This window comes from Agelaius phoeniceus, chromosome 32, assembly GCF_051311805.1.
Source record: "Agelaius phoeniceus isolate bAgePho1 chromosome 32, bAgePho1.hap1, whole genome shotgun sequence".
Taxonomy (NCBI): domain Eukaryota; kingdom Metazoa; phylum Chordata; class Aves; order Passeriformes; family Icteridae; genus Agelaius; species Agelaius phoeniceus.
In genome coordinates this window covers 1,097,388-1,165,479 of record NC_135296.1, presented here as the reverse complement: position 1 = coordinate 1,165,479, position 68,092 = coordinate 1,097,388, and the positions used below count along the sequence as shown (strand labels likewise).

The window sequence follows — 68,092 nt, the reverse complement described above, 5'->3', positions numbered from 1 at the left end:
TTTCCCATTTTCCCCCCAAAATCCCCAAATTTCCAACGCCCAAAATGGGGGGGAAAGCTCCAAAATTGGGGATTTGGGGGGAAAAACCAGCGAAATTCAGGAATAATTAATCGATCATTAATTATTATTAATTAATTGATGATTAATTATTATTAATTAACTTATACTTAATTATTGGAGGGAATCAAAAAAGGGTCCTGGGGTTTCCTGATTCCTCCAAACTTCAAGAATTTGGGTAAAAAATTAATCAGGAAAATGAGAAAAAATGGAATTAATTAGCAATTAATTAACCATTAATTGATAATTAATTAATAATTAATTTGGGGGAGGAATCAAAAAAGCTCCCGGGGGTTCCTGATTCTTCCAAAATTGGGGAATTTGGGTAAAAATTAATCAGGAACATGAGGAAAAAATGGAATTAATTAGCAATTAATTAATAATTAATCAATAATTAACTGGGGGGAAATCAGAAAAGCTCCTGGGGGTTCCTGATTCCTCCAAAATTCGGGTAAAAAATAATTGGGAAAATGAGAAAAAATTGAATTAATTAGCAATTAATTAATAATTAATTAACAATTAATTGATAATTAGTTATTAATTAATTATTGGGGGAATCAGAAAAGCTCCTGGGGGTTCCTGATTCCTCCAAATTTCGGGAATTTGGGTAAAATTAATCGGGAAAATGAGAAAAAATTGAATTAATTAATGAGGAATTGTCAATTAATTGATAATTAATCAATAATTAATTGGGAGGGAAAATTTAAAAAGCTGCTGGGGGTTCCTGATTCCTCCAAAATTGGGGAATTTGGGTAAAAAATAATTCGGAAAATGAGAAAAAATGGAATTAATTAACGGTTAATTAATAATTAATTAACGATTAATCACTAATTAATTGGGGGAGGAATTTAAAAAGCTCCTGGGGGTTCCTGATTCCTCCAAAATTCGTGAATTTGGGTAAAAAATAATCGGGAAAATGAGAAAAAATGGAACTAATTAACGATTAATTAACCATTAATTGATAATTAATTAATTATTAATTAATAAATTGGGGGAAAATCAAAAAAGCTCCTGGGTGTTCCTGATTCCTCCAAAATTCGGGTAAGAAATAATCAGGAAAATGGGAAAAAATGGAATTAATTAACGATTAATTAATAATTAATCGATAATTAATTGGGGGGAGGAATTGAAAAAGCTCCTGGGGGTTCCTGATTCCTCCAAAATTCGGGTAAGAAATAATCAGGAAAATGAGAAAAAATGGAATTAATTAGCGATTAATTAATAATTAATTAACAATTAATTGATAATTAATTATTAGTTAATTATTGGGGGGGTCAAAAAGGGTCCTGGGGGTTCCTGATTCCTCCAAAATTCGGGAAATTTGGTAAAAATTAATCAGGAAAATGCCCCTAAATCCCACTAGGATGAATTAGTAATTAATGGATAATTGGTAATTAATTAATCCCGGCCGATTTTTAATTAATTAATGAATATTTTTGCTATTTCCCCAGCGCTGAAGGGCTCGGAGCAGCTGCAGAGGCTCCTGCAGAGGCTGCTCCAGGATGGGACCCTCAGGAACTGCCTGGAACCAGCCCCAGGGTGAGGAGTGGGGGCAAAAAACCCAAAATTGGGGAAATTCAGCGTGGAAAAGGGAAAAGAACCAAAAATGGGAATTTTGGGGGTGGAAAAGGGGAAAAAATTGGGAATTTTGGGGTTGGGAAAGGGAAAAATTGGGAATTTTGGGGGTTGGAAAGGGGAAAAAAATTGGGAATTTTGGGGTTGGGAAGGGGAAAAATTGGGAATTTTGGGGTTGGAAAGGGAAAAAGAACAAAAAATTGGGAATTTTGGGGTTTGGAAAGGGGAAAAAATCCAGAAAAATTAAAAAAAAAAAATTGGGAATTTTTAGGATAGGATGGGAAAAAAGAACAAAAAATTGGGGAATTTTGGGGTTGGAAAGGGGAAAAAGAACAAAAAATTTTTTAAAAAATTGGGAATTTTGAGGTTTGGAATAGGGAAAAAATTGGGAATTTTGGGGTTTGAATAGGGGTAAAAAGAACCAAAAATTGGGAATTTGGGGGTTTGGAAAGGGTAAAATCCATGGAAAACCCCAAAAAATGCCCCAAAATTGGGAATTTTTGGGTTTGGAAAGGGGAAAAAATTGGGAATTTTGGGGTTTGGAAAGGGGAAAAAATCCAGAAAAATTAAAAAAAAAATTGGGAATTTTTAGGATAGGATGGGAAAAAAGAACAAAAAATGGGGAATTTTGGGGTTGGAAAGGGGGAAAAGAACAAAAAAAATTTTAAAAAATTGGGAATTTTGGGGTTTGGAATAGGGAAAAAATTGGGAATTTTGGGGTTTGGAATAGGGGTAAAAAGAACCAAAAATTGGGAATTTGGGGTTTAGAAAGGGGAAAAAAGAACAAAAAAATTTAAAAAAAAATTGGGAATTTTGGGGTTTGGAAAGGGGAAAAAGAACAAAAAAATTTAAAAAAAAATTGGGAATTTTGGGGTTTGGAATGGGGAAAAAATCCAGAAAATTAAAAAAAAAATTGGGAATTTTTAGGATAGGATGGGAAAAAAGAACAAAAAATGGGGAATTTTGGGGTTGGAAAGGGGGAAAAGAACAAAAAAATTTTTAAAAAATTGGGAATTTTGGGGTTTGGAATAGGGAAAAAATTGGGAATTTTGGGGTTTGAATAGGGGAAAAAAGAACCAAAAATTGGGAATTTGGGGGTTTGGAAAGGGGAAAATCCATGGAAAACCCCAAAAAATGCCCCAAAAATGGGAATTTTTGGGTTTGGAAAGGGGAGAAAGAACAAAAAATTGGGAATTTTTAGTGAATTTTCTCTGGATTTGCCCCAAAATTTGGGAATTTTTAGGGATGTTCTGTAGGTTTGCCCTGAAATTGGGGAATTTTCTCTGGATTTGCCCCAGAATTGGGGAATTTTTGGGAATTTTGGGTCCTTTCCCGCAGGGATTGCCTGGATCCGGCCCTGGAGGGACCCGTGGGGCAGGTGAAGCTGCTCATGGCCAGGTGGGACATTGGGGACACCTTGGGGACATTGGGGACACCTGGGACAAACCTGGGGACACCTTGGGGACACCTTGGGGACATTGGGGACACCTTGGGGACATTGGGGACACCTGGGGACATTGGGGACATCTTGGGGACACCTGGGGACATTGGGGACACCCCTAAGGACACATTGGGGACATTGGGGACACCTGGGACAAACCTGGGACAAACTTGGGGACACCTGGGGACATCCTGGGGACACCTTGGGGACACCTTGGGGACACCTGGGACAAACTTGGGGACATTGGGGACATCTTGGGGACACCTGGGGACAGCTGGGACACCCCTAAGGACACATTGGGGACACCTGGGGGACACCTGGGGACATCAAGGACACACCTGGGACAAACCTGGGGACATTGGGGACACCTGGGGGACAGCTGGGACAAACCTGAGGATATCAAGGACACACCTGGGGACATTTGGGACACACCTGGGACCCTTGGGGACACCTGGGGGACACCTGGGACAAACTTGGGAACATTTGGGACACACCTGGGGGACACCTTGGGGACACGTTGGAGACACCTGGGGGACATTGGGGACACCTGGGACAGACCTGGGGACACCTTGGGGACAGCTGGGACACCCCTAAGGACAGGTGGGGGACACCCCTAAGGACACGTTGGGGACACCTGGGGGACACCTGGGGACATTTGGGACACACCTGGGGACACCTTGGGGGACATTGGGGACACCTGGGACACACCTGGGGACATTGGGGACACCGTGGGGAAAGCTGGGACACCCCTAAGGACACGTTGGGGACAGCTGGGGGACATCTGGGACTCACCTGGGGACATTGGGGACACCTGGGACACACCTGGGGACATTGGGGACACCTTGGGGACACCTGGGGACAGCTGGGACACCCCTAAGGACACATTGGGGACACCTGGGGGACAGCTGGGGACATCAAGGACACACCTGGGGACATCAAGGACACACCTGGGACCCTTGAGGACACCTGGGGGACACCTTGGGGACACCTGGGACAAACTTGGGAACATTTGGGACACACCTGGGGGACACCTTGGGGACACGTTGGAGACACCTGGGGGACATTGGGGACACCTGGGACAGACCTGGGGACACCTTGGGGACAGCTGGGACAAACTTGGGGACATTGGGGACACACCTGGGACACCCCTAAGGACACATTGGGGACACCTGGGGACATTTGGGACACACCTGGGGACACCTTGGGGGACATTGGGGACACCTGGGACACACCTGGGGACACCTGGGACATCTGGGGCACACCTGGGACACCCCTAAGGACACCTGGGGGACACATTGCGGACACCTGGGACAAATTTGGGGACACCTGGGACAAACCTGGGGACATTGGGGATACCTTGGGACAACCCTGGGGACACCTGGGACACCGCTAAGGACATCAAGGACACACTTGGGGAATGCACCTGGGGACACCTGGAGTGGGGAGGGGACACCTGGGGGACATTTGGGACACACCTGGGACATTTGGGGACATCTGGTGGGACTTGGGGACACACCTGAGACACCTGGGGACACACCTGGAGTGGGGAGGGGACCCTGGGACACACCTGGGACACCTGGTGGGACCTTGGGGACATTGGGGACACACCTGGGACACCTTGGGGACAGCTGGGACACACCTGAGGACATCAAGGACACATTTGGGGACACCTGGGGGACACCTGGGACACATCTGGGATACACCTGGGACACACCTGTCCCTGTCCCTGTCCCTCTGTCCCTGTGTCCGTCTGTCCCTGTCCCTCTGTCCCTGTCCCTCTGTCCCCCTGTCCCCTGTCCCTGTCCCTCTGTCCCCCTGTCCCCCTGTCCCTGTCCCTCTGTCCTCTGTCCCTGTCCCCATCCCTGTCCCTCTGTCCCTGTCCCCCTGTCCCTGTGTCCCCCTGTCCCTGTCCGTCTGTCCCTGTCCCTGTCCCTGTCCCTGTCCCTCTGTCCCCTGTGTCTGTCTGTCCCTGTCCCTCTGTCCCTGTGTCCCCCTGTCCCTGTGTCCGTCTGTCCCCTGTGTCCCTCTGTCCCTGTGTCCCCCTGTCCCTCTGTCCCTGTTCCTCTGTCCCTGTGTCCCTCTGTCCCTGTGTCCGTCTGTCCCTCTGTCCCCTCCTGTCCCTCTGTCCCTGTCCCTGTCCCTCTGTCCCTGTCCCCCTGTCCCTGTCCCTCTGTCCCTGTGTCTGTCTGTCCCTGTCCGTCTGTCCCTGTCCCTCTGTCCCTGTGTCCGTCTGTCCCTGTGTCCCTCTGTCCCTGTGTCCATCTGTCCCCTCTGTCCCTGTGTCCCTCTGTCCCTGTCCCTGTGTCCCTCTGTCCCTGTGTCCATCTGTCCCCTCTGTCCCTGTGTCCCTCTGTCCCTGTCCCTGTGTCCCTCTGTCCCTCTGTCCCCGTGTCCGTCTGTCCCTGTCCCTGTGTCCCTCTGTCCCTGTCCCCTGTGTCTGTCTGTCTGTCCCTGTCCCTCTGTCCCTCTGTCCCTGTGTCCCTCTGTCCCTCTGTCCCTGTGTCCGTCTGTCCCCCGTGTCCGTCTGTCCCCTGTGTCCGTCTGTCCCTGTCCCTGTGTCCCCCTGTCCCTCTGTCCCTGTCCCCATCCCTGTCCCTGTCCCTCTGTCCCTGTCCCTGTCCGTCTGTCCCCTCCTGTCCCCTGTGTCTGTCTGTCTGTCCCTCTGTCCCTGTCCGTCTGTCCCCTCCTGTCCCCGCAGTCTCTCAGGGGAGCTCCAGGCCTGGGATCGGCTCCTGCAGCAGCACCGGGAGCGCAGCCAGGAGACCTCGGGGTGAGGGGGCACAGGGAGCCCCAAAAATCCCACATGGAACCCCAAAATTCCCACATTGAACCCCAAAAATCCCACATTGAACCCCAAAAATCCCACATTGAACCCCAAAATTCACACATTGAACCCCAAAAATCCCACATTGAACCCCAAAATTCACACATTGAACCCCAAAATTCACACATTGAACCCCAAAAATCCCACATTGAACCCCAAAATTCACACATTGAACCCCAAATTCCCCTTTTAACCCCAAAATTCACACATTGGTCCCCAAAATTCCCCTTTTGAACCCCAAAATTCACACATTGAACCCCAAAATTCCCCCTTTAACCCCAAAATTCACACATTGGTCCCCAAAATTCCCCTTTTTAACCCCAAAATTCACACATTGAACCCCAAAATTCCCCCTTTAACCCCAAAATTCACACATTGAACCCCAAAATTCCCCTTTTGAACCCCAAAATTCCCCTTTTGAACCCCACATTCCCCCCTTAACCCCAAAATTCCCCTTTGAACCCCAAATTCCCCTTTTGAGCCCCAAAATTCACACATTGAACCCCAAAATTCCCCTTTGAACCCCAAAATTCCCCTTTTGAGCCCCAAAATTCACACATTGAACCCCAAAATTCCCCTTTGAACCCCAAAATTCCCCTTTTGAGCCCCAAAATTCACACATTGAACCCCAAAATTCCCCTTTTGAACCCCAAAATTCCCCTCTTTAACCCCAAAATCCCCTCTTTAATCCCCAAAATTCCCCTTTTGAACCCCACAATTCCCCTTTTTAACCCCAAAATCCCACATTGGTCCCCAAAATCCCACGGGGAGCCCCAAATCCACACATTTGTCCCCAAATTTTTCCCCAAATTCCTCCCTTTTATCCCAAAATTCCCCATTTTATCCGAAAGTCTCCCCTTTTATTCCCAAAATTCCCACAGTGGTCCCCAACATTCCCAAAATTCCCACATTGATCCCCAAAATCCCCAAATTTATCCCAAAATCCCCACATTGATCCCCAAAATTCCTACATTGATCCCCAAAATTCCCACACTGATCCCCAAAATTCACAAATTTCTCCCAAAATCCCCACATTTATCCCAATTCCTCCCTTTTATTCCCAAAATTCCCACCTCAAATCCCAAAATTCCCCCTTTTATCCCCAAAATTCACACATTGATCCCCAAAATTCCCCTTTTTAACCCCAAAATTCACACATTGGTCCCCAAATTCACACATTTGTCCCCAAAATCCCACAGGGAGCCCCAAATTCCCCTTTTGAACCCCAAAATTCCCCTCTTGAACCCCAAAATTCCCACATTTCCCACCTCAAATCCCCAAATTTCCCCTTTGAGCCCCCAAAATTCCCACATTCATCCCCAAAATCCCCAAATTTAACCCCAAAATTCCCCCCTTTTATTCCCAAAATTCCCACCTCAAATCCCAAAATTGCCACATTTATCCCCCAAATCACCAAATTTATCCCCAAAATTCCCACATTTATCCCCAAATCCCCATTTTCCCCCAAAATCCCCATTTTCCCCCATTTCCCAATTTCCCCCAGTTTTCCCCATTTCCCCCAAATCCCCATTTTCCCCATTTTGCCCAAAATCCCCATTTTTTCCAAAATCCCCATTTCCCCCCATTTTTCCCATTTTTTCCAAAATCCCCATTTTCCCCCATTTTCCCCATTTGCCCAAAATCCCAATTTTCCCCCATTTTTCCCCATTTTCCCAAAATCCCCATTTTTCCCCCAAAATCCCCATTTTCCCCCAAATCCCCATTTTCCCCATTTTTCCAAAATCCCCATTTTCCCCCATTTTTCCCCAAAATCCCCATTTTCCCAAAATCCCCATTTTTCCCCCATTTTGCCAAAATCCCCATTTTTCCCTATTTTTCCCCATTTTGCCAAAATCCCCATTTCCCCCCATTTTCCCCATTTCCCCCATTTTTCCCCATTTTCCCCAAAATCCCCATTTTTCCCCCATTTTCCCCCCAGGTTTCTGCAGCAGCTCCGCTCTGGCCCCGCCCCCTTTGCCCCTCCCCCCGCTCTCCCCTCCCCCCTCCCGGGCCCCAGACCCGACTACGGCTCCGTCCTGGCCCAGCAGCGCCCGGCCCTGCACCAGCTCCGCCTCCTGGTCAGAATTCTGGGGCAAAAAACCCCAATTTCGGCAAAATCCCCCAATTTCCCCCCGATTTTTGGCGATTTTTTGGGGAATTTTTGGGTTTTTCCCAGGTGGATGAGGCACAACAAGCCGGGAAAATGGTGCTGGAATTCCACCAGCAGAGCAGGAGCTTCCTCAGCGGCCTCTCGGAGCAGCTGGGTGAGAAAAAACCCACAAAAATTCGCCCAAAATTGGCCAAAATCCTGGAAATTCTGGGCGGGAAATTTTTGGGGGTTTTTTTGCAGCTTCCAGAGCGTTCCGGAGGCTGCAGGGATCCCCAGCGCGGAAGTTGCTGCAGAAGAGGCCCCAGAAGGCGCTGCCCGAGGAGAGGGAATGAAAATAAAAAAGGAAAATCCCAAAATTTCTCGGTTTTGCCTCAAAATGTTCCCGGGTTTTGGGCTTTACATCGGCGCTTCCGGGTTTGGGGTCGCGCGGTGGTGATTGGTTGCTGGGGATGTCAATCAGAGGGATCAGCCAATCACAGAGCGGAGGGGGTAAGACCCTGAGGTCTTAATTCGTGCCTAATTAACCCCTCTAGGGACTCCTTTGTGCCAGCGCGGACATATTTATTGCAATTAACCCATTCGGGCCGTTTTTAACCCGATTCGCTCCGTTTGGTTGTGCCTGACCGCGAGGCCATTAAAACCCAGCGACTGCGCCGCGTGCTGTGCTGCGGGGCTCGGGGGAACAGCGAGGGAGGTTTGTGTGGGGTTGAAGCGGGAGAAGGGCAGCGAGGGAACCGCGCTCCTCCGGGCAGCGCCGCCACGCGAGGCCGAGGCTTCACTAGGCCGCGCTAGGCCGCGCGTTGCTAAGCAACGCGTCGCGCTCTGACGCAACTCCCTGCGCTGGTCGCTCAGCAACGCGTCGCGCTGCTGACGTCACTTCCTCTTCTTCCTCCTCCCTCCCCGGCGCCGCCATCATGGCGGCCGTGTCGGTCTTCCCGTCCCAAAGCGAGCTCGGCGCGGCCCTGGCGCGGTTGGTGGCGGAGGCGGCGGCCGAGGCGGTGGCGAGCAGCGGCCGCTTCACGCTGGGGCTGTCCGGGGGCTCGATGGTGCCGCTGCTGGCGCGGGAGCTGCCGCCCGCCCTCAGGGCCGTGCCCGGTTCCGATCCGAGCCGCTGGCTCGTGGCGTTCTGCGATGAGCGCCTGGTGCCGCCCGAGCACCCCGAGAGCACCGGCGGCGCCTACCGGGTGAGCGCGGCTCCGCCAGGGGCTCCGGGGCTCCGCCAGTCCCTCCCAGTCTGGCCCAGTTCCCCTCAATCCCCTCCCGCTCTCTCCTGACTCCCCTCAGCTCCTCCCAGTCTGGCCCAGTTACTCCCAGTTTGGCCCAGTCTGGCCCAGTTCCCCTCAATCCCCTCCCGGTTCCTCCTGACTCCCCTCGGCTCCTCCCAATCCCTCCCAGTTTGGCCCAATCCCTCCCAGTCCCTCCCAGTTTGGCCCAATCCCTCCCAGTCCCTCCCAGTTTGGCCCAGTTCCCCCCTCAGCGTCCCCATGTCCCTCCTGACTCCCCTCAGCTCCTCCCAGTCTGGCCCAGTTACTCCCAGTATGGCCCAGTCTGGCCCAGTTCCCCTCAGTCCCCTCCCGCTCTCTCCTGACTCCCCTCAGCTTTTCCCAGTGCTCCCAGTTTGGCCCAATCCCTCCCAGTCCCTCCCAGTTTGGCCCAATCCCTCCCAGTCTGGCCCAGTTCCCCCCTCAGTCCCCCCATGTCCCTCTCAGTGTCTCCTCAGCTCCTCCCAGTCCCTCCCAGTGCTCCCAGTGCCTCCCAGTTTGGCCCAGTCTGGCCCAGTTCCCCTCAATCCCTTCTCAGTCGCTCCTGACTCCCCTCAGCTCCTCCCAGTTTGGCCCAGTTCAGCCAGTCTGGCCCAGTTCCCCCCTCAGTTCCCCCCATTTCCCTCCTGGTCCCTCCTCACTCCCCTCAATGCCTCCCATCCTCTCCCAGTCCCTCCCAGTTCCTCCCAGTCCCTCCCAGTCTGGCCCAGTTCCTCCCATTTCCCTCCCAGTCTCTCTCAGTGCCTCCCAGTGCTCCCAGTTCCTCCCAGTTTGGCCCAGTTCCCCCCTCAGTTCCCCCAGTCCCTTCCCAGTCCCTTCCCAGTCCCTCTTGATTCCCCTCAGCTCCTCCCAGTCTGGCCCAGTCCCTCCCAGTTTGGCCCAGTCCCTCCCAGTCTGGCCCAGTCTGGCCCAGTCCCTCCCAGTCTGGCCCAGTTCCCCCCATTTCCATCCCAGTCTCCCCTGACTCCCCTCAGCTGCTCCCAGTTTGGCCCAGTTTGGCCCAGTTTGGCTCCTGACTCCCTTCAGCTTTTCCCAGTTCCTCCCAGTTTGGCCCAGTTCCCCCCAGTCCTTCCCAATAACGTTTTTAACCCATTCCCAGTTTGACCCCCTTGGCCCCCAGCTGCTGTCCCAGTGCTCCCAGTTTGCCCAGTTTAACCCTTCCCAGTTTACCCAGTTTAACCCCTTCAGGCTCAGCTCCTGTCCCAGTTTAACCAGTTTAACCCATTCCAGTTTGCCCAGTTTAACCAGTTTAACCCCTTCAGTCCCAGCTGCTGTCCCAGTTTGCCCAGTTTAACCAGTTTAACCCCTTCAGGCCCAGCTGCTGTCCCAGTTTGCCCAGTTTGCCCAGTTCAACCCTTCCCAGTTTACCCAGTTTAACCCCTTCAGGCTCAGCTCCTGTCCCAGTTTAACCAGTTTAACCCATTCCAGTGCTCCCAGTTTAACCAGTTTAACCCCTTCAGGCCCAGCTGCTGTCCCAGTTTAACCAGTTTAACCCATTCCAGTGCTCCCAGTTTAACCAGTTTAACCCCTTCAGGCCCAGCTGCTGTCCCAGTTTAACCCATTCCAGTGCTCCCAGTTTAACCAGTTTAACCCTTCCCAGTTTAACCAGTTTAACCTCTTCAGGCCCAGCTCCTGTCCCAGTTTAACCAGTTTAACCCATTCCAGTGCTCCCAGTTTACCCAGTTTAACCCCTTCAGGCCCAGCTCCTGTCCCAGTTTAACCAGTTTGCCCAGTTTAACCCATTCCAGTGCTCCCAGTTTAACCAGTTTAACCCCTTCAGGCCCAGCTCCTGTCCCAGTTTAACCAGTTTAACCCATTCCAGTGCTCCCAGTTTAACCAGTTTAACCCCTTCAGGCCCAGCTCCTGTCCCAGTTTAACCAGTTTGCCCAGTTTAACCCATTCCAGTGCTCCCAGTTTAACCAGTTTAACCCCTTCAGGCCCAGCTGCTGTCCCAGTTTAACCAGTTTAACCCATTCCAGTGCTCCCAGTTTAACCAGTTTAACCCTTCCCAGTTTAACCAGTTTAACCCCTTCAGTCCCAGCTGCTGTCCCAGTTTGCCCAGTTTAACCAGTTTAACCCCTTCAGGCCCAGCTGCTGTCCCAGTTTAACCAGTTTAACCAGTTTAACCCCTTCAGGCCCAGCTGCTGTCCCAGTTTGCCCAGTTTAACCAGTTTAACCCCTTCAGGCCCAGCTCCTGTCCCAGTTTAACCAGTTTAACCCCTTCAGGCCCAGCTGCTGTCCCAGTTTAACCAGTTTAACCCCTTCAGGCCCAGCTGCTGTCCCAGTTTGCCCAGTTTAACCAGTTTAACCCCTTCAGGCCCAGCTGCTGTCCCAGTTTAACCAGTTTAACCAGTTTAACCCCTTCAGGCCCAGCTGCTGTCCCAGTTTGCCCAGTTTAACCAGTTTAACCCCTTCAGGCCCAGCTGCTGTCCCAGTTTGATGCCCCCCCCCAGGTGCTCTGGGTCCGTTCCGAGCTGGGCCCGGCCGAGGCCGCCCGGGACTACGAGGAGCAGCTCAGGAAGGTACTGGGGATACTGGGAGCACTGGGAGGGACTGGGAGCACTGGGAGTGGGACTGGGGATACTGGGAGGGACTGGGAGGGACTGGGAATGGGACTGGGAGCACTGGGAATGGGACTGGGGATACTGGGAGTGGGACTGGGAATGGACTGGGGGCACTGGGAATGGGACTGGGAGCACTGGGAGTGGGACTGGGAGCACTGGGAGGGGCTGGGAATGGAGACTGGGGGCACTGGGAGGGACTGGGAATGGACTGGGAGCACTGGGAGTGGGACTGGGGATACTGGGCAAACTGGGAGGGACTGGGAATGGGACTGGGGCCACTGGGAGGGACTGGGGGCACTGGGAATGGGCACTGGAGAGACTTGGATGGACTGGGAGGGACTGGGAGCACTGGGAATGGGACTGGGAGCATTGGGGTGGACTTGGAATGGGGACTGGGGGGACTGGGAGCACTGGGAGGGACTGGGAATGGAGACTGGGCAAACTGGGAGGGACTGGGAATGGACTGGGAGCACTGGGAATGGGGACTGGGAGCACTGGGATGGACTGGGAATGGGGGCTGGGGGGACTGGGAGCACTGGGAGTGGAACTGGGATGGACTGGGAATGGAGACTGGGGATACTGGGGGGGACTGGGAGGGACTGGGAATGGACTGGGAACACTGGGAGGGACTGGGAATGGACTGGGAGCATTGGGAGTGGGACTGGGAGCACTGGGAGTGGGACTGGGGATACTGGGAACACTGGGAGGGACTGGGAATGGAGACTGGGGGGACTGGGAGGGGGACTGGGAGCACTGGGGGTGGGACTGGGAGGGACTGGGAGCACTGGGAGGGACTGGGAGCACTGGGAGTGGGACTGGGGATACTGGGAGGGACTGGAGGCACTGGGAGGGACTGGGAGCACTGGGAGGGACTGGGAATGGAGACTGGGGGGACTGGGAGGGACTGGGAACACTGGGAGAGACTGGGATGGACTGGGAGCACCAGGAATGGGCACTGGGATGGACTGGGAGGGACTGGGAATGCTGGGGGGGATTGGGAGATACTGGGATCAGTCCCTGCTCCATACTGGTCCATACTGGTCTATACTGGTTTATATCAATCCATACTGGTCCACATTGACCCATACTGGTCCGTACTGCTCCATACTGGTCTGTACTGGTCAATATTGATCTAAACTGGTCCATACTGGTCTGTACTGGTCTCTACTGGTTTATATCGATCCATACTGATCCATATTGACCCGTACTGGTCCATACTGATCCGAGCTACTCCGTACTGGTCTGAACTGGTCCGTACTGGTCCATACTGGTCTGTACTGGTCTGAACAGGTCCATACTGGTCTGAACTGGTTCGTACTGGTCCGTACTGGTCCACATTGACCCATACTGGTCCATACTGGTCTGAACTGGTCTGTACTGGTCTATATTGGTTTATATCGATCCATAGTGGTCCATACTGGTCCAAACTGGTCCGTACTGCTCCATACTGGTCCATACTGGTCCGAAATGGTTCATACTGGTCCATACTGGTTTATGCTGATCTGAACTGGTCCATACTGGTTTATACTGGTCCCTACTGCTCCATATTGACCTGTACTGCTCCATACTGGTTTATATTGATCTGAACTGGTCCCTACTGGTTTATACTGGTCTGTACTGGTCCCTACTGCTCCGTATTGACCCGTACTGGTCCATACTGGTTTATACTGATTTGTACTGCTCCATACTGGTTTATACTGGTCCATACTGATATGAACTGGTCCGTACTGGTCCCTACTGCTCCGTATTGACCCGTACTGGTCCATACTGGTTTATCCTGGTCCCTACTGGTTTATCCTGGTTTATACTGCTCCATACTGGTTTATGCTGGTCCGAACTGGTCCGTACTGGTCCCTACTGGTCCCTACTGGTCCATACTGGTTTTTACTGGTTTCTGCTGTCCCCGCAGGCGTTCCCAGGCCAGGCCCCGCCCCGTTTTGACGCGCTGCTGCTGGGGGTGGGGCCTGACGGTCACACGGCCTCGCTGTTCCCAGGCCACGCCCTGCTCCAGGTCAGCCCCGCCCACCGGGAATGCTGGGAATTCCTGAAAAACCGGGAATTCTGGGAATGCTGGGAACGCCGGGAATGCTGGGAACGCCGGGAATGCTGGGAATGCCTGAAAAACCGGGAATTCTGGGAGTTCCTGAAAAACCAGGAATGGTGGGAATTCTGGGAATGCCGGGAATGCTGGGAGTTCCTGAAATGCTGGGAATTCCGGAAATGCTGGGAGTTCCGGAAATTCCGGGAATTCCTGAAATGCCAGGAGTGCTGGGAATGCTGGGAATTCTGGGAATGCCGGGAATGCCTGAAATTCTGGGAGTTCCTGAAATTCCGGGAATTCCTGAAATTCGGGGAATTCCTGAAATTCTGGGAGTTCCTGAAATGCTGGGAATCCCTGAAATTGCGTGAATCCCTGAAATGCTGGAAATTCCAGAAATTCCTGAAACCTGGGAATTCCTGACATTCTGGGAATTCCTGAAATTACAGAAATGCTGGTAATTCCCGAAATTCTGGGAGTTCCTGAAATTCCGGGAATTCCGGAAATGCTGGGAATTCCTGAAATGCCAGAAATTCCTGAAATGCTGGGAATGCCGGGAATGCCGGGAATTCTGGGAGTTCCTGAAATTCTGGAACTTCTGGGAATTCTGGGTGTTCCTGAAATGCTGGGAATTCCTGAAATTCTGGGAATGCTGGCAATTCCTGAAATTCCAGGAATTCCTGAAATCTGGGAGTTCTTGAAATTCTGGGAATTCCGGGAAGAGTTCCTGAAATGCCGGGAATTCTGGGAATGCTGGGAATTCCTCAAATTCTGGGAGTTCCTGAAAAACCGTGAATGCTGGGAATTCTGGGAGTTCCTGAAAAGCTGGGAATTCCTGAAATTCTGGGAATGCTGGGGATTCCTGAAATTCCGGGAGTTCCTGAAATGCTGGGAATTCTGGCAATTCTTGAAATTCCTGAAATTCCGGCAATTTTTGAAATTCTGGGAATTCTGGGAATGCCAGGAATTCCTGAAATTACAGGAGTTCCTCAAATTCCAGGAGTTCCTGAAATGCTGGGAATTCTCCACCAGTCCCCTCCCTTTCTCCCGCTTTTCCTGGTATTTTCCCTTTTTCCCCATTATTTTTCCCATTTTTCTCATTATTTTCCCATTATTTCCCCCATTATTTCCCCGTTATTTTCCCTATTTTTCCCCAATTTTTTCCCATTTTCCCATTATTTTCATATAATTCCTCCCATTATTTTCCCCATTTTCCCCATTATTTTCTCCTGTATTTTCCCCGTTTTTTCCCATTATTTTCCCCATTTTTTGTGCTATTTTCCCCATTATTTTCCCCATTATTTCCCCATTATTTTAATATATTTTCTCCCATTATTTTCTTCTGTATTTCCCCTATTTTTCCCATTATTTTACCCACTTTTTGTCCTATTTCCCCCATTATTTTTCCCATTATTTTCCCATTATTTTCATATCATTTTTCCCATTATTTTCCCCATTTCCCCCATTATTTTCTCCTGTATTTTCCCCATTTTTTCCCATTATTTTCCCCATTTTTTGTGCTATTTTCCCCATGATTTTTTCTATTATTTTCCCCATTATTTTCCCATTATTTCCCCATTATTTTCCCCATTTTCCCCATTATTTTCCCCTGTATTTCCCCCATTTCCCCCATTATTTCCCCCATTTTTCGTGCTCTTTTCCCCTGGTTTTTCCCCCATGCTTTCCCCAGGATTTTTCCCAATTTCCCCGTTTTTTGCCCCGTTTCCAGGAGCAGGATTCCCTCATTTCCTTCCTGGAGGACTCTCCCAAGCCCCTCCCCAGGGGTTCCTCCTGTCCCATTATTTTCCCATTATTTTTCCCATTATTTTCCCCATTTTTTGTGCTATTTTCCCATTATTTTCCCATTATTTTCATATAATTTTCCCCATTACTTTCTCTATTATTTTCCCCATTTTTTGTTCTATTTTCCCCATTATTTTTTCTATTATTTTCCCATTATTTTCATATAATTTCTCCCATTATTTTCCCCATTTTTTGTGCTATTTTCCCCATTATTTTTCCCATTATTTTCCCCATTATTTTCATATCATTTTTCCCATTATTTTCCCTATTTCCCCCATTATTTTCTCCTGTATTTTCCCCATTATTTTCTCCTGATTTTCCCCATTATTTTCCCCATTTTTTGTGCTATTTTTCCCATTATTTTCACCCAGATTTTCCCCATTATTTTCCCATTATTTTCATATAATTTTCCCCATTATTTTCCCCATTATTTTCCCATTATTTTCATATAATTTTTCCCATTATTTTCCCCATTATTTTCCCCATTATTTTCCCCTGTATTTTCCCTGGTTTTTCCCATTATTTTCCCCATTTTTTGTGCTATTTTCCCCATTATTTCCCCATTATTTTCCCATTATTTTCTCCTGGATATTCCCCATTTATGTGCTATTTTCCCCATTATTTTTCTCATTATTTTTCCCATTATTTTCCTCATTATTTTTCTCATTATTTTTCCATTATTTCCCCATTATTTTCATATAATTTTTCCCATTATTTTCCCCATTTCCCCCATTATTTTCTCCTGGATTTTCCCCATTATATCTCCCATTATTTCCCCCCATTTTTTGTGCTATTTTCCCCATTATTTTCCCCATTATTTTCCCCATTATTTTCCCATTATTTTCATATCATTTCTCCCATTATTTTCCCCATTTTCCCCATTATTTTCCCCTGTATTTTCCCCATTTTTTCCCATTATTTTTCCCATTATTTTTCCCATTTTTTGTGCTATTTTTCCCATTATTTTCACCCAGATTTTCCCCATTTTTCCCCATTATTTTCTCCTGATTTTCCCCATTATTTTCCCATTATTTTCATATAATTTTTCCCATTATTTTCCCCATTTTCCCCATTATTTTCCCCTGTATTTTCCCTGTTTTTTCCCATTATTTCCCCCATTTTTTGTGCTATTTTCCCCATTATTTCCCCCATGCTTTCCCCCGGGATTTTTCCCAATTTCCCCGTTTTTTGCCCCATTTCCAGGAGCAGGATTCCCTCATTTCCTTCCTGGAGGACTCTCCCAAGCCCCTCCCCAGGGGTTCCTCCTTTCCCATTATTTTTCCCATTTTTTGTGCTATTTTTCCCATTATTTTCACCCAGATTTTCCCCATTTTTCCCCATTATTTTCTCCTGATTTTCCCCATTATTTTCCCCATTATTTTCCCATTATTTTCATATAATTTCTCCCATTATTTTCCCCATTTCCCCCCTTATTTTCTCCTGTATTTTCCCCATTTTTCCCATTATTTCCCCCATTTTTTGTGCTATTTCCCCCATTATTTTTCCCCATTTTTTGTGCTATTTTCCCCATTATTTTTCTCATTATTTTCCCCTGGATTTTCCCCATTTTTATGCTATTTTCCCCATTAGTTTACCCATTATTTTCATATAATTTTTCCCATTATTTTCCCCATTTTCCCCATTATTTTCCCCTGTATTTTCCCCGTTTTTTCCCATTATTTCCCCATTTTTTGTGCTATTTTCCCCATTATTTCCCCCATTTTTTGTGCTATTTTCCCCATTATTTTCCCCTTTTTTTCTGCTATTTTCCCCATTATTTCCCCCATTATTTTCCCCATTTTTTGTGCTATTTTCCCCGTTATTTCTCCCATTATTTTCCCCATTATTTCCCCCATGCTTTCCCCCGGGATTTTTCCCAATTTCCCCGTTTTTTGCCCCGTTTCCAGGAGCAGGATTCCCTCATTTCCTTCCTGGAGGACTCTCCCAAGCCGCCTCCCCAGCGGGTGACGATGACGCTGCCGCTGCTCAACGCTGCCCAATCCCTGCTGGTCGTGGCCACCGGCGCCTCCAAGGCCCCCGTGATCAAGGTTTGGGCTCAAATCCCGAAATTTTGGGTTTTTTGGATGTTAAATCCCTATTTTTGGGGTAAAATGCTGGACTTTTGGGCTTAATTTCCCCATTTTTGGGGTTCAACTCCCACTTTGAACTCTCAATTTTTGGGAGGCTGAACTCTCTATGGCTGGGGCTCATTTTCCCCATTTTTGAGGCTAAAATCGCCATGTTTGGGGCTAAAAACACCAGTTTTGGGGCTAAACCCGCCGTGTGTGTGGCTAAAATCGCCATTTTTGAGGATAAAATTGCCGGTTTTGGGCCTAAAACCGCCATTTTTGGAGCTAAAATCGCCGTGTTTGGGGGCTAAAATCACCAGTTTTGGAGCTAAAATCGCCGGTTTTGGGGTAAAATCGCCATTTTGGGGGCTGAAACCGCCGTTTTTGGGCCTAAAATCGCCAGGTTTGGGGCCTGAAATCGCCATTTTTGGGGGCTAAAACAGCCATTTTTGAGGCTAAAATCGCCATTTTTGGGGCAAAAATCGCCACTTTTGAGGGCTAAAATCGCCATTTTTGAGGCAAAAATCGCTATTTTTGCGGCTAAAATCGCCATTTTGGAGGCCACACCCACCGTTTTTGGGGCTAAAATTGCCATTTTGGGGGCTAAAATTGCCATTTTGGGGGCTATAATCGCCATTTTGGGGTGCTAAAATCGCTATTTTTGGGGCTAAAATCACCGTGTTGGGGGCTAAAATCGCCATTGTTGTGGCTAAACCCGCTGTTCTTTGGGGCTAAAATCGCCATTTTGGGGGCTAAAATCGCCATTTTGGGGTTCTCAAATCGCTGTTTTTGGGTCTCAAACCGCCATTTTGGGGGCTAAAATCGCTATTTTGGGGTGCGAAAATCGCTATAACCCGCCATTTTTGGGTCTCAAATCGCCATTTTTTGGGGCTAAAATCGCCATTTTTGGACCCTAAATCACTATTTTGGGGGCTAAAATTGCCATTTTTGAGGGAAAATCGCCGTTTTTGAGGCTAAACCCGCTGGTTTTTGGGGCTAAAATCGCCGCTTTTGGGGTTAAAATCGCCATTTTTGGGGCTTAAACCGCCGTGTTTGGGGCTAAAGCCGCCATTTTTGAAGATAAAACTGCCAGTTTTGAGGCTAAAACCGCCATTTTTTTAAGGCTAAAACCGCCATTTTTGAGGCTAAAATCGCTGTTTCTGGGGCTAGAATCACCATTTTGGGGTTCTCAAATCGCCGTTTTTGAGGCAAAAATTGCCATTTTTTGGGGCTAAACCCGCCGGTTTTGAGGCTAAAATTGCCATTTTGGGGGCTAAAATCGCCGTTTTTGGGGCTAAACCCGCCATTTTTGGGCCTAAAATCGCTGGTTTTGGGCCTAAAACTGCCATTTTTGGGGCTAAAATCGCTGTGTCTGGGGGCTAAACCCGCCATTTTTGAGGCTAAAATCGCCATTTTTGGGGCTAAAACCTCTGCTTTTGGGGCTGAAATCGCCGGTTTTGGGGGCTGAAACCGCCATTTTGGGGGTAAAATCGCCGTTTCTGGGGCTCAAATCGCCATTTTGGAGGCCACACCCACCGTTTTTGGGGCTAAAATTGCCATTTTGGGGGCTAAAATCGCCATTTTTGGGGCTAGAATCGCCATTTTGGGGTGCTAAAATCGCTATTTTTGGGGCTAAAATCACCGTGTTGGGGGCTAAAATCGCCATTGTTGTGGCTAAACCCGCTGTTCTTTGGGGCTAAAATCGCCGCTTTTGGGGTTAAAATCGCCATTTTTGGGGCTAAAATTGCTATTTTGGGGTGCTAAAATCGCTATTTTTGGGGCTAAAATCGCCATTTTGGGGTCTCAAATCGCGATTTTTGGGTCTGAAACCGCCGTTTTTGGGGTTCAGCTCCCGTTTTTGGGGTTAAAAGCGGCGTTTTCCGCTCTGTTTCAGCGCATCCTGGAGCAGCAGGAGCAGCCCCCGGTCCCGGCCGCGCGGCTCCGCCCCCGCTCGGGGCGGCTCCGGTGGCTCCTGGACCGCGAGGCGGCGGCGGAGCTGAGCGGGGACCCCGGAAAGGGGCCCTGAAATGGGGGAAATCCCGGGAATTTCGGGCAAAAACGGCTGTGAAATGGTGGAATTCTGTGGGGAAAACGGGTTTAAAATGGCGGAATTCCTGGGAAAAAATGGGTTTAAAATGGGGGAATTCCTGGGAAAATGTCCTTAAAATGGAGAAATTCCAGGGAAAAATGGCTTTAAAATGGAGAAATTCTGTGGAAAAATGTCCTTAAAATGGCTTTAAAATTGATAATTCTGTGGAAAAATGTCCTTAAAATGGAGAAATTCCATGGAGAAATTCCAGGTAAAAATGTCCTTAAAATGGAGAAATTCATGGAAAAATTCATGGAAAAATGGAGAAATTCCAGGCAAAAATGTCCTTAAAATTGAGTAATTCTGTGGAAAAATGTTCTTGAAATGGAGAAATTAATGGAAAAATGTCCTTAAAATTGATGAATTCTGTGGAAAAATGTCCCTAAAATGGAGAAATGCATGGAAAAATGTTCTTAATATGGAGAAATTCCAGGGAAAAATGGCTTTAAAATGGTGGAATTCTGTGGAAAAATGTCCTCAAAATGGAGAAATTCCAGGTAAAAATGTCCTTAAAATGGAGAAATTCTATGGAAAAATGTCCCTAAAATTGAGAAATTCTGTGGAAAAATGTCCTTAAAATTGAGAAATTCCAGGTAAAAATGTCCTTAAAATTGATGAATTCTGTGGAAAAATGTTCTTGAAATGGAGAAATTCTTGGAAAAATTCTTGGAAAAATGTCCTTAAAATTGAGGAATTCCAGGCAAAAATGTCCTTAAAATTGAGAAATTAATGGAAAAATGTCCCTAAAATGGAGAAATTCATGGAAAAATTCTTGGAAAAATGTCCTTAAAAGGGTGGAATTCCGTGGAAAAATGTCCTTAAAATGGAGAAATTCATGGGAAAATGTTCTTAAATGGGTGGAATTCCAGGGAAAAATGGCTTTAAAATTGATTAATTCTGTGGAAAAATGTTCTTGAAATAGAGAAATTAATGGAAAATTTTCCCTAAAATGAAGGAATTCCATGGAAAAATGTCCCTAAAATGGTGGAATTCCAGGGAAAAATGGCTTTAAAATTGATAAATTCTGTGGAAAAATGTCCTTAAAATGGAGAAATTCCATGGAGAAATTCCAGGGAAAAATGTCCTTAAAATTGAGGAATTCCATGGAAAAATGTCCTTAAAATGGAGAAATTCCAGGTAAAATGTCCTTAAAATTGAGGAATTCTGTGGAAAAATGTTCTTGAAATGGAGAAATTCCATGGAAAAATGTCCTCAAAATAGTGAAATTAATGGAAAAATGTCCTTAAAATGGTGGAGTGGAATTCCAGGGGAAAATGGCTTTAAAATTGATGAATTCTGTGGAAAAATGTTCTTGAAATGGAGAAATTCATGGAAAAATGTCCTTAAAATGGAGAAATTCTGTGGAAAAATGTCCTTAAAATGGAGAAATTCCAGGTAAAAATGTCCTTAAAATTGAGAATTTCCATGGAAAAAGCACTCCAGGAATTGGGAATTCCAGTGGGAAATGATTTGGGATTTTAGGGCTGGAATTCCTGGGAAAAATGTCCCAAAAATTGAGAAATTCCATGGAAAAATGTCCCAAAAATTGAGAAATTCCAGGAAAAATGTCCCAAAATTGAGGAATTCCAGGAAAAACGGTTCTGGAAGTGAAAATTCCCATGGAAATTTAATTAATGGTTTTAATTAATTATTTATGGGGAAAAAATGTGCCAGGAATTGAGGATTTTCCATGGGAAAATATCCCAGGAATTGAGAATTCCAATGGCATTTTTGGAGTCTTTTATTTGGGATTTTTGAGTGAATTTTGGGGGATTTTGGACCAAAATTTTGGGGATTTTTGGACTCTTTATTTAAATTATTTTTTGGGTTTTTTTGGGTGATTTTTGGACTCTTTTTAAATTATTTTTGGACTTTTTTTGGGAATTTTTGGACATTTTTGGGGAGATTTTTTTGATTTTTGACTCGATTTTTGGGGGGAATTTTTTGGACTTTTTTGGGATTTTTTTACTTTTTTTGGGGAGGATTTTTGGACTTTTTTTGAGATTTTTGACTGAATTTTTTGGGATTTTTGGACTCATTTTTGGGGGGATTTTTGACTTTTTATTTTAGAATCTTTGGACTCTTTTGAGGGATTTTTTGGGGGAGAATTTTTTAAATTTTTGGACTTTTTGGGGGGGTTTTGGACTAAGTTTTTGGGATTTTTTGGACTATTTTTTGGGGGCATTTTTTTGATTTTTGGACTGGATTTTTTGGGTTTTTTTGGGCTGAATTTTTGGGGATTTTTGGATTCTTTTTCTGGGATTTTTGGACTGGATTTTTGGGGGGTTTTTGGACTCTTTTCTGGGTATTTTTTGACTTTTTTTCTTGGATTTTTTTCAGTTTTTTTGGGAATTTCTGGACTCTTGTGGGATTTTTTTAATTTCTGGACTCTTTATTTTTGACTTTTTATTTTGGAATTTTTAGACTCTTTTTGGGGTTTTTTTGGACTCTTTTTGGGGATTTTTGACTGAATTTTTTGGGATTTTTGGACTCTCTTTTTGGGGGATTTTTGGACTCTTTTTTTGGGATTTTTTGACTGAATATTTTGGAATTTTTGAACTCTTTTAATTTTATTTTTTGGACTCTTTTTTTTTGGTGATTTTTCCCTGAATCTTTTGGGAGCAGGGGTCGCTTTTGGCTGAGCTGAAAATTCCCAGAAAATCCTCAAAATTCCAGGAAAAAACCCCAAAAAAACCCAAAAAAAACCCCCAAAAAATCAAAGAAATCCAAAAATTCTGAAATCGGGAGCGGGGCTGGGAATCCCAGCAGGAACTGGGATCAACTGGGAGAGGAAAAATGGGACCAAAATGGGCCAAAAAATTGGGATTTTGGTGCTTTAGGAGCTTTTATTTTGATTTATTTGTGGAATAAACGGCTGAGCTGGAATTGGGCTGAGAATTCCTTGGATAAACTGGGAGGGACTGGGAGGGATAAAAAGGAGGAAAAATGGGCTGAAAAAAGCAAATTTTGGGTCAATTTGGAGCCAAAAAAAGGAAAAATTTCCTTCTTTTTCCATGGGAAAATTGGGAATTTGAACTGGGATAAACTGGGAGAGACTGGGAGAGACTGGGAGGGATAAAAAGGAGGAAAATTGGGCTGAAAAAAGCAAATTTTGGGTCAATTTGGAGCCAAGAATGGGAATATTTTCCCTTTTTATCCATGGGAAAATTGGGAATTTGAACTGGGATGAACTGGGAGGGATAAAAAGGAGAAAAATGGGCTGAAAAAAGCAAATTTTGGGTCAATTTGGAGCCAAAAAAAAGAGCTGAAAAAAGCAAATTTTGGGTCTGTTTGGGAGCAGAAATGGGGAATTTTTCCTTCTTTATCCATGGAAAAATTGGGAATTTGAACTGGGATAAACTGGGAGGGACTGGGAGGGACTGGGAGGGATAAAAAGAAGAAAAATGGGCTGAAAAAAGCAAATTTTGGGTCAATTTGGAGCCAAAAAAGGGAAATTTTTCCATCTTTATCCATGGGAAAATTGGGAATTTGGACTGGGATGAAAAAAAAGGAGGAAAAAGAGCTGAAAAAAAGCAAATTTTGGGTTTGTTTGGGAGCAGAAATGGGAAATTTTTCCTTCTTTATCCATGGAAAAATTGGGAATTTGAACTGGGATAAACTGGGAGGGGTAAAAAGGAGGAAAAATGGGTTGAAAAAAGCAAATTTTGGGTCAATTTGGAGCCAAAAAAGGGAAATTTTTCCATCTTTATCCATGGGAAAATTGGGAATTTGAACTGGGATGAACTGGGAGGGATAAAAAGGAGGAAAAATGGGCTGAAAAAAGCAAATTTTGGGTCAATTTGGAGCCAAAAAAAGGAAAATTTTCCTTCTTTTTCCATGGGAAAATTGGGAATTTGAACTGGGATGAACTGGGAGGGACTGGGAGGGATAAAAAGGAGAAAAATGGGCTAAAAAAAGCAAATTTTGGGTCAATTTGGAGCCAAAAAAAGAGCTGAAAAAACCAAATTTTGGGTCTGTTTGGGAGCAGAAATGGGGAATTTTTCCATCTTTATCCATGGAAAAATTGGGAATTTGAACTGGGATAAACTGGGAGGGGTAAAAAGGAGGAAAAATGGGCTGAAAAAAGCAAATTTTGGGTCAATTTGGAACCAAAAAAGGGAAATTTTTCCATCTTTATCCATGGGAAAATTGGGAATTTGGACTGGGATAAACTGGGAGGGGTAAAAAGAAGAAAAATGGGCTAAAAAAAGCAAATTTTGGGTCAATTTGGAGCCAAAAAAAGGAAAATTTTCCTTCTTTTTCCATGGGAAAATTGGGAATTTGGACTGGGATGGATAAAAGGGAGGAAAAATGGGCTGAAAAAAAGCAAATTTTGGGTCAATTTGGGAGCAGAAATGGGGAATTTTTCCATCTTTATCCATTGAAAAACTGGGAATTTGAAATGGGAGGGACAGGGAGGGATAAAAAGGGCTAAAAAAAGCAAATTTTGGGTAAATTTGGATCCAAAAAAAGGAAAATTTTCCTTCTTTATCCATGGGAAAATTGGGAATTTGGACTGGGGTGGATAAAAGGGAGGAAAAATGGGCTGAAAAAAGCAAATTTTGGGTCAATTTGGAGCCAAGAATGGGAATATTTTCCCTTTTTATCCATGGGAAAATTGGGAATTTGAACTGGGAGGGACTGGGAGGGATAAAAAAGGAGGAAAATGGGCTAAAAAAGCAAATTTTGGGTCAATTTGGAGCCAAAAAAAGAGCTGAAAAAAACAAATTTTGGGTCTGTTTGGGAGCAGAAATGGGAATTTTTTCCTTCTTTATTCATGGGAAAATTGGGAATTTGAACTGGGATGAACTGGGAGGAACTGGGAGGAACTGGGAGGGATAAACAGGAGAAAAAAGGGCTGAAAAAAGCAAATTTTGGTTCAATTTGGAGCCAAAAAAAGGAAAATTTTCCTTTTTTATCCATGGGAAAATTGGGAATTTGAACTGGGATAAACTGGGAGGGACTGGGAGGGCTAAAAAGGAGAAAAAAGAGCTGAAAAATTCGGATTTTTCTGCAGGAAATTGCAGCAGCAGCCGCCTTCCCTCAGGAATGTTTCCCTCTGAAAGGAACCTTTCATTACAGACTTTTCCAGCCCCAAAAAATCCAAAAAAAATCCCCAAAAAATCCCCAAAAATCCCCAAAAAATCCCAAAAAAATCCCAGCGGCCTCAGCCCATCCCCCTCCTCCTGAATATTCCTGGCTTTGCACTTTTACTCCCTTTTTTTGGCCTTTTTTTGGCCTTTTTTCCCCCTTTTTTTCCCTTTTAATTCCCATTTTTTTCCTCTTTTTTCCCCTCCTTTTTTTTCCTTTTCTCCCCTTGATTCCCCTTTTATCCCATTTTCCTCCTTCATTCCCATTTCTTTCCTTTCTTTTCCCTTTTTTCTCCCCTTTTTCCCCTTTTTATTCCCATTTTTCTTCTTTTTTCTTCTTTTTTTCCCATTTTTCCTCCTTCATTCCCATTTCTTTTCCTTATTTTCCCTTTTTATTCCCATTTTTCCCTTTTAATTCCCTTTTTTCCCCTCTTTTTTCCTCCTTTATCCCCATTTCTTTTCCTTATTTTCCCTTTTTATTCCCATTTTTTTCCCTTTTAATTCCCTTTTTTCCCCTCTTTTTTCCTCCTTCATTCCCATTTCTTTTCCCTATTTTCCCTTTTTTCTCCCCTTTTTTCCCTTTTTATTCCCAACTTTTTTCCCTCATTTTTTCCTCATTTTTCCCTTTTCTCTCCTTGATTCCCATTTATTTCCATTTTCCCTCATTTTTCCCCCTTAATTCCCGTTTCTTTCCTTTATTTTCCCTTTTTTTCTCCCCTTTTTCCCCCATTTTTCCCTTCTCCCCCCTTGATTCCCATTTATTTCCATTTTCCCAATTTTTTCTCCTTAATTCCCATTTCTTTCCCTTCTTTCCCCTTTTTCTTCCTTTCCCCCCTTTATTCCCATTTCCCTCCCTTTTTCCCCCTTTTTTCCCCTTTTTTTCCCCCTTTTTCCCTCTTTTTTCACCATTTTCCCCCCTTTTCCCCCTCATTTTCCCCCCTCATTTTTCCCCTTACTCCCCCTTGCAATTTTGCTGCTAAAACCCTTTTCAAAAATGGGAAAATTCGGCGTTAAAAATCCTCGGAAAATAAAATTTTCCACAGGGAATCTCTGAGGGGAGCAGGGGGCGTGGCCAACCACCCATTCCCATATATGGTCACAATGTGGGCGTGGTCTCCCATCATCCACAGACCCATATATGGCTTTATAGGCGTGGCTAAACGCCATACCCATATATAGCTACAAACTGGGCGTGGTCTCATAGTGGGCGTGGCCAAGCTAAGCCTACATACGCGGCGCGGCTTCACGGCCACCCCCATATATGGCATCATAGGCGTGGTCACGGCGCGGATTAACCAATCAGCGCGCGTGTGGGCGTGTCCATCGTGAGGCGCCTGAGGGGGAAGGGCGTGGCCTGCCGTGAGGGCGGCCCAAGATGGCGGCGCGGCCGTGGCCGCTGCTGCCGCTGCTGCTGCTGCTGGCGGGGCCGGAGCGGGACCCGGGCGGCTCCTCCGGGCGGCTCCGCCTGGGGCTGGGGCTGGGGCCCGGCCCGGCCCTCGGGTATTTCCCCGAGGAGCGCTGGAACCCGGAGTCGCCGCTGCGGCCGCCGCGCGTGGCCGTGGCGCTGCTGGCGCGGAACGCGGCCCACGCGCTGCCGCTGGTGCTGGGAGGGCTCGAGAGGCTGCGGCACCCCAAGGACAGGATGGCGCTGTGGTGGGTCTGGGGACAGTGGGGACGCTGGGGACAATGGGGGGGTGTGGGGACATTGGGGACACTGGAGGGCGTGGGGACATTGGGGGGCGTGGGGACAGTGGGGACATTGGGGGACATTGGGGACACTGGGGACACTGGGGGGACACGGCACCCCAAGGACAGGATGGCGCTGTGATGGGTCTGGGGACAATGGGGACACTGGGGACAATGGGGGGGTGTGGGGACATTGGGGACACTGGGGGGCGTGGGGACACTGGGGACAGTGGGGACATTGGGGGGCGTGGGGACACTGGGGACACTGGGGGGACACAGCACCCCAAGGACAGGATGGCGCTGTGGTGGGTCTGGAGACAGTGGGGACAATGGGGGGCGTGGGGACAGTGGGGACATTGGGGACACTGGGGGGTCTGGGGACACTGGGGACATTGTGGGGTTTGGGGACCTTGGGAGACACTGGGGGGTCTGGGGACAATGGGGAGCGTGGGGACACTGGGGACAGTGGGGACAGTGGGGGGACACTGAGGACGTTGTGGGGTCAGTGGGGACATTGGGGACACTGGGGGGTCTGGGGACAATGAGGGGGTGTGGGGACACTGAGGATGTTGTGGGGTCTGGGGACACTGGGGGGGTGTGGGGACAGTGGGGACACTGGGGATGCTGGTGGGTCTGGGGACATTGGGGGACACTGAGGGGACATTGAGGGGACATTGGGGGACACTGAGGGGACATTGAGGGGACATTGAGGGGACATTGGGGGACACTGAGGGGACACTGAGGGGACATTGGGGGACACTGAGGGGACATTGAGGGGACATTGAGGGGACATTGAGGGGACATTGGGGGACACTGAGGGGACATTGAGGGGACATTGGGGGACACTGAGGGGACATTGGGGGACACTGAGGGGACATTGAGGGGACATTGAGGGGACATTGGGGGGACATTGGGGGACATTGAGGGGACCTGTGTGAGTGAGGGGAGTGTGGGGAACACTCTGGGATGGGCTCCGTGTGTGACACTGACCCTGTGCATGTCACCCCCTGTGTGACACTGACCCTGTGTGACCCCTGTTTGACCCCGTGTGACCCCGTGTGACCCCGTGTGACACTGAGATGTCCCCTCAGGGTGGCCGTTGACCACAGCGTTGACAACACCTCTGTGTGTGTGTGACACTGACCCTGTGTGTGACACTGACCCTGTATGACCCCGTGTGACCCCTCTATGACCCCATGTGACCCCGTGTGACCCCGTGTGTCACTCAGGTGTCCCTGCTGTCCCCTCAGGGTGGCCGTTGACCACAGCATTGACAACACCTCAGTGTGTGTGCGTGTGACACTGACCCTGTGTGTGACACTGTGTGACCCTGTATGAACTCCTCTGGCTGTGACACCCCTGTGTGACCCTGGTGACACTCAGGTGACGCCGTGTGACCCTCAAGTGTCCCCATGTCCCCTCAGGGTGGCCGTTGACCACAGCATTGACAACACCTCGTCGCTGCTGCAGGAGTGGCTGGGCCGCGTGCGGAGCCGCTACCACCGCGTGCTCTGGAGGCACCAGGAGGAGCCCACGTCAGTCTGGGGGGGCTCTGCCACATCTGGGGGGGCTCTGGGACACTTGGGGGGGCTCTGGGACACTTGGGGGGGCTCTGGGACACTTGGGGGGGCTCTGGCACATCTGGGGGGGCTCTGGGACCTTTCTGGGGGGCTCTGGGACCTTTCTGGGGGGCTCTGGGACATCTGGGGGGCTCTGGGACCTTTCTGGGGGGCTCTGGGACCTTTCTGGGGGGCTCTGGGACCTTTCTGGGGGGCTCTGGGACATCTGGGGGGGCTCTGGGACATCTGGGGGGGCTCTGGGACCTTTCTGGGGGGGCCCTGGGACCTTTCTGGGGGGCTCTGGGACCTTTCTGGGGGGCTCTGGGACATCTGGGGGGGCTCTGGGACCTTTCTGGGGGCTCTGGCACATCTGGGGGGCTCTGGGACCTTTCGGGGGGGGCTCTGGGACATTTCTGGGGGCTCTGGGACCTTTCTGGGGGGCTCTGGGACCTTTCTGGGGGGCTCTGGGACCTTTCTGGGGGCTCTGGGACCTCTCTGGGGGCTCTGGGACATCTGGGGGGCTCTGGGACCTCTCTGGGGGGCTCTGGGACATCTGGGGGGGCCCTGGGACCTTTCTGGGGGGCTCTGGGACATCTGGGGGGCTCTGGGACCTCTCTGGGGGGCTCTGGGACATCTGGGGGGCTCTGGGACCTTTCTGGGGGCTCTGGGACCTTTCTGGGGGGGCTCTGGGATGTCTGGGGGGGGCTCTGGCACATCTGGGGGGGCTCTGGGACATCTGGGGGGGCTCTGGGACCTCTCTGGGGGCTCTGGGACATCTGGGGGGCTCTGGGACATCTGGGGGGGCTCTGGGACATCTGGGGGGGCTCTGGGACCTTTCTGGGGGGCTCTGGGACATCTGGGGGGCTCTGGGACCTCTCTGGGGGGCTCTGGGACCTTTCTGGGGGGCTCTGGCACATCTGGGGGGGCCCTGGGACATCTGGGGGGGCTCTGGGACCTTTCTGGGGGGGCTCTGGGACCTTTCTGGGGGCTCTGGGACATCTGGGGGGGCTCAGAACCATTTTTGAGGGGCTCAGAACCATCTTTGGGGGACTCAGAGACATTTTTGGGGGGCTCTGACACCTTTTTGGGGGGCTCAGAACCATTTTTGAGGAGCTCTTGACAGCTCTTGACTCATTTTGGGGGCTCTGACACCTTTCTGGGGGGCTCAGATACAATTTTGGGGGCTTTGAGCAATTTTGGGGGGGCTCAAAACCATCTTTGGGGGGCTCAGATACATTTTTGGTGCTTTGAGCCATTTTTGGGGGGCTCAGATGCATTTTTGGGGGTCTCAGGCACCTTTCTGGGGGGCTCAGAACCATTTTTGGGGGGCTCAGATGCATTTTTGGGGGGCTTGGGCAATTCTAGGGGGGCTCAGACAGCTTTTGAGGAGCTCTTGACTCATTTTGGGGGGGCTCAGATCCATTTTTGGGGGGTCCAGACTCATTTTTTGGGGGGTCCAGACTCATTTTTTGGGGTCCAGACTCATTTTTTGGGGGGCCCAGACTCATTTTTGGGGTTCCTGGGGGATTTTTTGGGGGGGTCCCAGGGGGTCTCAGGGTGGAATTTTGGGGGTTTGGTCACTTTGGGGAGGGGCTTGAGGGGGGTCCTGTGGGTCCCAAATTTCGGGGTGTCCCTACAATTTTCGGGGGGGGTCTCTTCAAGATTTTGGGGTGTCTGAGGTGCCCCCCAGGTCCTTCCCCAATGAGAAGAGACCCCAAAATTTGAGAGGAAAAGTCCCTTGGGGGTCCCCAAATTTTGGGGTTTTCCTCAGGTTCTGAGGCTCCCTGTGGCTCCCAAATTTCGGGGGGCTCTCCCCAGATTTTGGGGGGCTCCCTATAATTTTGGGGGGGTCTCCTCAGGATTTTGGGGTGTCTGAGGTGCCCCCAGGTCCTTCTCCAATGAGAAGGGTCCCAAATTTGAGGGTAGGAATCCCCAAATTTTGGGGTTTTCCTCAGGTTCTGAGGCTCCCTGTGGGTCCCAAATTTTGGGGTGTCCCTATAATTTTGGGGGGCTCTCCCCAGGATTTTGGGGTGTCTGAGGTGCCCCCAGGTCCTTCCCCAATGAGAAGGGTCCCAAATTTGGGGTTAGGAATCCCCAAATTTTGGGGTTTTCCTCAGGTTTTGAGGGTCCCTGTGGGTCCCAAATTTCGGGGGGCTCTCCCCGGATTTTGGGGTGTCCCTATAATTTTGGGGGGCTCTCCCCAGGATTTTGGGGTGTCTGAGGTGCCCCCAGGTCCTTCCCCAATGAGAAGGGTCCCAAATTTGAGGGGAGGAGTCCCCAAATTTTGGGGTTTTCCTCAAGTTTTGAGGCTCCCTGTGGCTCCCAAATTTTGGGGGTGTCCCTATAATTTTGGGGGGCTCTCCCCAGGATTTTGGGGTGTCTGAGGTGCCCCCAGGTCCTTCCCCAATGAGAAGGGTCCCAAATTTAGGGGGAGGAATCCCCAAATTTTGGGATTTTCCTCAGGTTCTGAGGCTCCCTGTGGCTCCCAAATTTTGGGGTGTCCCTACAATTTTTGGGGGGGGTCTCTTCAAGATTTTGGGGTGTCTGAGGTGCCCCCCAGGTCCTTCTCCAATGAGGAGGGACCCCAAAATTAGGGGGAGGAGTCCCCTAGAGTCCCCAAATTTTGGGGTTTTCCTCAGGTTCTGAGGCTCCCTGTGGCTCCCAAATTTCGGGGGGCTCTCCCCAAATTTTGGGGTGTCCCTATAATTTTGGGGGGATTCTCCTCAAGATTTTGGGGTGTCTGAGGTGCCCCCCAGGTCCTTCCCCAATGAGGAGGGTCCCCAAATTTGAGAGGAAAAGTCCCTTGGGAATCCCCAAATTTTGGGGTTTTCCTCAGGTTCTGAGGCTCCCTGTGGGTCCCCAATTTCGGGGGGCTCTCCCCGGATTTGGGGGGGGTCTCCCCAGGATTTTGGGGTGTCTGAGGTGCCCCCAGGTCCTTCCCCAATGAGAAGGGTCCCAATTTTGGGGTTACGAATCCCCAAATTTGGGATTTTCCTCAGGTTCTGAGGCTCCCTGTGGCTCCCAAATTTTGGGGTGTCCCTACAATTTTGGGGGGCTCTCCTCAGGATTTTGGGGTGACTGAGGTGCCCCCCAGGTCCTTCCCCAATGAGGAGGGACCCCAAAATTGGGGGGAGGAGTCCCCTAGAGTCCCCAAATTTGGGGTTTTCCTCAGGTTTTGAGGCTCCCTGTGGCTCCCATATTTCGGGGGTGTCCCTATAATTTTGGGGGGCTCTCCCCAGGATTTTGGGGTGCCTGAGGTTTCCCCCGGTGCCCCCCAGGTCCTTCCCCAATGAGAAGGGTCCCAAATTTAGGGGTAGGAATCCCCAAATTTTGGGATTTTCCTCAGGTTCTGAGGCTCCCTGTGGGTCCCCAATTTCGGGGGTGTCCCCTATAATTTTGGGGGGCTCTCCTCAGGATTTTGGGGTGTCTGAGGTTTCCCCCCAGTGCCCCCCAGGTCCTTCCCCAATGAGAAGGTTCCAATTTTGGGGTTAGGAATCCCCAAATTTGGGGTTTTCCTCAGGTTCTGAGGCTCCCGGTGGCTCCCAAATTTCGGGGGGCTCTCCCCGGATTTGGGGGGGATCTCCCCGGGATTTTGGGGTGTCTGAGGTGCCCCCCAGGTCCTTCCCCAATGAGGATTGACCCCAAATTTGAGAGGAAAAGTCCCCTGGGATTCCCCAAATTTGGGATTTGCCTCAGGTTCTGAGGCTCCCTGTGGCTCCCAAATTTCGGGGGGCTCTCCCTGGATTTTGGGGGGTTCTCCCCGAGATTTTTGGGGTGTCTGAGGTGCCCCCAGGTCCTTCCCCAATGAGAAGGGTCCCAAATTTGAGGGGAGGAGTCCCCAAATTTTGGGGTTTTCCTCAAGTTTTGAGGCTCCCTGTGGGTCCCAAATTTCGGGGGTGTCCCTCTAATTTTGGGGGGATTCTCCTCGGGATTTTGGGGTGTCTGAGGTGCCCCCCAGGTCCTTCTCCAATGAGGAGGGACCCCAAATTTGAGAGGAAAAGTCCCTTGGGAATCCCCAAATTTTGGGATTTTCCTCAGGTTCTGAGGCTCCCTGTGGCTCCCAAATTTTGGGGTGTCCCTACAATTTTGGGGGGCTCTCCTCAGGATTTTGGGGTGTCTGAGGTGCCCCCAGGTCCTTCCCCAATGAGGAGGGACCCCAAAATTGGGGGGAGGAGTCCCCTAGAGTCCCCAAATTTGGGATTTTCCTCAGGTTCTGAGGCTCCCTGTGGCTCCCAAATTTTGGGGGTGCCCCTACAATTTTGGGGGGGTCTTCTCAGGATTTTGGGGTGTCTGAGGTTCCCCCCTGTGCCCCTCAGGTCCTTCCCCAATGAGAAGGGTCCCAAATTTGAGGGTAGGAATCCCCAAATTTTGGGGTTTTCCTCAGGTTTTGAGGGTCCCTGTGGCTCCCAAATTTCGGGGGGCTCTCCCCAGATTTTGGGGGTGTCCCTATAATTTTGGGGGGGTCTCCCCAGGATTTTGGGGTGTCTGAGGTGCCCCCCCAGGTCCTTCCCCAATGAGAAGGGTCCCAATTTTGGGGTTAGGAATCCCCAAATTTGGGATTTTCCTCAGGTTCTGAGGCTCCCTGTGGGTCCCCAATTTCGAGGGGCTCTCCCCGGATTTGGGGGGGCTCTCCCCGGGATTTTGGGGTGTCTGAGGTGCCCCCCAGGTCCTTCTCCAATGAGAAGAGACCCCAAAATTGAGGGGAGGAGTCCCCTAGAGTCCCCAAATTTGGGGGTTTTCCTCAGGTTTTCAGGCTCCCTGTGGCTCCCCCGATTTTGGGGGTGCCCCTACAATTTTGGGGGGGTCTCCCCAGGATTTTGGGGTGTCTGAGGTGCCCCCCAGGTCCTTCCCCAATGAGAAGGGTCCCAAATTTGAGGGTAGGAATCCCCAAATTTTGGGGTTTTCCTCAGGTTCTGAGGCTCCCTGTGGCTCCCATATTTCGGGGGTGTCCCTATAATTTTGGGGGGATTCTCCTCGGGATTTTGGGGTGTCTGAGGTGCCCCCCAGGTCCTTCCCCAATGGGAAGGGACCCCAAAATTGGGGGGAGGAGTCCCCTAGAGTCCCCAAATTTGGGGATTTTCCTCAGGTTTCAAGGGTCCCTGTGGGTCCCAAATTTCGGGGGTGTCCCTATAATTTTGGGGGGCTCTCCTCAGGATTTTGGGGTGTCTGAGGTGCCCCCCAGGTCCTTCCCCAATGAGGAGGGTCCCCAAAATTGGGGGGAGGAGTCCCCTAGAGTCCCCAAATCTGGGATTTTCCTCAGGTTCTGAGGCTCCCTGTGGCTCCCAAATTTCGGGGGGCTCTCCCCAAATTTTGGGGTGTCCCTATAATTTTGGGGGGGTCTCCTCAAGATTTGGGGGTGTCTGAGGTGCCCCCAGGTCCTTCCCCAATGAGGAGGGACCCCAAATTTGAGAGGAAAAGTCCCTTGGGGGTCCCCAAATTTTGGGGTTTTCCTCAGGTTCTGAGGCTCCCTGTGGCTCCCATATTTTGGGGGGCTCCCTATAATTTTGGGGGTGTCTTTCCAAGATTTTGGGGTGTCTGAGGTGCCCCCCAGGTCCTTCTCCAATGAGGATTGACCCCAACTTTGAGAGGAAAAGTCCCTTGGGGATCCCCAAATTTGGGGTTTTTCTCAGGTTCTGAGGCTCCCTGTGGGTCCCCAATTTCGGGGGGCTCTCTCCAGATTTTGGGGGGCTCTCTCCGGGATTTTGGGGTGTCTGAGGTGCCCCCCGGTGCCCCCCAGGTCCTTCCCCGACGAGGAGGGGCCCAAGCACTGGAGCCCCGCCCGCTATGAGCACGTGATGAGGCTGCGCCAGGAGGCCCTGGAGGCCGCCCGGGCCATGTGGGCCGATTACCTGCTGGTAATGGGGGGCTGAAGGTGGGGAGGGGGCCCCCAATGTGGGGAGGGGGCCCCCAATGTGGGGAGGGGGCCCCCAATGTGGGGAGGGGTCCCCAAGGGTCCCCAAGGGTCCCTGAGCCCCCTCAAAGGGGATAAACGCAGCCCCAAGGTGGGGGACACTGGGGACAGCCAGGGCTGGGATTGAACCCAGTGGCTGTGCCTGAATTTGGGGAGGGGTCCCTGAATGTGGGGAGGGGGCCCCGAATGTGGGGAGGGGTCCCCAAGGGTTGCTGAGCACAGGGGAGGGGTCCCCAGGCCTCCCAAAGGGAACAAACGCAGCCCCAAGGTGCGGGACACTGGGGACACCCAGGCCCAGGTGTGTCAGATTTGGGGGTGGTCCTGAATTTGGGGAGGGGTCCCTGAATGTGGGGAGGGGTCCCTGAATGTGGGGAGGGGGCCCCTAATGTGGGGAGGGGTCCCCAAGCGTCCCTGAGTCCCCTCAAAGGGGATAAACGCAGCCCCAAGGTGGGGGACACTGGGGACAGCCAGGGCTGGGTGTGGCTGTGTCTGAATTTGGGGAGGGGTCCCTGAATTTGGGGAGGGGGCCCCGAATGTGGGGAGGGGTCCCTGAATGTGGGGAGGAGTCCTCAAGGGTTGCTGAGCACTGGGGAGGGGTCCCCAGGCCTCCCCAAGGGGACAAATGCAGCCCCAAGGTGGGGGACACTGGGGACAGCCAGGGCTGGGCGTGGCTGTGTCTGAATTTGGGGAGGGGTCTCTGAATTTGGGGAGGGGTCCCCAGGGGTCCCCCAAGGGTCCCTGAGCCCCCTCAGAGGGGACAAACCCAGCCCCAAGGTGGGGGACACTGGGGACAGCCAGGGTTGAGTCTGAACCGAGTGCCTGAATTTGGGGAGGGGTCCCCAAATGTGGGGAGGGGTCTCTGAATTTGGGGAGGGGTCCCCGAATGTGGGGAGGGGTCCCCAAAGGTCCCCCAAGGGTCCCTGAGCCCCCTCAGAGGGGACAAACCCAGCCCTGGGGTGGGGGACACTGGGGACACCCAGGGTTGGGATTGAACCCAGTGGCTGTGCCTGAATGTGGGGAGGGGTCTCTGAATGTGCCCAGGTCTGTCCCACGTGTCCCAGGTGTCACACAGGTGTCACACAGGTGTCACACAGGTGTGCCCAGGTGTGTCACAGGTGTCACAGGTGTGTCACAGGTGTCACAGGTGTCACACAGGTGTGCCCAGGTGTGCCCAGGTGTGTCACAGGTGTGTCACAGGTGTCCCTGTCACAGTTCCTGGACGCAGACAATGTCCTGGTGCACCCCGACGCTCTGGGGGTGTCACACAGGTGTCACACAGGTGTGTCCCAGGTGTCCCAGGTGTGTCACACAGGTGTCCCTGTCTCAGTTCCTGGACGCAGACAATGTCCTGGTGCACCCCGACGTGCTGGGTGTGTCACACAGGTGTCACACAGGTGTGTCCCAGGTGTGTCACAGGTGTGTCACAGGTGTGTCCCAGGTGTGTCCCAGGTGTGTCCCTGTCTCAGTTCCTGGACGCAGACAATGTCCTGGTGCACCCCGACACTCTGGGGGTGTCACACAGGTGTCACACAGGTGTGTCCCAGGTGTCACACAGGTGTGTCCCAGGTGTCACACAGGTGTCACACAGGTGTGTCCCAGGTGTCCCAGGTGTGTCCCAGGTGTGTCACACAGGTGTCCCTGTCCCAGTTCCTGGATGCAGACAATGTCCTGGTGCACCCCGACGCTCTGGGGGTGTCACACAGGTGTCACACAGGTGTCACACAGGTGTCACAGGTGTGCCCAGGTGTGTCACACAGGTGTGTCATTCTCAGTTCCTGGACGCAGACAATGTCCTGGTGCACCCCGACGCTCTGGCCGTGCTGCTGGCTGAGAACAGAACCGTGGTGGCGCCGATGCTGGACTCGCGCGCGGCCTACTCCAACTTCTGGTGCGGCATCACCCCACAGGTGAGGGTGTGGCACTGACAGGTGTGGGTGTGGCACAGGTGAGGGTGGGCACAGGTGAGGGTGTGGCACTGACAGGTGTGGGTGTGGCACAGGTGAGGGTGGGCACAGGTGAGGGTGTGGCACTGACAGGTGTGGGTGTGGCACAGGTGAGGGTGGGCACAGGTGAGGGTGTGGCACTGACAGGTGAGGGCACTGACAGGTGAGGGTCAGCACAGGTGAGGGTGTAGCACTGACAGGTGAGGGTGTGGCACAGACAGGTGAGGGTGTGGCACAGGTGAGGGTGTAGCACTGACGGGAGGGTGTGGCAATGGTGAGGGTGTGGCACAGGTGAGGGCAGGGACAGGTGAGGCTGTGGCACTGACAGGTGTGGGCACCCACAGGTGAGGGTGGGCACAGGTGAGGGTGTGGCACAGGTGAGGGTGTGGCAGTGGTGAGGGTGTGGCACTGACAGGGGAGGGTGTGGCACAGGTGAGGGCAGGGACAGGTGAGGGTGTGGCACAGGTGAGGGTGTGGCACTGACAGGTGTGGGTGTGGCACAGGTGAGGGTGTGGCACAGGGCAGGGTGGGCACAGGTGAGGGTGGGCACTGACAGATGAGGGTGTGGCACAGGTGAGGGTGTGGCACTGACAGGGGAGGGTGTGGCACTGACAGGGCAGGGTGTGGCACTGATAGGGGAGGGTGTGGCACAGGTGAGGGTGTGGCACAGGTCAGGGTGTGGCACAGGTCAGGGTGGGCACAGGTGAGGTGGGGCCATTCCCATCTTCCATTGCCAGTGGTCACTCCCATTCCTGGCACCATTCCCAGTGGTCACTCCCATTGGTCACTCAGTGGTCACTCAGTGGTCACTCAGTGGTCACTCCCATTGGTCACTCAGAGGTCACTCAGTGGTCACTCAGTGGTCACTCATTGGTCACTCAGAGGTCACTCAGTGGTCACTCAGTGGTCACTCATTGGTCACTCAGTGGTCACTCCCATTGGTCACTCAGTGGTCACTCAGTGGTCACTCATTGGTCACTCCCCCTTTGGCAGGGCTATTACCGCCGCACGGCCGCCTACCTGCCGATCCGGCGCCGGGAGCGCCGCGGCTGCTTCGCGGTGCCCATGGTGCACTCGACGTTCCTGCTGGACCTGCGCCGCGAGCGCGCGCGGCACCTGGCCTTCCACCCGCCCCCGCCCGGCTACGCCGGCCCCCTCGACGACATCCTGGTGTTCGCCGCCGCCTGCCGCCACGCTGGTGAGCACGGGCAATGGGCATGGCATTGGTGGGATGGGTTGGGATGGGTTGGGTTGGAATGCGATTGTTGGGTTGAATTGGGTTGTGTTGGGTTGGGTTGGATTGGATTGGATTGGATTGGATTGGGTTGGGATTGTTGGGTTGGGTTGGGTTGGGTTGGGTTGGGTTGGAATTGTTGGGTTGGGTTGGAATTGTTGGGTTGGGTTGGGTTGGGATTGTTGGGTTGGGTTGAGTTGGGTTGGATTGGGTCGGGTTGGGTTGAATTGGTTTGAGTTGGGTTGAGTTGGGATTGTTGGGTTGGGTTGGGATTGTTGGGTTGGGTTGGGTTGGGATTGATGGGTTGGGTTGGGTTGGGATTGATGGGTTGGGTTGGATTGGGTCGGGTTGGGTCGAATTGGGTTGGGGTTGTTGGGTTGGGATTGGGATGACATCCTGGTCTTTGCTGCCGCCTGCCGCCACGCCGGTGAGCATCGGCACCAGATCGTTGGGATGGGTTGGGTTGGGTTGGGATTGTTGGGATTGTTGGGTTGGGTTGGGTTGAATTGGGTTGGGTTGGGTTGGGTTGGGTTGGATTGGGTTGGGTTGGGTTGGGATGGCATCCTGGTGTTCGCCGCCGCCTGCCACCACGCCGGTGAGCACGGGCAATGGGCATGGCATTGGTGGGCTGGGTTGGGATGGGTTGGGTTGGGTTGGGATTGTTGGGATTGTTGGGTTGGGTTGGGATGGCATCCCGGTGTTCGCCACTGCCTGCCGCCACGCCGGTGAGCACGGGCAATGGGCATGGCATTGGTGGGTTGGGTTGGGTTGGGATTGCTGGGTTGGGTTGGATTGGGTTGGGTTGAGTTGAGTTGGGATTGTTGGGATTGTTGGGTTGGGATTGGGATTGTTGGGTTGGATTGGGTTGGGATAGTTGGGTTGGAGTGCAATTGTTGGGTTGGGTTGAATTGGGTTGGGTTGGGATTGGGATTAGGATGACATCCTGGTGTTCGCCGCCGCCTGCCGCCACGCCGGTGAGCACGGGCAATGGGCATGGCATTGGTGGGCTGGGTTGGGTTGGGTTGGGTTGGGTTGGGTTGGGTTGGGATTGGTGGGTGGAGTTGGGTTGGGATTGTTGGGTTGGGTTGGGTTGGGTTGGGTTGGGATGGTTGGGTTGGAATGTGATTGTTGGGTTGAATTGGGTTGCGTTGGGTTGGGTTGGATTGGGTTGGGATTGTTGGGTTGGGTTGGGTTGGGTTGAGTTGGATTGGGTTGGGTTGGATCGAGTTGGGATTGTTGGGTTGGGTTGGGTTGGGTTGGGATTATTGGGTTGGTTGGGTTGGGTTGGGATGGGATTGGTGGGTTGGGATGGGATTGTTGGGTCAGGTTGGGTCGGGTTGGGTTGGGTTGGGTTGGGTCAGGTTGGGTCGGGTTGGGTCGGGTTGGGTTGGGTTGGGTTGGGTCGGGTTGGGTTGGGTTGGGTTGAATTGGGTTGGGTTGGGATTAGGATGACATCCTGGTCTTTGCTGCCGCCTGCCACCACGCCGGTGAGCATTGGCACCGGATCGTTGGGATGGGTTGGGTTGGGATTGTTGGGTTGGGTTGAGTTGAATTGGGTTGGGTTGGGATTGATGGCTTGGGTTTGGTTGGGTTGGGTTGGGATTGTTGGGTTGGGATTGGGATGGGATTGTTGGGTTGGGTTGGGTTGGGTTGGGATAGTTGGGTTGGAGTGCGATTGTTGCGTTGGGTTGGGTTGAATTGGGTTGGGATTGGGATGGGATTGGTGGGTTGGGTTGGGTTGCAATGGGATGGGTTGGCTTGGGTTGGGTTTGGTTGGGTTGGGTTGGGATTGATGGGTTGGGTTGGGTTGGGTTTGGTTGGGTTTGGTTTGGGTTTGGTTGGGTTGGGTTGGGTCAGGTTGGGTTGGGTTGAATTGGGTTGGGTTTGGTTGGGTTGGGATGGGTTTGTTGGGTTGGGATTTTTGGTTTGGGTTGGGTTGGGTTGGGTTGCAATGGGATGGTTGGGTTGGGATGGGTTGGGTTGGGATGGGTTGGGTTGGGATTGATGGGTTGGGTTGGGTTGAGTTGGGATTGGGATGCAGTTGGATTGGGATTGATGGGTTGGGTTGGGTTGTTGGGTTGGGTTGGGTTGGGTTTGGGGTTGGGTTGTGTTTGGGGTTGGGCTGTGATTTGGCTGATCCCAGTTTCAGGGTGACTCCCCCATCCTGATCCTGCTCTGGTCCCAATCCCGACAGATCCCTGATCCCGTTATCCCAGGGGTTCAGGTGCTCCTGGCCCGCCGGGAGCAGTTTGGGCTCCCGTCCTTCATCCCAATCCCATTATTCCAAATCATCCCTGTTATTCCCATTATTCCCAATCCCGTTATTCCCATTATCCCCGTTATTCCCGTTATTCCCATCGTTCCCATCGTTATCCCAGGGGTTCAGATGTTCGTGTCCAACCGGGAGCAGTTTGGGTTCCCATCCCTGATCCCAATCCCGTTATCCCCGTTATTCCCATCATTCCCATCATTCCCATTGTTCCAGGGGTTCAGATGTTCGTGTCCAACCGGGAGCAGTTTGGGTTCCCATCCCTGATCCCGTTATTCCCATTATTCCCATCATTCCCATTGTTCCAGGGGTTCAGATGTTCGTGTCCAACCGGGAGCAGTTTGGGTTCCTGCCGGTGCCGCTGCGATCCCAGAGCTCCCTGCAGGACGAGGCCGAGAACTTCCTGCACGTCCAGCTGGAGATCATGGGTGAGATCCTGGAGCATCCCAATGGATCCCAAAGGATCCCAGAGGATCCAGAGATTTGGGATTGTGGGGCAGGGAGGGATCCCAGTGGATCCCAATGGATCCCAGTGGATTCAGAGCTTTGGGATTGTGGGGCAGGGAAGGATCCCAATGGATCCCAAAGCATCCGGGGCCTCAGGGTTGTGTGGGAGGGAGGGATCCCAATGGATCCCAAAGGATCCCAGTGGAATCCAGGGCTTTGGGATTGTGGGGCAGGGAAGGATCCCAATGGATCCCAGAGCATCCGGGGCCTCAGGGTTGTGTGGGAGGGAGGGATCCCAATGGATCCCAAGGGATCCCAATGGATCTCAAAGGATCCCAGGGCTTTGGGATTGTGGGGAAGGAATGGATCCCAGAGGATCCCAATGGATCTCAAAGGATCCCAGTGGATTCAGAGCTTTGGGATTGTGGGGCAGGGAAGGATCCCAAAGGATCCCAAAGGATCCGGGGCCTCGGGGTTGTGGGGCAGGGAGGGATCCCAATGGATCTCAAAGGATCCAGGGCTTTGGGATTGTGGGAGGGAAGGATCCCAAAGGATCCCAGTGGATTCAGAGCTCTGGGATTATGTGGGAGGGAAGAATCCCAATGGATCCCAAAGGATCCAGGGCTTTGCTGTTGTGTGAGAGGGAGGGATCCCAGATGATCCCAAAGGATCCCAGTGGATCCGGGGCTTTGGGATTGTGTGGGAGGGAGGGATCCCAATGGATCCCAGAAGATCCCAATGGATCTCAAAGGATCCCAGTGGATTTCAGGGCTTTGGGATTGTGGGGCAGGGAAGGATCCCAATGGGATCCCAAAGCATCCGGGGCCTCAGGGTTGTGGGGCAGAGAGGGATCCCAATGGATCCCAAAGGATCCCAGTGGATCCGGGGCTTTGGGATTGTGTGGGAGGGAAGGATCCCAATGGATCTGGGGCTTTGGGATGGTGTGGGAGGGAGGGATCCCAGTTGATCCCAATGGATCCCAGAGGATCCGGGGCCTCAGGGTTGGGGGGGAGGGATCCCAAAGGATCCCAAAGGATCCCAGTGGATTCAGAGCTTTGGGATTGTGGGACAGGGAAGGATCCCAATGGATCCCAAAGGATCCCAGTGGATCCGGGGCTTTGGGATTGTGGGAGGGAAGGATCCCAATGGATCCCAATGGATTCAGAACTTTGGGACTGTGTGGGGCAGGGAGGGATCCCAAAGGATCCCAAGGGATTCAGAGCTTTGGGATCCTGGGGGGGGAGAAGGATCCTGGGATGGGAGCCCTGGGATTGGGAATTCTTCACCCCCAGGATGGGAAATGTTCCCATGGGATCTGGGGCCATTCCCACGGGATTTTGAGGTTGATTCCTTTGGAATTTGGGGCCCATTCCCATGGGATTTAGGGGCCCATTCCCATGGGATTTTGGGGCTGATTCCTTCAGGATTTAGGGGCCCATTCCCATGGGATTTAGAGGCTCATTCCTTTGAGATTTTGGGACCCATTCCCATAGGATTTTGGGGCTGATTCCTTTGGAATTTGGGGCCCATTCCCATGGGATTTAGGGACTCATTTCCATGAAATTTGGGGCCCATTCCCATTGGATTTAGGGGCCCTTTCCCACGGGATTTAGGGGATTTTGGGGCCCGTTCCTTTGGGATTTTGGGGTTGATTCCTTTGGAATTTGGGGCCCATTCCCACGGGATTTTGGGGCCCATTCCCACGGGATTTTGGGGCCCATTCCCATGGGATTTTGGGGCTGATTCCTTTGGGACTTAGGGGGTCATTCCCATGGGATTTAGGGACTCATTTCCATGAAATGTGGGGCCCGTCCCCATGGGATTTTAGGCCCCATTCCCATGGAATTTAGGCCCCATTCCCATGGGATTTTAGGCCCCATTCCCACGGGATTTTGGGGCTGATTCCTTTGGGATTTAGGCCCCATTCCCACAGGATTATGGGGCTGATTCCTTTGGAATTTGGGGCCCATTCCCACGGGATTTAGGGGTCCAATCCTATGGGATTTAGGCCCCATTCCCATGGGGTTTAGAGGCCCATTCCCATGGGATTTCAGGGCCCATTCCCACGGGATTTAGGCCCCATTCCCATGGGATTTAGGGACTCATTTCCATGAAATTTGGGGCCCATTCCCATTGGATTTAGGGGCCCATTCCCACGGGATTTAGGGGATTTTAGGCCCCATTCCCACGGGATTTAGGCCCCATTCCCACGGGATTTAGGCCCCATTCCCACGGGATTTTAGGCCCCATTCCCATGGGATTTTAGGCCCCATTCCCATGGGATTTTGGGGCTGATTCCCATGGGATTTTGGGGCTGATTCCTTCAGGATTTAGGGGCCCATTCCCACGGGATTTAGGCCCCATTCCCATGGGATTTTAGGCCCCATTCCCATGGATTTAGGCCCCATTCCCATGGGATTTTAGGCCCCATTCCCATGGGATTTGTGCCCATTCCCATGGATTTAGGCCCCATTCCCATGGGATTTTCCCCTTCCCACAGTGAAGCTCCCTCCGGCCGAGCCTTCCCCGCACGTGTGGGTCCCTCCCAAGGTCCTGGACAAGCTGGGATTTGATGAGGTTGGAGCCCCCCCCTCGGAATTCCGGCCGGGATCCCCATCCCCCTCGGCCTCTGGGGCCTTTCCCGCCTTTCCCCTGGGATTTTGGGGCATTTTCCTCCTTTTCCTTGGCATTTTCGGCTAATTTCCTCAATTTTGCTGGATTTTGGGTCGTTTTTTTTGCTTGGTTTCTGGATTTCCCCATTTCCCCCTGGATTTCGGGGTGAATTTCCCCATTTCCCCCCAGATTTCTCCATTTCCCCCACAATTTTCCCCATTTCCCCCCGGACTTTGGGTGAATCCCCCCAGATTTCCCAATTTTTCCCCATTTCCCCCCAGTTTTCCCCCAATTTCCCCCATTTTTCCCCATTCCCCCATTTTTCCCCATTTCCCCAATTTCCTCCAATTTCCCCCAGTTTTTTCCTCCAATATTTCCCCATTTTTCCCATTTTTCCCCAATTTCCCCCAATTTCCCCCATTTCCCACATTTTCCCACATTTTTCCCCCAATTTCCCCCATTTTTCCCCCATTCCCCCCCATTTTCCCCTCATTTCCCCCAATGTCCCACATTTTTCCCAATTCCCCCCATTCCCCCCATTTTCCCACATTTCCCCCCCAATTTCCCCTATTTTTTCTCCATATCTCCCCATTTTCCACCCCATTTTCCCCATTTTCCTCCCATTTCCTCCATTTTTTCCCGTTTTCCCCCATTTTTCCCCAATTTCCCCCATTTTTCCCCAATTTCCCCCCAGATTTCCCAATTTTCCCCCATTTTTCCCCATTTCCCCAATTCCCCCATTTTTCCCCCAATTTCCCCCATTTTTCCCCCATTTTCCCCCATTGCCCCCCATTTTTTTCCCAGTTTTACCCATTTTCACCCAATTCCCCCCATTTTTTCCCAATTTCCCGCATTTTTCCCCATTTCCCCCCAGATTTCCCCATTTTCCCCAATTTCCCCCAGTTTTTTCCCGCCAACATTTCCCCATTTTCCCCCTCATTTCCCCTCATTTTTTCCCCATTTTTCCCCAATTTCCCCCATTTTCCCCCCAGTTTTCCCCATTTTGCCCTCATTTTCCCCAATTTCCCCCAATTTTCCCATTTCCCCCCATTTTTACCCCATTTCCCCCAATTCCCCCCATTTCTTACCCCATTTCCCCCCATTTTTCCCCATTTTCCCCCATTTTTTTTCCCAGTTTTCCCCATTTCCCCCCATTTTTTCCCCATTTCCCCCCATTTTTTCCCAATTTTTCTCCATTTCCCTCCATTTTCCCCATTTCCCCTATTTCCCCAATTTCCCCAATTTCCCCAATTTTTCCCCAATTTCCCCCATTTTTCCCCCATTTCCCCCCAATTTCCCCATTTTCCCCCAGAATTCCCCAATTTCCTCCATTTTCCCCAATTTCCCAATTTCCCCCCATTTTCCCCCCAATTCCCCACATTTTTTCCCCATTTCCCCCCATTTCTCCTCAATATTTCCCCTTTCTTTTCCCGATTTCCCCCATTTTTCCCCAATTCCCCCCATTTCCCCATTTTTTCCCCAATTTCCCCAATTTCCCCCCATTTCCCCCAATTTCCCCATTTTTTCCCCATTTTTTCCCCATTTTTTCCCCATTTTTTCCCCATTCCCCCCCCCATTTTCCCCAATATTTCCCCATTTTCCCCCCAATTTCCCCCAGTTTTTTCCCGCCAACATTTCCCCATTTTCCCCCATTTTCCCCCAGTTTTCCCCATTTCCCCCCATTTTGCCCTCATTTTCCCCAATTTCCCCATTTCCCCCCATTTTTACCCCATTTCCCCCCATTTTTTCCCCATTTCCCTCAATTCCCCCCATTTCTTACCCCATTTCCCCCCATTTTTCCCAATTTTCCCCCATTTTTTTCCCAGTTTTCCCCATTTCCCCCCATTTTTTCCCCATTTCCCCCCATTTTTTCCCAATTTCACCCCATTTTCCCCATTTCCCCCCAATTTCCCCCCATTCTCTCCCCAGGTGTTCCTGATCAATCTGCGGCGCCGTTCCCCAAATTTCTCCAATTTTTCCCATTCATTTCCCAATTTCCCCCAATTTTTTCCCATTTTTCCCATTTCCCCCAATTTTTTCCCATTTTTCCCATTTCCCCCATTATTTTTCCTATTTTCCCCCATTTCCCCCCAATTCTCCCCATTTTTTCCAATTTTCCCCAATTTTCCCAATTTCCCCCCATTTTTCCCAATTTTCCCCATTTTTCCCCATTTCCCCTATTTTTTCCCCATTTCCCCCAATATTCCCCCAATTTCCCCCCATTTTTTCCCCATTTCTCCCCAATATTTCCCCCCATTTCCCCCCATTTTTTCCCAATTTCCCCCCATTTCCCCCCCATTTCCCCCCCATTTTTCCCCCATTTCCCTCCAATTCCCCCCATTTTTTCCCAATTTCCCACCCAATTTCCCCCCAATTTCCCCCATTTCCCCCCATTCCCCCCCATTCCCCCCCAATTCCCCCCAATATTTCCCCCCAATTTCCCCATTTTTTGCCCATTTGCCCCCCATTTTTCCCCATTTTTCCCCCCATTTCCCCCCAGGTGTTCCTGATCAATCTCCGTCGCCGTTCCTGGCGCCGGCTGCGGATGCTGCGCTCGCTGCACGCGCTGGGCGTGGCCCCCAAGCTGGTGGAGGCCGTGGACGGGCGGTGAGGGAGCCTGGGACCCCCACACAGAGACCCCAGACCCAACCTGAGACCCCAGGGACACCCAGGGAGCCCAGGGACCCCCACACAGAGACCCCCAGGGACACCAGGGACCCCCACACAGGGACCCCAGACCCAACCTGAGACCCCCAGGGACACCCAGGGACCCCAGACCCAACCTGAGACCCCACACAGAGACCCCAGACCCACACAGAGACCCCCAGGGACCCCGGGGACCCCCAGAGACACCCAGGGACCCCTGACCCAACCTGAGACCCCCACACAGAGACCCCAGACCCACACAGAGACCCCCAGGGACTCCCAGGGACCCCTGACCCAACCTGAGACCCCAGGGACCCCCAGGGACCCCAGGGACCCCCACACAGAGACCCCAGACCCAACCTGAGACTCCAGACCCACACAGAGACCCCAGACCCACAGGGACACCCAGGGACACCCAGGGACCCCTGACCCAACCTGAGACCCCATGGACCCCCAGGGACACCCCAGAGACACCCAGGGACCCCAGGGACCCCCAGGGACCCCCAACCCACACAGAGACCCCAGGGACACCCAGGGACCCCCCCCCCTGAGACCCCCACACAGAGACCCCAGGGACCCCCACACAGAGACCCCCAGAGACCCCAGACCCACACAGAGACCCCAGGGACACCAGACCCACACAGAGACCCCCAGGGACCCCCAGGGACCCCCAGGGACCCCAGACCCAACCTGGGACCCCCATACAGAGACCCCAGAGACACCCAGGGACACCCAGGGACCCAACCTGAGACCCCAGGGACCCCAGAGACCCCCAGGGACACCCAGGGACCCCCTGAGACCCCACCCTGAGACCCCAGGGACCCCCAGGGACCCAACCTGAGACCCCAGACCCAACCCAAGACCCCAGGGACACCCAGGGACCTCCAGGGACACCCAGGGACCCCTGACCCAACCTGAGACCCCCAGACCCACACAGAGACCCCCCCTGAGGAGACCCCCCAGACCCACCCAGAGACCCCCAGGGACCCCCAGACCCACCCAGAGACCCCCACACAGAGACCCCAGACCCAACCTGAGACCCCCTGAGAATGCCCCTGAGACCCCAGGGACCCCCAGCCAGAGACCCCAGACCCAACCTGAGACCCCAGGGACCCCAGAGACCCACAGGGACCCCAGGGACCCCCACCCTGAGACCCCAGGGACCCCCAGGGACCCAACCCGAGACCCCAGGGACACCCAGGGACCTCCAGGGACACCCAGGGACCCCTGACCCAACCTGAGACCCCAGAGACACCCAGGGACCCCAGGGACCCCCACACCCACACAGAGACCCCAGGGACCCCCAGGGACCCCCAGGAACCCCCAGGGACCCCCAGGAACCCCCAGGGACCCCAGGGACACCCAGAGACCCCCACACAGAGACCCCAGACCCACCCAGAGACCCCCAGGGACCCTCAGAGACCCCCAGGGACCCCCACACAGAGACCCCAGACCCACACAGAGACACCCAGGGACCCCCACCCTGAGACCCCAGACCCAAGCTGAGACCCCCCCAGGACCCACCCAGAGACCTCCTGAGACCCCAGACCCAGCCAGAGACTCCCTGAGACCCAGAGACCCCCACCCAGAGACCCCAGACCCTCCCAGAGACCCCCCCCCAGAGACCCCTGCCAGAGACCCCCTCAAACCCCACCCAGAGACCCCCAGATTTCCCCATTTCCCCCAGATTTTGGCTGAATTTTCCCCCACATTTTGGGTCAATTTCCTGTCAGATTTTGGCTGAATTTCCCCTCAGATTTTCGCTGAATTCCCCCAGATTTTGGCTGAATTCCCCCAAATTTTCCCCCAGATTTTGGCTGAATTTCCCCAGATTTTCCCCCAAATTTTGGGTGAAATCCCCCCAGATTTTGGGTGAACTCCCCCAAATTTCCCCCCAGATTTTGGCTGAATTTCCCCACATTTTGGGTCAATTTCCTGTCAGATTTTGGCTGAATCCCCCCAGATTTTCCCCCAAATTTTGGCTGAAATCCCCCAGATTTTGGCTGAACCCCCCCAGCCTCTGCCCTGCCCCAGCCCCCCAGCCCCCCCCCCCAGTTTCCCCCTTTTCCAGAAGGTTCCGTGGCTCCGCAGGGCCCTGAACCGCAGCCAGGTGGAGGCGCTGGGGGTGCGGATGCTGCCCGGGTACCGGGACCCCTTCCATGGGAGAGCCCTGACCCACGGCGAGGTGGGCTGCTTCCTCAGCCACTTCCGGGTCTGGCAGGAGGTGAGCAGATGGAAATTCCTGAATTTTGGGAATTTTGGGAATTTGGGAAGGGAATTTGGGGGGTCTGGAACAATCCAGAGGGTCCAGGGAATCTGAGAGTCCAAGGGGATCCAGGGCGTTCCCAAGGGTGGGATGGAGCCGCTGCTTCCTCAGCCACTTCCGGGTCTGGCAGGAGGTGAGGAACGGGAAATTCGGGAAATTCGGGAATTTTGGGTGGAAATTTGGGAATTTTGGGGGGTCTGGAGCAATCCAGAGGACCCAGGGAATCTGAGAGTGCAAGGAGATCCAGGGGGTTCCCAAGGAGCCGCTGCTTCCTCAGCCACTTCCAGGTCTGGCAGGAGGTGAGGAACGGGAAATTCGGGAATTTTGGGTGGGAATTTGGGAATTTGGGGGGTCTGGAAGGGTCCAGAGGGTCCAGGGAATCTGGGGATCCAAGGGGTTCCCAAGGGTGGGGGGAAGGAGCCGCTGCTTCCTCAGCCACTTCCACGTCTGGCAGGAGGTGAGGAACGGGAAATTCCTGAATTTTGGGAATTTTGGGGTGTCCTGGGGGTTTGGAATGGGAATTTGGGGTCCAGGGGGTCAGGGGATCCAAAGGGATCCAAGGGGATCCAGGGGGTTCCCAAGGAGCCGCTGCTTCCTCAGCCACTTCCGGGTCTGGCAGGAGGTGAGGAACAGGAAATTCGGGAAATTTGGGCGGAAATTTGGGAATTTGGGGGGTCTGGAACAATCCAGGGGGTCAGGGAATCCATGGGCATCCAAGGGGATCCAAGGGGTTCCCAAGGAGCCGCTGCTTCCTCAGCCACTTCCACGTCTGGCAGGAGGTGAGGAACCCCAAAATCCAGAATTTTGGGTGGAAATTTGGGAATTTGGGGGGTTTGGGATGGAATTTGGGGTCCAGGGAATCAGGGGATCCAAGGGGATCCAAGGGTTTCCCAAGGAGCCGCTGCTTCCTCAGCCACTTCCGGGTCTGGCAGGAGGTGAGGAGCCACGAATTTGGGGAAATTTGGGAATTTTGGGAATTTGGGAAGGGAATTTGGGGGGTCTGGAGCGATCCAGAGGGTCCAGGGGGTCAGGGAATCCAAGGGGATCCAAGGGGATCCAGGGGGTTCCCAAGGAGCCGCTGCTTCCTCAGCCACTTCCGCATCTGGCAGGAGATGAGGAGCCCCAAATTTGGGAATTTTGGGTGGGAATTCTGGAATTTGGGGGGTCTGGAACAATCCAGAAGGTCCAAGGGGTTCCCAAGGAGCCGCTGCTTCCTCAGCCACTTCCGCGTCTGGCAGGAGGTGAGGAGCCTCAAAATCCAGAATTTTGGGAATTTTGGGTGGAAATTCCGGAATTTGGGGGGTTTGGGATGGAATTTGGGGTCCAGGGAATCTGGAGATCCAAGGGGTTCCCAAGGAGCCGCTGCTTCCTCAGCCACTTCGGGGTCTGGCAGGAGGTGAGGAACCCCGAATTTGGGGAATTTTGGGCAGAAATTTGGGAATTTTGGGGGGTCTGGAAGGATCCAGAGGGTCCAGGGAATTCCCAAGGATGGGAATGGCTCTCTTGGGGTCCACCCCAAATCCCTGGAACCCCTGGAATTCCCAGGCTCCATCCCCATTCCTGGCATTCCCGGGCTCCATCCCAGAATCCCAGCATTCCTGGGCTCCATCCCAAACCCCTGGAATCCCTGGAATCCCTAGAATTCCCAGGATCCGTCCCAAATCCCTGGAATTCCCGGGGTCCATCCCCATTTCTGGCATTCCCAGGCTCCATCCCAAATCCCAGAATTCCTGGGGTCCATCCCAATTCCCTGGAACCCCTGGAATTCCCGGGCTCCATCCCAAATCCCTGGAATTCCCCGGCATTCCCAGGCTCCATCCCCAGCATTCCTGGGCTCCGTTCCCGTGCTCCATTCCCGGGCTCATTCCCGGCATCTCCGTGCTCCATTCCTGGCGTTCCCGTGCTCCATCCCCACATTCCCGTGCTCATTCCTGTGCTCCATCCCCACATTCCCGTGCTCATCCCCGTGCTCCATTCCTGGCGTTCCCGTGCTCCATCCCCACATTCCCGTGCTCATCCCCGTGCTCCATTCCCAATGCTCCATTCCCGTGCTCCATCCCCGTTCCCCATTCCCGTGCTCCATCCCCACATTCCCGTGCTCCATCCCCACATTCCCGTGCTCCATTCCCATTCCCGTGCTCCATTCCCACATTCCCATGCTCCATCCCCGCGTTCCCATGCTCCATTCCCGTGCTCCGTTCCCATGCTGCATCCCCGTGCTCCATCCCCGCGTTCCCCATCCCCGTGCTCCATTCCCATTCCCACATTCCCGTGCTCCATCCCCACATTCCCGTGCTCATTCCCGTACTCCATTCCTGTGCTCCATCCCCACATTCCCGGGCTCCATTCCCATTCCTGTGCTCCATCCCCACATTCCTGTGCTCATCCCCACATTCCCATCCCCACATTCCCGTACTCCATTCCTGTGCTCCATCCCCACATTCCCGTGCTCCGTTCCCGTGCTCCATCCCCGCACTCCATCCCCGCATTCCCCATTCCCGTGCTCCATTCCCATTCCCGTGCTCCATCCCCGTGCTCCATTCCCGTGCTCCATTCCCATTCCCGTGCTCCATCCCCGTGCTCCATCCCCATTCCCGTGCTCCATCCCCGTGCTCCATCCCCGTGCTCCATTCCCATTCCCGTGCTCCATTCCCACATTCCTGTGCTCATTCCTGTGCTCCATTCCTGTGCTCCATCCCCATTCCCACATTCCCATGCTCCATTCCCGTGCTCCATCCCCACATTCCCGGGCTCCATTCCCATTCCTGTGCTCCATCCCCACATTCCTGTGCTCATCCCCACATTCCCATCCCCACATTCCTGTGCTCCATTCCCGTGCTCCATCCCCACATTCCCATGCTCCATCCCCATCCCTGTGCTCCATTCCCACATCCCCGTTCCCACATTCCCGTGCTCCATTCCCATCCCCGTGCTCCATCCCCACATTCCCATGCTCCATCCCCACATCCCCATGCTCCATTCCCATTCCCGTGCTCATCCCCACATTCCCAGATCTCGGCGCGGGGCCTGCAGCGCTCGCTGGTGTTTGAGGACGATCTGCGCTTCGAGGTTTTCTTCCGCAGCCGCCTGACGGAGCTGATGGAGCAGCTGGAGCGGGCGGCCATCGACTGGGACCTCATGTGAGCCTTCATCATCATCATCCTCATCATCCTCACCCTCATCATCCTCATCCTCATCATCCCCATCCTCATCCCGGCCCAAATCCCCTGGCACCTCATGTGAGCCTTCTTCATCACCCTCATCCTCACCCTCATCACCCTCATCCTCACCCTCATCATCCTCATCCCCATCCCCATTCTCATCCCAACCCAAATCCCCTGGCACCTCATGTGCGCCTTCATCACCATCATCCCCTCATCATCCTCATCATCCCCATCACCCTCATCATCCTCATCCTCCTCATCCTCATCCCAAATCCCCTGGCGCCTCATGTGGGCCTTCATCATCATCCTCATCCTCATCATCCTCATCCTTGTCATCCTCATCCCCATCCTCATCCCAACCCAAATCCCCTGGGACCTCATGTGAGCCTTCATCATCATCCCCTCATCATCCTCATCCTCACCCCACTGCGCCCCATTTCCCGAGGCCCTCTTGGATCCCATTGATCCCAGTGACCCCATTGATCCCAATGACCCCATTGATCCCAATGACCCCATTGATCGCAGTGATATCAATGACATCAAGGACACCATTGATCCCATTGATCCCAATGATCCCATTGATCCCAATGACGTCATTGATCCCAGTGACCCCATTAACCCCGGTTATCCCATTGATCTCATTCATTCCATTGACCCCATTGATCTCATTGACCCCATTAACCCCATTGATCCCAATGACCCCATTGATCCCATTGATCCCACTGACAGCAATGATCCAAATCCCACTGATCTCATTGATCCCATTGACTGCATTGGTGCCATTGATCCCATTGACCCCATGGATCTCATTCATCCCAATGATCAATGGCACCATTGATCCTGATGACCCCATTGACCCCAGTGACCCCATTGGTCTCATTGATCTCATTCATAACAATGACCCCATTGATCCCATTGATCTCATTCATAACAATGATACCAATGACCCCATTGACTCCATTGATCCCAATGACCCCATTGACCTCAATCATCCCATTCATCCCAATTATTCCATTGATCCCAACAACCCCATTGACTCCATTGACCCCAATGACGCCATTGACCCCATTGATTGCTATCATCCCATTGATCCCAATGACCCCATTGACCCCATTCATCCCAATCATTCCATTGATCCCATTGACCCCCCTGACCCCGTTCATGTCATTGCCCCCCATGACCCCACTGACCTCAATCATTGCATTCATCCCAATTATTCCTTTGATCCCAACAACCCCATTGACTCCATTGACCCCAATGACGCCATTGACCTCATTGATCGCAATCATCCCATTGATCCCATTGACCCCAATCATCCCATTGACCCCCGTGACCCCATTGACTGCATTGATCCCATTGATCTCATAACAATGATACCAATGACCCCATTGACTCCATTGACCCCATTGACCTCAATCATCCCATTGACCCCCATGTCCCCATTGACTGCATTGATCCCGTTGATCTCATTCATCGCATTGATCCCAATGACCCCATTGACTCCATTGATCCCAATGACCCCACTGACCTCATTCATCCCAATCATCCCAATCATCCCATTGATCCCAATGACCCCATTGACCTCAATCCTCCCATTGACCCCCATGTCCCCATTGACTGCATTGATCCCATTGATCTCATTCATCGCATTGATCCCAATGACCCCATTGACTCCATTGATCCCATTGACCCCATTGTCCTCAATCATCCCAATCATTCCATTGACCCCATTGACCCCAATGACCCCGTTCATGTCATTGACCCCGCTGACCCCACTGACCCCATTCATGTCATTGCCCCCCATGACCCCACTGACCCCAATCCCACCGCTGACCCCATTCATGTCATTGCCCCCAATGACCCCAATGACCCCATTCATGTCATTGACCCCCATGACCCCACTGACCCCAATGACCCCATTCATGTCATTGCCCCCCATGACCCCCATGACCCCACTGACCCCAGTCCCACGGCTGACCCCGCTGTTGGCAGCTACCTGGGCCGGAAGCGCCTGGAGCCGGAGCGCTCGGAGCGCGGCGTGCCGGGCGTGCGGCAGCTGCTGCGCCCGGGCTACTCCTACTGGAGCCTGGGCTACGCGCTGTCCCTGCGCGGCGCCCGCAAGCTGCTGGCGGCCGAGCCCCTGGGCAAGATGATCCCCGTGGACGAGTTCCTGCCCCTCATGTTCGACCGGCACCCCAGGTACCGGGTTTGGGGTCAGGGATTTATGGGGTTTGTGGGGTTTGTGGGATAAATGGGATTTATGGGATATAGGGATGAGTTCCTGCCCCTCATGTTCGACCGGCACCCCAGGTACCGGGTTTGGGGGATTTGTGGGGTTGGGGGGTTTATGGGATACAAGGACGAGTTCCTGCCCCTCATGTTTGACCGGCACCCCAGGTACCAGGTTTATGGGATTGGTGGGGTTTGGGGTTTATGGGATTTATGGGATAAATGGGATTTATGGGATACAAGGACGAGTTCCTGCCCCTCATGTTCAGCTGGCATCCCATGTTCCCATTTCTCACCATTTTCCCCCATTTCCCCTCATTTTTTCCCCATTTCCCCCCATTTTCCCATTCCCCCCCATTTCCCCCACCATTTTTCCCCATTTCCCTCATTTTTCCCCATTTCCCCCCATTTTCCCATTTCCCCCCATTTCCCCCACCATTTTTCCCCATTTCCCCCCATTTTCCCCATTTCCCCCATTTTCCCCATTTCCCCCATTTTCCCCGTTTTCCCCATTTTCCCCCATTTTTCCCCCCATTTCCCCCCATTATTCCCCATTTCCCCCATTTTTCCCCATTTCCCCCCCATTATTCCCCATTTTTCACCATTTCCACCCATTTTCCCCCCATTTTTTCCCCCCAGCCCCGAGTACTCCCGGCACTTCTCCCAGATCTCTCCCCCATTTCAACCCATTTTTTCCCCCATTTTTCCCCATTTCCCCCCATTTTTCCCCATTTCCCCCGTTTTTCCCCATTTTCCCCTCATTTTTTCCCCATTTACCCCCATTATTCCCCATTTCCCCCCCATTTTTCACCATTTTCCCCATTTCCCCCCATTTCCCCCATTTCCTCCATTTCCCCCCCATTTTCCCCATTTTCCCCGCTTTTCCCATTTTCCCCCATTTTCCCCCATTTTAACCCCCATTATTCCCCATTTTTCCCCATTTTCCCCCATTTCCCCCCATTTTCTCCATTTCCCCCGTTTTTCCCCATTTTTCCCCCCATTTCCCCCCATTATTCCCCATTTTTCACCATTTTCCCCCCATTTTTCCCCCCAGCCCCGAGTACTCCCGGCACTTTTCCCGCCGGGACCTGCTGGCGTTCTCGGCGGAGCCGCTGCTGCTCTTCCCCACGCACTACACGGGGGAGCCCGGCTACGTCAGCGACACCGAGAGCGGCCCCGAGAGAGCCCCGGGCGGGGACCCTGGGAACGAGGAATTCCCATGGGAACCCCCGGATTCCCAACCCTGGAGCCCCCCGGAGCCCCCCGGAATCCGGGACGGGGGCGGGGACCAGGAATTCCCAAGGGAATCCCAGAATTCCCAACCGTGGAGCGACGGCGACGCCCGGGATGAGCTCTGACCCCGGAATCCCCAAAATTTGGGATTTTTGGGGGAAAATTCCCATAGGAATTCCAGAATTCCCAACCATGGAATGACGGCGACGCCCAGGATGAGCTCTGATCCCAGAATCCCCAAAATTTGGGATTTTTGGGGAAAATTCCCATAGGAATTCCAGAATTCCCAACCATGGAATGACGGCGACGCCCGTGACGAGCCCTGACCCCGGAATCCCCAAAATTTGGGATTTTTTTGGGGGGAATTCCTGCAAGAATCCCAGAATTCCCAACCCCAGCACGCCCCCCAAAATTTGGGATTTTGGGGGAAAATTCCCTCAGGAATCCCAGAATTCCCAACCATGGAACGACGGCGACGCCCGGGATGAGCTCTGACCCCAAAATTCCCAAAATTTGGGATTTTTGGGGAAAATTCCCAAGGGAATCCCCGGATTCCCAACCGTGGAGCGACGGCGACGCCTGCGACGAGCTCTGACCCCAGAATCCCCAAAATTTGGGAAAATGGGCAGGAAATCCCATGGGAATTCTGGAATTCCCAACCCCAGTGTGACACTAAAAGCCCCCAAAAAATATCCCCAAAATTTGGAATTTTGGGGGAAAATTCCCTCAGGAATCCCAGAATTCCCAACCGTGGAGCGACGGCGACGCCCGGGATGAGCTCTGACCCCGGAATCCCCAAAATTTGGGATTTTTGGGGGAAAATTCCCATAGGAATTTCGGAATTCCCAACCCTGGCAGGACACCAAGAGCCCCCCAAAAATATCCCCAAAATTTGGGAAAATGGGGAAAATTCCCTCAGGAATCCCAGAATTCCCAACCATGGCAGGACACTGAGATCCTCCCAGAGCCCCCCAAAATTTGGGATTTTTTGGGAAAAATTTCCATGGGAATCCCAGAATTCCCAACTCCAGTGTGACACTAAAAGCCCCCAAAAACATTCCCAAAATTTGTGATTTTTGGGGAAAAATTCCCTCAGGAATTCCAGAATTCCCAACCATGGAACGACAGCGACGCCCGTGACGAGCCCTGACCCCAAAATCCCCAAAATTTGGGGGATTTTTATACCCAAATAAAGTTTTTATTTTATTTTTAATCCTGGTTTGGAATTTTCTATTCCCCTTTTATTCCCAAATTAAGTTTTATTTTTACTTTTATTTATTTTTAATCCCAGTTTGGTTTTTTCCCCACTTTTATTCCCAAATAAAGTTTTCATTTTGATTTTTTAAAAGTTTTTATTTTTAACCCCAGTTTTGGGATTTTCCTCCCCTTTTCCAGGTGTTTTTTGTTTTGTTTTGTTTTTTGGGGGTTTTTTTGAGGGATTTTGGGTCATTCCCCATCTCAAAATTCCAGGATTTGGGAGTTTGGGATGGTCCTTGGGGAGAGGGAAACTGAGGCAGGGAAAAAACCCCAAAATTTGGGGAAAACCCCCCAAAATTCAGGAGAAAAATCCCCCAAAATTTGGGGAAAATCCCCCAAAATTCAGGAGAAAAACCCCTCAAAATTTAGGGAAAAACCCTCAAAATTCAGGGGAAAATCCCTCAAAATTTGGGAAAAATCCCTCAAAATTCAGGGGAAAAATTCCCCAAAATTCGGGGAAAAATCTCCCAAAATTCAGGAGAAAAATCCCTCAAAATTTAGGGGAAAAACCCTCAAAATTCAGGGGAAAATCCCCCAAAAATTGGGAAAAATCCCCCAAAATTCAGGGGAAAAATCCCCCAAAATCCCCAAATTTGGGATTCCAAGGAAAGGGAAACTGAGGCACGGGGGGGGATTTTGGGATTCTTTGGGGGATTTTAGGTTTTTTTAGGGAGATTTTGGGGCTTTTTGGGTTTTTGGGGGGATTTTGGGTTTTTAGGGAGATTTTGAGGTTTTTTGGGGAGGATTTTGGGGTTTTTAAGGGAGATTTTGGGGCTTTTTTGGGGGGGTTGGAATGTTTTTGTGGGGCATTTTTTGGGATATTTTGGGGGGGATTTTTGGAGGTTTTTTGAGGCATTTTTGGGAGATTTTGGGGATAATTTCAGGGGTATTTTGGGGGGATTTTCAGGATATTTTGGGATAATTTTGGGCGATTTTTAGGATATTTTAGGGCTATTTTTGAGATATTTTGGGGATATTTTCAGGACATTTTCAGGACATTTTTGGGGCGATTTGGGGCCGTTTTGGGTCTCTCAGAGCTCGTCGTGCTCCTTGTGCAGCGCCGGCTGCTCCCTGCAGGATTTGGGGAGATTTCTCTGGATATTTTTGGGATATTTTTTGGGATAATTTTGTGATATTTTTGGGATATTTTCAGGACATTTTCAGGCTATTTTGGGGTGATTTGGGGCCGTTTTGGGTCTCTCAGAGCTCGTCGTGCTCCTCGTGCAGGGCCGGCTGCTCCCTGCAGGATTTGGGGCATTTTTGGGATATTTTTGTGGATATTTTTGGGATAATTTCAGGACATTTTCAGGGATAATTTGGGGATATTTTGGGGACATTTTCAGGACATTTTTGGGGATATTTTGGGCCATTTTGGGTCTCTCAGAGCTCGTCGTGCTCCTCGTGCAGCACCGGTTGCTCCCTGCAGGATTTGGGGCATTTTTGGGGAGATTTCTCTGGATATTTTTGGGGATATTTTTGGGATATTTTTTGTGATATTTTTTGGATAATTTCAGGACATTTTCAGGCTATTTTTGGGGTGATTTTGGGCCGTTTTGGGTCTCTCAGAGCTCGTCGTGCTCCTTATGCAGCGCCGGTTGCTCCCTGCAGGATTTGGGGCATTTTTGGGATATTTTTGTGGATATTTTTGGGATATTTTTTGTGATATTTTTGGATAATTTCAGGACATTTTCAGGATATTTTCAGGATATTTTCAGGATATTTTGGGGATAATTTCAGGACATTTTCAGGGTTATTTTTTGGGGTGATTTTGGGCCATTTTGGGTCTCTCAGAGCTTGTCGTGTTCCTCATGCAGCGCTGGGGGTTCCCTGCAGGTTTGGGGCATTTTTGGGATAATTTCAGAGCGATTTCTGGAGACATTTTTTGGATTTTTTCGGGACATTTTCAGGGATAATTTGGGGATAATTTGGGGATATTTTCAGGCTATTTTTGGGGTGATTTGGGGCCGTTTTGGGTCTCTCAGAGCTCATCGTGCTCCTCATGCAGCGCCGGTTGCTCCCTGCAGGTTTGGGGAGATTTCTCTGGATATTTTTGGGATATTTTTGGGGATAATTTTGTGATATTTTCAGGATAATTTGGGGACATTTTCAGGGCTATTTTTGGGATATTTTGGGCCATTTTGGGTCTCTCAGAGCTCATCGTGCTCCTTGTGCAGCGCCGGCTGCTCCCTGCAGATTTGGGGCATTTTTGGGGAGATTTCTTGGATATTTTTGTGATATTTTTGTGATATTTTGGGTGACAAATTCAGGATAATTTCAGGATAATTTGGGGATATTTTCAGGATATTTTCAGGCTATTTTTGGGGTGATTTTGGGCCATTTTGGGTCTCTCAGAGCTCGTCGTGCTCCTCGTGTGGGGCAGGTTGCTCCCTGCAGGATTTGGGGCATTTTTGGGGAGATTTCTCTGGATATTTTTGGGATATTTTTTGGGATATTTTTTGTGATTTTTTCAGGATATTTTCGGGATATTTTCAGGCTATTTTTGGGGATATTTTGGGCCATTTTGGGTGTCTCAGAGCTCATCGTGCTCCTCGTGCAGCGCCGGTTGCTCCCTGCAGGTTTGGGGAGATTTCTCTGGATATTTTTGGGATATTTTTGTGATATTTTTGGGATATTTTCAGGACATTTTCAGGCTATTTTGGGGTGATTTCAGGGGTTTTTGGGTCTCTCAGAGCTCGTCGTGCTCCTCGTGCGGGGCCGGTTGCTCCCTGCAGGGTTTGGGGAGATTTCTCTGATATTTTTGGGATATTTTTTGGATAATTTTTTGGGATATTTTTGTGATATTTTCAGGATATTTTGGGGATATTTTCAGGATATTTCAGGGATATTTTTGGGGTGATTTCAGGGGTTTTTGGGTGTCTCAGAACTCATCGTGCTCCTCGTGTGGGGCCGGCTGCTCCCTGCAGGATTTGGGGCATTTTTGGGGAGATTTCTCTGGATATTTTTTGGGACATTTTTTGGATTTTTTTGGGACATTTTCAGGGATAATTTGGGGATAATTTGGGGTATTTTCAGGCTATTTTTGGGGTGATTTCAGGGGTTTTTGGGTCTCTCAGAGCTCGTCGTGCTCCTCGTGCAGCGCCGGTTGCTCCCTGCAGGCCGCGGGTGTCTCCAGCTCCAGCAGGTACTCGCAGCGACTCGGCTCCGACGCCGCCGCCAGCGCCGTGGAGGGGCCACACCTGAGCCGCACCTGGGGACAACGGGGACAATGGGGACACCTGGGACACACCTGGGGACAATGGGGACACACCTGGGGACACCTGGGGACAACTGGGCCACACCTGAGCCGCACCTGGGGACAATGGGGACACCTGAGACACAGCTGGGGGACAATGGGGACAATGGGGACACAGCTGGGGACACACCTGAGCCGCACCTGGGGACAATGGGGGACACCTGAGAGGGACACCTGAGACACCTGAGAGACCTGAGAGGGACACCTGGGACACAGCTGGGGACAATGGGGACAATGGGGACACACCTGGGGACAACTGGGACACCTGAGCTGCACCTGGGGACAATGGGGACAATGGGGACAATGGGGACACACCTGGGGACAATGGGGACACCTGGGACACCTGGGGACACACCTGGGACACACCTGAGCCCCACCTGGGGACAATGGGGACAATGGGGACAATGGGGACAATGGGGACACGTGGGACAGCTGGGAGGGACACCTGAGCCGCACCTGGGGACAACGGGGACACCTGAGACACCTGGGGACACCTGAGCTGCACCTGGGGACAATGGGGACACCTGGGACACCTGAGACACCTGAGACACCTGAGCCACACGTGGGGACAACGGGGACACCTGAGATACCTGGGACACACCTGGGGACACCTGAGACACCTGGGAACACCCAGGGGAAATGGGGACACCTGAGACACCTGACAGGGACACCTGGGACACACCTGGGGACACCTGGGGCAGGGAAAGGGACAGGGAGGTCTGGGGACATTGCAGGGGCTCAGGTGACCTTTAGGGACACACCTGACACCAGGTGACACAGGTGACGTCACACAGGTGATGTCACACAGGTGACGTCACAGATTATGTCACAGGTGATGTCACACATGTGATGTCACACAGATGATGTCACGCAGGTGATGTCACACAGGTGATGTCACACATGTGATGTCACACAGACAATGTCACACAGGTGACGTCACACAGGTGACCCAGGTGCTGCTGTGCTGGCCCAGGTGGGTTTGGGGAGGGTCTTGGGCACACGGGTGACAGCGACACACAGGTGGGACGGGGTACGGGTGACACCGGTGACATCACACAGGTGATGTCACACAGGTGACACTCAGGTGACACTCCTGGTCAGCAGCCCCTGGGTTTGGGGCGGGTTTGGTGACACAGGTGACACCACACAGATAATGACAGACAGGGTACAGGTGACACAGGTGACATCACACAGGTGTGACACCTGATGATGATGTCACTCAGGTGACCCCGATGATGACATCACTCCCCGTGGTGGCCCTGCTGGGTCCCTGCCAGCAGCACCTGGGGTGGCTTTGGGGTGGGTTTGGTGACACAGGTGAGGTTCAGGTGACACAGGTGACACCACACAGATAATGACAGACAGGTGACCCCGATGACGTCACTCAGGTGGCCCCCCAATGATGACGTCACTCATGTGTGAGCCCCCCGATGATGACGTCACTCAGCTGTGAGCCCCCAATGATGATGTCACTCATGTGTGACCCCCAATGATGTCACTCAGGTGACCCCCACCCCTATGATGACGTCACTCAGGCGTGGCCCCCACCCCCGATGATGATGACATCACTCAGGTGTGACCCCACCCCCGGTGATGATGACGTCACCCAGCCGTGGCCCCTCCCCCATGATGACGTCACTCACCGTTGTGGCCCGGTTGGGTCCCTGCCAGCACCCGGTGCCCCCCTCGTATTTCTGGGCCCCGAATTTGTCGCCTTCGGGCCCCGCCCAGGAGCCCCAGAGCCTGCGGGGGAGGGGCCAGATGAGGTCACGTGACACCAGGGGCGTGGCCAGGGGTCACATGGCACCAATGGGGAGGAGCCAATGCGGTCACATGACCCAGGGGGCGGGGCCAGGGCGGGTTTGGGGGCGCTCAGGGCCGAGCTCTGAGGCCACGCTGGGGGAGGTTGGGGGTGCCCAAGGGGAATTTTGGGGTTTTTTGGCAAAATTTTGGGCAAATTTGGGGATCCCCAGGGAGATTTGGGGGTTTGGGGTGGGGGTTTTGGGGTCCCCAGGGCGGTTTTTGGGGTTATTTTGGGGTTCTCAGAGGGATTTTGGGGTGATTTTGGGGTCCCCAGGGCGGTTTTTGGGTTATTTTGGGGCCCCGGTGGAATTTTTGGGGTTCTCAGGGGGATTTTGGGGTTATTTTGGGGTGATTTTGGGGTTCTCAGGGGGGTTTTTTGGGTCCCCAGGGTCGGGTTTGGGGTTATTTTGGGGTGATTTTGGGGTTTTTTGGGTCCCCAGGGGAATTTTGGGGTGATTTTGGGGTATTTTGGGGTGGTTTTGGGGTGGTTTTTGGGGTGATTTTGGGGTGGTTTTTAGGGGTGATTTTGGTGTAATTTTGGGCTGATTTTGGGGCGATTTAGGGGTGTTTTGGGGTATTTTGTTGTGATTTTGGGGTGTTTTGGGGGTGATTTTGGGTGGTTTTGGGGTATTTTGGTTTATTTTGGGTGATTTTGTGGGTATTTTGGGGTGGTTTTGGGTGATTTGGGGTGTTTGGGGTGTTTTGTTGTGATTTTGGGTATTTTGGGGGTTTTTGGGGTGATTTTGGGGTGGTTTTGGAGTATTTTGGGTGGTTTTGAGGTGTTTTGGGCTGATTTTTGGGTGATTTTGTGTGGTTTTTTGGGTGATTTTGGGGTGATTTTGGGTGGTTTTTTGGGGTGATTTTGGCGTATTTTGGGGTGGTTTTGGGGTATTTTGTTGTGATTTTGGGGTGGTTTTGGGGTATTTGGGGTTGTTTTGGGGTGTTTTGTTGTGATTTTGGGGTATTTGTGGGTATTTTGGTTTATTTTGGTGTGATTTTGGGATATTTTGGGGTGCTTTTTTTGTCATTTTGGTGGATTTTGGGGTGATTTTGGGGTGATTTTGGGTGTTTTTTGGGTGTTTTGGGGTATTTTGTTGTGATTTTGGGGTGATTTTGGGGTGATTTGGGTTTTTGGGATTTTGGGGTGATTTTGGGGATTTTTGGGGGTGTTTTGGGGTGTTTTTGGGATGAGTTTGGTGGATTTTGGGGTGATTTTGGGGTGATTTTGGGTTTTTGGGGTGATTTTGGGGTGCCCTAACCCAGGCTGGTCTCGGCGCCGCCGTTTTTGGGTCTCTGGGTCACGCGCTGGAAGGGGCAGAGCCGGTACAGGTACCTGGGGGGGGGGAAAAACCCAAAAATGGCCCCAAATGACCCCAAAAATGACCCCAAAAATGGCCCCAAATGACCCCAAAAATGACCCCAAAAATGACCCCAAAAATGACCCCAAAAATGGCCCCAAATGACCCCAAAAATGGCCCCAAAGCCACAGGGACCCCTCCCCAAAATATCCCCAGACCCCAAATCCTCCAAGGACCCCCCCAAAATTCATCTCAGGACCCCCTAAAATCCCCACAGATCCTCCCAAATCCCCCCAAACTTCCCCAAATCCCCCAGGACTCCTAAATTCCCCCCCAAATTCCCCCAAATCCCCCCAAATTCCCCCCAGGACCCCTCAAACTCCCCTAAACCCCCCCCAAATTCTCCCCAAACTCCCCCAGATCTCCACCAAATTCTCCCAGGACCCCCAAACCCCCCTCAAATCCTCCCTAAATCCCCCCCAAACTCCCCTAAATCCCCCCCAAATCCCTCTTAAATTGCTCAAATCCCCCCCAAACCCCCCAAACTCCCCCAGGACCCCCCAAACTCCCCCAAGTCCCCCTCAAATCCTCCCAAATCCCCCCCAAACCCCCCAAATCCCCCCCTGATCCCCCTAAACTCCCCCAAATTCCCCCAAACCTTCCTCAAATCCTCTCTAAATTCCCCCAAATCCCCCCAGGACCCCCCAAATTCCCCCCAAACTTCCCCAAGACCCCCAAATCCCCCCCAAATTCCCCCCAAATCCCCCTTAAATTCCCCCTAATCCTCCCAAACTCCCCCCAAACTCTCCCCAAACGCCCCCAGGAGCCCCCAGACTTCCCCAAATCCCCCCCAATCATCTGAAACCCCCCAAAAATCCTCCCAAATCCCCCCCAAACTTCCCCAAATTCCCCCCAAATCCCCCCCAAACCTCCCCCAAATCCCCCCAGGACCCCCCAAATCCCCCCAAACTCCCTCAAATCTCCCCCAAATCCCCTCAAACTCCCCCAAATCCCCCTTAAATTGCCCCAAACTCCCCCCAGGAGCCCCAAACCTCCCCCAAAATCCCCCAGATCCTCCGAAACCGCCCCAAATCCCCCCCAAATCCCCCAAACCCCCCCAAATCCCCCCTAAATTCCCCCAAATCCCCCCAGGACCCCCCAAACTTCCCTAAATCCCCCCCAGATCCTCCCAAACCCCCCTCAAATCCTCCCTAAATTCCCCCAGGACCCCCCAAATCCCCCAGGAACCCCCCAAACTCCCCCCAAAATCCTCCCCAAATCCCCCCAGACTCCCCCAGATCCCCCCCAAACTGCCCCAAATCCCCTCAGGACCCCCCAAATCCCCCCAAATGCCCCTTAAATTCCCCCAAATCCTCCCTAAACTTTCCCAAATCCCCTCCAAATCGCCCCCAGATCCTCCCAAATCCCCCTCAGGACCCCTCAAACTCCCCCAAACTCCCCCCAAACTCCCCCAGATCTCCACCAAATCCCCCAAACTCCCCCAAATTCCCCCAAACCTCCCTCAAATCCCCCCAGGACCCCCCAAATCCCCCCCAAACCCCCCCAAACTTTCCCAATCCCCCCCAGGACCCCCCAAATTCCCCCCAAACCCCCCCAAATCCCCCCAAATTCCCCCAAACTTCCCAAGACCCCCAAATCCCCCCCAAATCCCCCTTAAATTCCCCCAAATCCTCCCAAACTCCCCCCAAACTCTCCCCAAACGCCCCCAGGAGCCCCCAGACTTCCCCAAATCCCCCCAATCATCCGAAACCCCCCAAAAATCCTCCCAAATCCCCCCCAAACTTCCCCAAATTCCCCCCAAATCCCCCCAAACCTCCCCCAAATCCCCCTCAGGACCCCTCAAACCCCCCCCAAATCCCCCCCAAATTCCCCCCAAACTTCCCCAAATCCCCCCAAACTTCCCCAGATCTCCACCAAATCCCCCCAAACTCCCCCAAATTCCCCCCAATCCCCCCAAATCCCCCCCAAACCCCCCCAAACTTTCCCAATCCCCCCAGGACCCCCAAACCCCCCCAAATCCCCCAAACTTCCCAAGACCCCCAAATCCCCCTTAAATTCCCCCAAATCCCCCCAAACTCCCCCAAACTCTCCCCAAACGCCCCCAGGAGCCCCCAGACTTCCCCAAATCCCCCCCAATCATCCGAAACCCCCCAAAAATCCTCCCAAATCCCCCCCAAACTTCCCCAAATCCCTCTAAACTCCCCCAAATCCCCCTCAGGACCCCTCAAACCCCCCTCAAACCCCCCCCAAATCCCCCCAAATTCCCCCCAAACTTCCCCAAATCCCCCCCAAACTTCCCCAGATCTCCACCAAATCCCCCCAAACTCTTCCCAGGACCCCCCCAAACTCCCTGAAATCCCCCCCCCCCCCCCAAAACTCCCCCAAATAATTCCCCCCAAACCTCCCTCAAATCCCCCCAGGACCCCTTAAATTCCCCCAAATTCCCCCCAAATCCCCCTTAAATTCCCCCAAATCCCCCAGGAACCCCCAAACCCCCTTCAAATCCCCCCTTAAATTCCCCCAAATCTCCCCCAAATCCCCCCAAACCCCCCCAAACTTTCCCAATCCCCCCCAGGACCCCCCAAATCCCCCCAAACTCCCTCAAATCCCCCCCAAATCCCCCCAGGACCCCCCAAATCCCCCCAGATCCCCTTAAATTCCCCCAAATCCCCCAGGACCCCCCAAATCCCCCCAAACTCCCTCAAATCTCCCCAAATTCCCCCCAAACATCCCCAAATCCCCCCCAAACCCCCTTCAAATCCCCCTTAAATTCCCCCAAACTCCCCCCAAACTTTCCCAAACCCCCCCAAACCCCCCAGGACCCCCCAAATCCCCCCCAAATCCCCCAAATCCCCCTTAAATTCCCCCTAAACCCCCCAAATCCCCCTTAAATTGCCCCAAAATCCCCCCAGGACCCCCCATATCCCCCCCCAAATTCCCCCAGGACCCCCCAAACCCCCCAAATTCCCCCCAAACCCCCCAATTCCCCCCAAATCCCCCCCAGGACCCCCCAAATTCCCCCCAAACCCCCCCAATCCCCCCCTGTCCCCCCGTACTCGCTGGTGCCCAGCTCCCAGCATTGGTTGTACAGGTACGAGAATTCCCCCTCGGGCCCGAAATCCAGACCCAGCTCCAGCTCCAGGGCCCTGGGGGGCACAAAGGGGGGGTCAGGGAGGGTCCCCAAAACCCCCCGGGGTCCCCAAAACCCCCCCGGGGTCCCCCCCCAAAAAAATCCCCATCCCCAAACCCCCCCCAGAGCCCCAAAGGCCCCAAATTCCCTCTGGGAGCCGGGGAAACTGAGGCACGGGGGGGGCCTGAATGGGTCTGGGGGGCCCAGGGGGGCGTTTTGGGGTCCCTCGGGTGAATTTTGGGGCTCTGGGGTTGATTTTGGGGGTCCCTGGGCAGATTTTGGGGTCCCCCTGGTGATTTTTGGGGTCCCTGAGGTGAATTTTGGGGTCTCAAGGCAGATTTTGGGGTCCCTGGGCAGATTTTTGGGGTTCTGGGGCAGATTTTGGGGTCCCTCAGGTGAATTTTGGGGGTCTGGGCATTTTCTGGGGGTCTGGGGCAGATTTTTGGGGTCCCTAAGGAGGATTTTGGGTCTCCCTGGGGCAGATTTTGGGGTCCCCCTGAGTGATTTTTGGGGTCTCAGAGAGAATTTTTGGGGTCTCAGAGCAGATTTTGGGTCCCTCTGGTGATTTTTGGGGTTCCAGGGCAGATTTGGGGGGTCCCAGCTCAAATTTTTGGGGTCCCAGGACAATTTTGGGGGTCTGGGGCAGATTTTTGGGGTTCTAGGGCAGATTTTGGGGTCCTCAGGTGGATTTTGGGGTCCCCTGGTGATTTTTGGGGTTCTGGGGTTGATTTTGGGATCCCTCAGGTGAATTTTGGGGGTCTGGAACAGATTTTGGGGTCCCTGGGGAGATTTTTGGGGTTCTGGGGTTGATTTTGGGGTCCCTCAGGTGAATTTTGGGGGTCTGGAGCAGATTTTGGGGTTCCTCACACAGATTTTGGGGTTCTGGGGTTATTTTTGGGGTCTCAGGGCAGATTTTAGGATCCCTAAGGAGGATTTTGGGCTCCCTGGGGCAGATTTTGGGGTCCCTCTGGTGATTTTTGGGGGTCTGGGGTTGGTTTTGGGGCTCTGGGATTGATTTTGGGGATCCCAGGTCCATTTTTGGTGTTCCAGGCCCAATTTTGGGGTCCCAGCTCCAATTTTGGTGTTTCAGGCCCGTTTTTGGGGGTCCCAGGCCCATTTTTGGGGGTCCCAGGCCCAATTTGGGGTCCCAGGCCCAATTTTGGGGGTCCCAGCTCCAATTTTGGTGTTTCAGGCCCATTTTTGGGGGTCCCAGGGCCGTTTTTGGGGGTCCCAGGGCCGTTTTTGGGGGTCCCAGGTCCATTTTTGGTGTTTTTGGGGGTCCCAGGCCCAGTTTTGGGGGTCCCAGGCCCATTTTTGGGGATCCCAGGCCCGTTTTTGGTGTTCCAGGTCCATTTTTGGTGTTCCAGGCCCAATTTTGGGGGTCCCAGGCCCATTTTTGGGGGTCCCAGGTCCATTTTTGGTGTTTTTGGGGGTCCCAGGCCCAATTTTGGGGGTCCCCACCTGATCCCCTCCTCGGCCTCCTTCAGCTCCCGCTCGGCTGCGGCCAAATCGTCCCGAGCGCGTTGGGCGGCTGGGGGGGGGAAAACCCAAAATCAGCCAAAATCAGCCCAAAATACCCCAAAATCAAACAAAATCAGCCCAAAACCAGCCCAAAACACCCCAAAATCAGCCCAAAATCAGCCCAGGACCCCCAAATCCAACCCAATCCCCCTCAGATCCCCCAAATCCCCCTCAGGACCCCCCCAATCCCCCCAATCGCCTCAATCCCCCCAAATCCCCCTCAGTACCCCCCAAATGCCCCCAATGTCCCCCAAATCCCCCCAATACCCCATAAATCCCCCCAAAATCCTCCCAAATCTCCCCTAAAGCCCCCCAAATCCTCCCCAAATCCCCTCAATCCCCCCAATCCCCCTCATTTTCCCCCCAATCTCCCCCAAATCCCCCTCAGGACCCCCCAAATCCCCCCCCAAATCGGCCCTAAACCCCCCCAAATCCCCCCCAAATCCCTCCCATTCCCCCCAATCTCCCCCCAAACTTCCCCAAATCCCCCCCCAAATCCAACCCAAATCCCCCCCAAACTTCCCAAATCCCCCCCCCAGTCCCTCAATCCCCCCAAATCCCCCCCAGGACCCCCAAATCCCCCTCATTTCCCCCCAAATCCCCCCCAGGACCCTCCAAATCAGGCAAATCCCCTCCATTTGTGCCCCCAAACTTCCCAAATCCCCCAACTCCCCCCAAAATCCCCCAAATCCACCCCCAAATCCCCCTTGAGACCCCCCAGGACCCCCCAAATCTCCCCCAAACTTCCCCCAATCCCCCCCCAAATCCCCCCCAAGTCAGGCAAATGCCCCCTAAATCCCCCCAAACCCCCCAAATCTCCCCCCCAAACTTCCCCAAATCCCCCCCAAATCCCCCCAGGACCCCAAATCCCCTCCAAACTTCCCCAAATTCCCCCCAAATCCACCCCAGGACCCCCAAATCAGGCAAATCTCCCCCAAACCCCCCAAATTCCCCCCAAATCCCCCCAAATCCCCCCCAACACCCATGAATCCCCCCCAAACCCCCCAAATTCCCCCCCAGGACCCCCAAATGCCCCCAATTTACCCCAAATCCCCCCCATTCCCCCCCATGTCCCCTCCCCCACCGTCCATCAGCTCCTGGGTCTGGGGGTCCGGGGGCGGCTCCTCCTGGGGGGGCTCCTCCCCCTGCCCCTCCCCCTCCCCCTCCTGGGGGGGCACCGGGGCCACCTGGGGGGGGGGAGGGGAGGGGGGGGGGAGGGGTCAGGGGGGGACCCCAAAATTTTCCCCCTCCCCCACCCCCAAATTTGGCGCCATTTTTTTGGGGCGTTGAATTTGGGGTCCCAAAATCCCCCAAAACCCCCAAATTTTGGGACCCCTCCCCAACTTTTGACCCTTTCCAAGTTTCCAAAATCCCCCAAATTTCAGGAACCAAAATCCCACAAAAAACCCAAATTTCAGGAAACCCCAAAATCCCCAAAAACCCCAAATTTGGGCCTCCCAAACCCCAAAACCCCCAAAATTCAGGAATCCCCAAAATCCCCCAAACCCCCAAATTTGGGCTTCCCAAATCCCCCAAATTTTGGGACCCCTCCCCAAATTCCAACCCCTTCAATTTAGGGCCCCCTCAGCACCAAAACCCCCAAATTTCAGGAACCAAAATCCCCCAAAAAACCCAAATTTCAGGAATCCCCAAAATCCCCAAAAGCCCCAAATTTCAGGAACCAAAA

General features: G+C 52.5%; 4 protein-coding genes and 1 long non-coding RNA gene across 13 annotated transcripts in view; 4 read left to right on the top strand and 1 right to left on the bottom strand.

Moving 5' to 3' along the window:
• The window catches only part of DSN1 (DSN1 component of MIS12 kinetochore complex), a 16,708-nt gene extending 8,102 nt beyond the window's left edge, over positions 1–8,606 (top strand). Inside the window, exons 6-11 of one of the 2 annotated variants that reach the window (XM_077192212.1) lie at positions 1,509–1,596; positions 2,971–3,030; positions 5,772–5,843; positions 7,837–7,975; positions 8,074–8,161; positions 8,248–8,363. In XM_077192212.1, coding sequence (XP_077048327.1) covers positions 1,509–1,596; positions 2,971–3,030; positions 5,772–5,843; positions 7,837–7,975; positions 8,074–8,161; positions 8,248–8,339 — 539 coding nt within the window. In that variant the 3' untranslated portion in view covers positions 8,340–8,363. Of the gene's footprint in view, positions 1–1,508; positions 1,597–2,970; positions 3,031–5,771; positions 5,844–7,836; positions 7,976–8,073; positions 8,162–8,247 lie in introns of both variants that reach the window. The other variant, XM_077192211.1, reaches the window with a different exon arrangement.
• A 122-nt stretch (positions 8,607–8,728) lies between these two features.
• PGLS (6-phosphogluconolactonase) lies at positions 8,729–22,718 on the top strand. Of its 3 annotated transcripts, XR_013185704.1 has the most exons (6): positions 8,729–9,191; positions 11,687–11,791; positions 13,743–13,844; positions 17,582–17,722; positions 19,638–20,425; positions 20,970–22,718. XR_013185704.1 is itself a non-coding variant. In XM_054654071.2 (5 exons), the coding sequence occupies exons 1-5, from the start codon at positions 8,922–8,924 to the stop codon at positions 19,767–19,769; spliced, it is 750 nt and encodes a 249-aa protein (XP_054510046.2). In that variant the 5' UTR covers positions 8,729–8,921; the 3' UTR covers positions 19,770–22,718. The 3 variants fall into 3 exon arrangements, 2 of the variants coding, with proteins under 2 accessions (XP_054510046.2, XP_077048328.1); XM_054654071.2 differs by having other exon boundaries at positions 19,638–22,718; XM_077192213.1 differs by lacking the exons at positions 17,582–17,722; positions 19,638–20,425; positions 20,970–22,718 and adding an exon at positions 15,601–15,771.
• Positions 22,719–26,187: 3,469 nt separating this feature from the next.
• Positions 26,188–55,333, top strand: LOC129134414 (procollagen galactosyltransferase 1-like). Of its 6 annotated transcripts, none has more exons than XM_077192333.1 (12): positions 26,188–26,575; positions 28,033–28,143; positions 33,905–34,022; positions 35,851–35,985; positions 37,015–37,219; positions 39,833–39,952; positions 42,472–42,548; positions 45,085–45,191; positions 47,322–47,454; positions 50,509–50,636; positions 52,653–52,859; positions 53,944–55,333. In XM_077192333.1, the coding sequence occupies exons 1-12, from the start codon at positions 26,298–26,300 to the stop codon at positions 54,245–54,247; spliced, it is 1,923 nt and encodes a 640-aa protein (XP_077048448.1). In that variant the 5' UTR covers positions 26,188–26,297; the 3' UTR covers positions 54,248–55,333. The 6 variants fall into 6 exon arrangements, with proteins under 6 accessions (XP_077048448.1, XP_077048449.1, XP_077048450.1 ...); XM_077192336.1 differs by lacking the exon at positions 26,188–26,575 and adding an exon at positions 26,893–26,913; XM_077192334.1 differs by lacking the exon at positions 50,509–50,636.
• LOC143696296 (uncharacterized) lies at positions 35,135–35,704 on the top strand. The gene is made up of 3 exons (XR_013185734.1): positions 35,135–35,233; positions 35,358–35,390; positions 35,656–35,704. It is a non-coding gene; the product is annotated as an uncharacterized LOC143696296 (long non-coding RNA).
• A 3,046-nt stretch (positions 55,334–58,379) lies between the features above and the next one.
• On the bottom strand, positions 58,380–67,620 carry LOC129134419 (glucosidase 2 subunit beta-like). The gene is made up of 6 exons (XM_077192339.1): positions 67,490–67,620; positions 66,346–66,415; positions 64,811–64,900; positions 61,695–61,768; positions 60,276–60,376; positions 58,380–58,587 (listed from the first exon to the last, which is right to left on the bottom strand). Exons 1-6 carry the CDS (start codon positions 67,494–67,496, stop codon positions 58,450–58,452), a joined length of 480 nt encoding a protein of 159 aa, XP_077048454.1. The 5' UTR covers positions 67,497–67,620; the 3' UTR covers positions 58,380–58,449.
• Positions 67,621–68,092: the final 472 nt, after the last annotated feature.

What these genes read in the sequence shown, in the direction of transcription:
- PGLS (XM_054654071.2), top strand. Translation starts at nt 8,922, where the DNA reads ATGGCGGCCGTGTCGGTCTTCCCGTCCCAAAGCGAGCTCGGCGCGGCC. An exon ending in ACGAGGAGCAGCTCAGGAAG is followed by an intron (nt 11,792 to 13,742) that starts GTACTGGGGATA and finishes CTGTCCCCGCAG; the next exon opens with GCGTTCCCAGGCCAGGCCCC. An exon ending in CAGGCCACGCCCTGCTCCAG is followed by an intron (nt 13,845 to 17,581) that starts GTCAGCCCCGCC and finishes CCCCGTTTCCAG; the next exon opens with GAGCAGGATTCCCTCATTTC.
- LOC129134419 (XM_077192339.1), bottom strand. An exon ending in CGGCGCCGAGACCAGCCTGG is followed by an intron (nt 60,377 to 61,694) that starts GTTAGGGCACCC and finishes CCCTCCCCCGCA; the next exon opens with GGCTCTGGGGCTCCTGGGCG. An exon ending in GACCCAACCGGGCCACAACG is followed by an intron (nt 58,588 to 60,275) that starts GTGAGTGACGTC and finishes CGTTGTCCCCAG; the next exon opens with GTGCGGCTCAGGTGTGGCCC.
- LOC129134414 (XM_077192333.1), top strand. Translation starts at nt 26,298, where the DNA reads ATGGCGGCGCGGCCGTGGCCGCTGCTGCCGCTGCTGCTGCTGCTGGCG. An exon ending in CGCCGCCTGCCGCCACGCTG is followed by an intron (nt 37,220 to 39,832) that starts GTGAGCACGGGC and finishes CCATTGTTCCAG; the next exon opens with GGGTTCAGATGTTCGTGTCC. An exon ending in ACTTCCGGGTCTGGCAGGAG is followed by an intron (nt 47,455 to 50,508) that starts GTGAGCAGATGG and finishes CCACATTCCCAG; the next exon opens with ATCTCGGCGCGGGGCCTGCA.